We start from the raw sequence: 72089 nt of genomic DNA on the forward strand, positions 1-72089 counted from the left end.
ATATAACTAAGGCAAGTGATATGAAGTCATTAGCCTCTATATACAACTAGCTAACACGTGAATATATTTCAAGCGAAAAACTTTGTTTTGCTTACTTGGGAAAAGGATTAAAATCAAGTTTATAAAATTTCTTGGTATCTTTGTATATGTTAAAGGAATGCGGAGAACCGACCAGGGCTTTTGACCTAATGTCCAATCCTCACCTTTTCGAGGTGCACCCTGTTGGGTATCTACCTGGATACTGAACGAACAAGGATGGGTTCGCAATTTGGAATTTAGCCAACCAAATTGTATTCTTATTGGCTTAAACCACAATGTAAAATGATAGTACAACATGACAGTATAATTTCATGTCGGCTGGGAGATCGCCCGATTGAACAAGGCTCCCTTTATTTTCGTCAGGGAAACAGGGCGAACAGCGAAAAGTCAGCTACTGGAACAAATCCTGGAACACATCCCAACTCAACATCAGCAGAGCTCAAGATCGGTACTATCAACATAAGAACCCTGAATAGCAAAGAAATGGAGCTAGCTGAGGAATTAGATAAGTACAAGATCGACATAATACAGTTGACTGAAACAAAAAAGACAAAAACTGGTGAGATCTTTCTGAGCAATAAATACAAAATGTTATATTCAGGCAATAACAATCAAGGAAAAGAAGGAGTAGCCATAGTATTCAACACAAAATACGAGGCTAATCTTCTTGAATGGCAGGCAGTCTCAAGTAGAGTAATGTGGGCAAATATGAGAATGGGGGAACTGGACAATGAGACTTATTTGTGCCTATGGTCCCACAGAAGGTTCTACTAAGGTAAAAGTGGAGGAATTTTTTCAGGCTTTAGAGAAAGCAGCTGACACAATGAAAAAGGAAAAGTTGGTCCTTGTTGGGGATCTAAATAGCAGAGTAGGAAATGATTGTGAGACATACAAAAATATTTTGGGAAAATTTAGAGAATAGCGCAGAGCTAATAATAATGGCAAATATTTGTTGGATTTCTGCTCAGGACATGGACTGGTTATTACTAACACCATGTTCCAACATAAAAATGTGCACAAATTCAAATGGAGAGAAGATGCAAGAAATAAGCAAAGTCTCATTGATCATGATATAGTTGATGGTGATATTTTCTTCTTGGTGAAGGACACTAGAGTGTACAGAGGATTTGAAATTGGAAGCGATCACTAACTCGTTTTGAGCAGGATAAAATTGAATTTCATATTGAAAAGAATGACATGTAAGAATGTTTTAAAACGAATTGAAATTGAGCAGCTTTCAGAGGTGAACTGTTGACTCAAATGCACAAAACATCATTGAAGAAAAAATGAAAGAGTTTGAAAACAAGAACCAAACTTTAGTTTCAGTAACAAACACTGAAGAAATTATTGATTTATTCAAACAATTCTGCAAGATTCCCTGACTAAACTGAATAACTTTTGTAATAAATTTGGTATGAAAATCGACAATAAAAAGACAAAGACAATGAAAAGAGGAAGAAATATTGAAAATATCAAGAGTATCCTGATGGAACCAATAAAATAAGCAAACCATTTCAGCTATTTATGCACAATATTTAGTAAAGATGGTAAATTAAATATGGAAATGGATAACAGAATTAGTAAAGCTGATATGGTAGGAAGTCAGTTGAATAATTTCATATGGAATAAGAGAGAAATTAGAACGAATAAGAATTAGAATAAGAGAGAAATCGGAACACTAAATTAGCTGTATACAAGACAGTGTTCAAAACAGTTTTAACTTATGGATCTGAGAGCTGGGTCAGGTGTGAGATACTTGACCAAAGACTAGAGACCGTAGATATGAGAGTCTTGAGAAAGATTAGGAGGCATGAACAAATGGCATCGGTGGCAATATCATATTAAAAACGAGGATATTAGGAAATAACTTGACATTGTCAGCATCTCCAGGAATGTGTTAGCAGAGATAATCTCAGGTGGTATGGTCACCTAAACAGAATGGAAGAGGACGAATTAGAAACACAAGTGACCTCTTCCAGGTTCGGCAAGGAAAAGACCCAGAGGAAGACTAAGATATAGGTGGATTGGTACAGTAAGAAGCACCTTAAAAGAAAAAAAAAAGATCTGATAATATTGGAGTACACATAGGTAATAAACTACTTTGGTGGGAAATTATTGATTGGAAAATGGTGTAAACTTTTCATGCAGTGCTATCAAAATTGTCCTGTGCACCTACCTTGAGGGCGCATATCAAGAATTTGATGATGATATATAATTTCCCGCTTTGTAATTCGAATACATTCTTCCGAGGACTCTATAGCATAATCATTGTCCCAACCTTGTAGGAAAATAGTCATATTTTTAACTGAGACTTCTAACGCTGTACCAAATCTAATACCTTTGACCTCGAGTTCCTTCTTTCGCACGCTGTTTGAAAAATTTCTCTCGCAAATATCCCATAAATTCTCCTTGAATCTTTTCGCGAGATTTCTACCAATCAATGTTTGAATAATTTAATTAATCCTTAGTGATTAATTGTTAAGTACCCACTTCACACAAGATAACCTCAAACCCGATGCTACATGCGAAATTATTGCTTGCATGCGTTTCTACACTAAATGGGCTTAAGTCATCTGATATCATTAGTATTATTCCTATTCTATTTCTTCTGTCTTTCTTTAAAATACAGAAAATCTTTCTTTACTCAATGAAGGAAAGATCTCCGCCCCTTTATTCCTGATGGCATTTGTGTATAGACATAAAAATCCCTACTGGGCTTTCTCGTATACTTCGATCAACAGTCTGCGTGAACGACTTTCTCTTTTCCCTCCCCAAAAGGTCCAAACCCAAAGCGCATCTTTCCACTTCTTCGCTGGATGCGTAACCATGCTCAATACCATTCCTATCATTATCACGTTTGCATATCACAGCTGACCTTACGCACCGTCCCACCATTCTTCCCATGATAATCTAGATTACTTGACTCTGCATCCAGGATTCTGATTCCAAGTCCAGTCAAGTGTAAGCCATCCCTTTTACACAAGTTTCCTGGCATCGAACACACACCGAATATTTCGCATCCATTTCATCCACGCAGCCTGCGCAACAAATCATTTGCTATCATTTAACTCTTTAAAGGCATCTGAGTAGCAAATCAACGGTGTTTATTCTCTCACTTTTGTTTATATTTTATGTTGCCAAACGCCCACTGATTTCTTTGTTCTTATAATTATTATACGTTAAGTCCACTGTATGATTCTTTTAATTTTTTAAATATATATTTTTTATTTCGATTATTTTATCTTTATATAATAGCTGTTTTACATATATCTTGAGTACTAAAATATAGTATATTTAATAGCTAACAAATTAAATAATAAAAATAAGAGAAATAAAGGAACCAGTTATGACCTATTGAGAATATCAGTGACGACTTTATATTATGCATTGATTATTGTTTTATGTTTTTCAGATCTGAAGGATGAAAACATCGTTTTTCTACAGCAATGGGCGATGAACATTCTGGAATTCAACTGAACGGCACGTACTGTAGCGAGTTTTGACCGTTAGGATGGGTGGAGGTGCGGAGCATTACGTCCTACAGAATGTACTGTGTAGCTGAAGACTGGTGTGTTTATCAAGAGATCACTCATTCGAAATGGCAAGAGGATAAAACGTAACGGACGGATTTGGTCACTTTGTTCATTTAAAACTGGATTCTGCTTTCGGGACGGAGGCATTGATGTGGCATGTATTTGTCCGTGAGGAGGGGGAGGAAACGGTGCACTATGTGTCCATGTTGGTGTCTTTCCGTATGGGTAGTTCCGTCTGGAGATCCAGTTAACATGTTATTCTGCGGTTATTGTTAAGGTGCAAACAGATGCGGTACCCATCAGTGTTGCCGCTGTCTGCTTAGCTGACCTTGACTTAACCAGGGTAGAACAACCTCTTCCGAAAAGGTCGAGAGACCCAAGAATAGCAGTGAAACATGATAATCATGCTAATCATTATTATCACTAAAACTACCTAACATTAAGTTTTAGTGATAATAATGATTAGCATTATTAGATAATTGATATTCTCTGATATCATCATCATCATCATCATGCATATCAAGGATTTAGGCCTAGCATGGCCTGTTCCGGCCTTAGAAGTCATCGTTGAATCGTTTAAGAGGACGTCCAGGTTTTCTTTTTCTTAATGGCTTGTACTTTAAGGCTTGTTTTGGTAATCTTTCTGTTTTCATTCTTTGAACGTGTTCCATCCATTTATGTTTATATTTTTTAATTTTTTCTATTACTGGTTCTTGTTTTAATTCTTTCATAATATCTTCGTTTCTTTTGTGATCAAATAGGGTATACTTTGCAGTTTTTCTCATAAACTTCATTTCTGCTGTTGTTAATCTTTGTTTGTCTTTTTGTTTTATTGTCCAGATTTCGCTTCCATACATTAAGACTTCTAGGGATAATGTATTGCATACTTTTAGTCTGGTTTGTTTTTGAACTAGGTTTCGTCTAAATATAGAGTTAATTACATCTGTTATTTTGAAATATTTTGCAATTTTTACGTTAATATCTTTTTCATTTTCATATGTGATCGTGCATCCTAGATAGTTAAATGAATTCACCTGTTCTAAGATCTAATCTTGTTATCTATTACTATTTTAGTTCTTGCTGGATCTTGTCCTCTAAAGGCCATAGTTTTTGATTTTTCTGTTGATATTATCATACCATAATCTTTGGCTATCTCATTTAGATCTAAAATAGCTTTCTGTAAGTTATCTTCAGAATTTGAAATTATTATTTGGTCGTCGGCAAAAAGGAGATGTTTAAGTTCACAGTAGGAGAAAGTTCAATACCTCGATGGAAATTTTTATTCCATTTTATTATTATTTCAATTAGGTAAATATTAAAAAGAGTTGCTGAGAGGAGACATCCTCGTCGGACCCCTCGGTATATGATAGCTCGTGATTTAATCTTATTTGTATTTGATTATTTTCATATATACTTGTGATAGCTTTTAAGATATTATTTGGTATTTGTCTTTCTTTTAATATGTTTCTTTTAACTTTGTCAAATGCTTTTTCAAAGTCAATAAATGCAATATGGGTTTCTAAATTGTATTCTCTTCTTTTCTCTATTATTAATTTTAGGCAAACTGCCGGGTCTATACATGATCGTCCTTTTCTAAATCCATTCGGTACTTCTAAAATAATGTTTTCGGAATATTTCATTAGTTTTCTATTTAAAATTCTGCTATATATTTTGTAACAGGAATTTAGTATGCTTATACCTCTATAGTTTTTAGGGTCATCTCTAGTACCTTTTTTAAAGACATGAATCGCAATTGCTTTTTTCCATTCTATTGGGGGGTTACCAATCAAATAAATTATTCTTTGATATTAAATTGAATATTATTATCTGAGACTTCCAAGTAGTCAAGAACTCATCGAGGAAGGTCAAACATAATCCAAATCAGCTGTCACTCTTTCTCACAGTTTATGAGAAAATATGACAGCTCGTTTGGATTATGTATATACTACTCTACACTACACGCAGTCGCCACTTCAACAGGAAACGGTTCTACTCCACTACTATGTGAGAGAAAACTGTAGCTCTTACCAGAGCTAGAGTTTTCTCTCACATAGTTTTAACATCACAGAGTTATGATGTTAAAGATGAAGTGAGCATCTTTAACATCATAACAGCGAACAGACGATATCTTGTAAAACCCATTGAGAAGTCTATACACCTCTATCACAAACCCCTCTTTCACCTGTTAACCAGAGTCTATAGTCCAATTACTCTTAATCTATCCTCAAAATGTTCATTCCATAATCTTGATATAGTGTTTGTTACTTTGAATCCGGGTGTGGCCTTATCAAGGGCTTGTAAAAAGGTTAACGGCTTTTTTATCCATTTGCAATTTTTGACCTTGGAACTTCATATTTCCATCCACCATAATGCCAAGCCTCATAAGTGTCTTGCAAGCCCGCTAATATAATATACCGTTGAAAATCTGATCACGCCAAAGTGCATAACCTTACACTTATTAAGATAGACCATATAGCCACTATCATTTTCCCAAATTTCCAGCCTATTGAAAAATCATTCACTGTAGATGTTATATAGTTATATAACCTTTACATAATGATTTCGCTACATAACTCTTTTCAGTAAACCCATGTTTTTCCTTTGAGAGTATAGCTTCTCTGTCAACCCATTTCTATACGCGAATGTGTACTAACTTCTCTAAACCTCCACCACCATCGCCATTCCAGAAATCCTAATAGATCGGTAGTTAGACACACTAGTTTTTCCGCCCACCTTGACAACGGAACTATCATACATTCTTTCCATTATTATGGGATTTTTCCTAAGCTGAGACGCAAGTTATACAAACATGTCAAAGGCAATTCGACTAAGCATTCCTTTAACGGTGCTGATATTCCATTTGTCCTTGTTGTCAAATTCTAATCCGGATTATGCAAGAGCTGTTCAACCTCATTTTCATGCATCTCTAACTGATCATCCAACGTAGTAGTAGTTATACAGTAGTAGCACTGTTAGCCTCTCATACACTTGGTTGATATATCTTAGCAAAGTGAGTACTCATAAATTGAACAATCTCCGCTTCTGACACTCACTCGAGTACCATCTGCATTCAATAAAGTTATTCTTCTGCGGCATAACGAGAAAATTCTTTTGGATTGCCTTTAGCTTTCATGGCCAATTTCTTTTCATAATCCGATTTAGCTTTCCACACAATACTTTTCTGGCCTGAGTTTTATATATTTCATAACTTCTCTCAATCTTATTCTCACGATATTCTTTCCAAATCAACTTCTTGTGGATTTCTTGCTTAATACGGTTGGGCATTCATTTCACTCCGACCCTATTTTTTTTTTCCAAATTCTAAGAACACTTTTGGAACCTGTCTCATTTAAGCACTTTGTCAAAGATACCTATGTGTTACTGTTTAGTAACTGAGTTACTATTAGTAACATTCAGTTCCTAAACGTTGGTTTAGTTACGTTTAGTAACTGATACCAAATGGGACCAAAGATGCTATTCTCCTAAGATGGGTATAACTTTCATCTTTGTTAGTCACTTATATTTTAATTAAATAACTAAAATGTTAACAATGTAACCAATCCTAATTGGAATATCTGTATAATTACCTACTTCCCGTAATCATATTTCTTAACTTAGAGGCATTCTGATGCTATGATCAAATCTAAAACTCTTTGACTTGTAATTCCTTCCTTCACTTGCCTCTTGAGAAAATTGTCTCGCAACAACTCATTTAATCCTTCTTCCTTCGATGTTATCATGAGATTTCTCTTCTTCCCCATCCCATGCAATGTTTGGATAATTCATCCAGTAATTTGGTGATGCATTTCATCGTCCCCTGAAACTGAATTTCCAGTTACTGCATGGTAAATAGTGATGTAGCAGCACTATACTGCATGGACTCAATTCATCGTAGTTGAGTCGCTCAACTCCTTACTTCCTGATTTTTCAGGAAGGAAGTATAGATCAAAGTATAAGATCTACAATCTGCTTGACCCTGTTGGACTACTTTCTAATTTCCCTCCCCAAATACACTACATTTGATAAACCCAGAGAAGATAGATCATCATTCCTCTCATGATTTCTGCATTGGGTCTCATCCCAACAAGTAATTTTTCCAGGCTCCTGATGTCAAATCCATTGAAGTGTAGAAAAGACTTACACAACCAGAATCTCACATCAATTTCTTCTACACAGCCTGCGCATTGAATCATTTTGCTCTCATAGTCCTCTTTTATAACTGGGCAGAAACCTCTACTCTGTATAATATACTCCATTACTTTTCTTTCTCGCTTCTTCAACAGACCTTTCATATCCTCTATATTTATTTATATTTGTTTCTACTTAAATCATTGAGTTCTCTTTTACTTTTTCCCTATTTTTCTATTACGTTTGTCACTTCTTTAGGAAACTAGAAGTAATGACTCGATTGCAAATTTTATGATTGAATCGCCATACTATATTACTTCTATTTTCTGATATTTTAATTGGCTGATATTATTATTATTCTTACCAAGTAAGTGCATTCCTGCCTCTTCTTGCTCTGATCATTTTTTGTTATGCTCACTACGTTCACTTTTTTTCAATTCTTTGTTCGCTTTTCTATTAATTTCTTTTAGTCGTGATATTTTCAATGTCAGATTATTTTCAATCAGGGCGGCTCGTGCACTGAGGAAGTGCAGCACCCTCAATTTTCTATATATAAATATATTTATTAATTTATTTATATTTGCTTGTAATATTTAATTTTATCATCTCACCAATCAAGTTTTTCTTTGTTCATAGGATATATCGTGTTTACTCCTAAACGCGATAAGCACTACAAACACTCTACTACTGGTGCAAACTGCATATAAACAACAGTGGAACTGCGCGACAGACAGTGCCGCATGACGCTAATAGCTCGCATCTCACTATGACGTGCATTAGGAGGGCGAAGGACGCTAGCAGCACTGTGTTTACCACAGTGTCATATTGCTACGCGCGCAAGCATATGCACGTCAGTAGTATACTGCTGACCAGATCAAGATCAAGATAAGATAAGGAATCGTGACGTGATTGGTTGTTGAGATGATGATGTCATTATGTTTGTGACGTCATGGGTTTGGAATGTTTGGAATTTCCCTGGGGACATATGTGTCAATGGCTTCAGTTCTTGTGTTTTGGTTCGGGTATGGGATTATGGGTGATGGTAGAGACAAGGATTCGTGTCGTGATTGGTGGGACACTTCTGACAAGATCAAGATCAAAATAAGATAAGGAATCGTGACTTGGGTGTGTGTTGTTATGAGATGTAGATAAGTGACGTCATTTGTTAGTTGTAAATAAGTGACCTTATTGTTTTGAATGGAAAAGGACGATATTAATAGTGGATAAGATTCGTGTCGTGATTGGTGGGATACTACGAACAAAATAGGGGTAGGGTGAATGGGGGAAGCGACGTCAGTGTCTTGGATGTGCATTGTTATGAGTTGTAGATAAGTAAATGGTTTGTGTGTGGCATTATGGGTGATGGATAGTGATAAGATGAATTTTTGAATGTTTGGAATTTCGCTGGGGCCCCCTTCTGTCAGGGACATCACGTGGTGTGGTGGGTTCGCATGTAGAATTGTGGGCGATATTTAGAGATAAGAATCGTAAGGTTATGTGTTTGGAAATTTCTGGGGAACATATGTCTCTCTGTGATATCACATGGTGTTTTGGTTTGCCTAATGAATTGTAGGCAATGTTTTTGAGATAAAATATCTTGGAATTTTCCCAGAGTGACACACTTCCGTCATTGTCATCATGTTTTGTCTTCGGTTGTCTATAGATGGCTGTACTAATTTTCCAATACAGTTTGGGGTATTTCTTTCCTGTTAAAGGTGAGAATTCTTAGAGTAGAGTCGTGATGGCGGCAGTGATTAGGCTTTTCTGAATAATTTAATTATATGCTGGTGTCCTTCAAACACACACTTTTTCCCCCATACCTCATACATATTTTATTCTTTATTCATATTCGAATTCATATTTTATTCATAATTCATCCGAATATTTTGATTTGTCTAAATTAAGATCTTAAAGTTCAATAAATAAATAAATTGCGTGTGAATTCACTGTGATTTCAAAGTGATCTTACTTAAATATGCATAACACATCGAAGAAACCGTTTGTTGATTTAAGTTTACACATTTCATTTCACAGATATATTTATAATGTAATATGCAGAAATAGGAATTTACAGATATCACCAATGCATGTGGTGTGTTTCTTGTCGTATCATATCTTTGATGAGACATGTGCTATTGGGTGATTTTGATACTGCTTCCCATATAAGAATAGACAGCTCAAAATACATACGTATAAATAGTACTGCTATCATAACAAACATCTGCAACCTTTGCGATGGTTCTTGATTTTCACCTGCAAAAAAAAAACTTATTGTTAGTGATGGAAAAGTCAGCAGATTACTATAATCCTAATATAGTAGTTAGTTTTGGAAGTATCAAATCTTTATAGAAATATACAAATTTGCCACATGAAACCGTGAAAAGTTGGTTAGCAACACAGCCTACTTATGTGAGACATAAACCCATTAGAAGAAAGCTTAAACGCAATCAAATCAAAGTCCCAACACTTTTACACACTTTTCAATGTGATTTGGCAGATGGGTCATCCCATACAAAAGAGAATGGGGGGTGTGTGTTTCCTTCTTGTGTGCATTGATTGTTTTTCCCAATTTGCGTGGGTTCGAACACTGAAGAAGAAATCAGCAGACGCTGTTGTTAATGCTTTCGAGTCTATTTTTAAAGAAGTGCCATATTACATAAACACTAATCAAGGAAAAGAGTTTTGCAACAAGAAAGTTCGTGCATTATTTAAGAACCATAATATTCATTTCTACATGACCAGGAGCGAAATGAAAGCACCCATTGCAGAAAGATTTATCAGAACATTGAAAATAAAGATCTACAAATGGATGACGTATATACTAAAAGTAAAAGTTGTACGAAAGTTTTGCCGACCCTTGTACATACTTATAACCTCACACCACACAGCACTATCGGTATGGCTCCTTCGGAAGTTAACCTTCACAACGAGGATCGTGTTTGGAAATATTTGTACGGAACCCAAGAGGAGACTACCGAACCAAAATTTCAAGTAGGTGATAGTGTGGTTTGAGTAATGATACCCACAAATTTAGAAAACGGTATTGGGATAACTGGACACGAGAATTGTTCACTATTGCTCAGGTTATTAATATAAACCCTGTAGTATATGGAGTTCGCAGTCGGGACGGAGAAATAGTGGAAGGAACCTTCTATGAACCTCAACTGCAAAAGGCTGATATACCTAATGAACTTCCGGAAGACGTGTATCTAATCGAACAAGTATTTAAACACCGCAAACAGAAAGGAAAACTTCAGTATTTTGTTAAGTGGCTCAGTTATCCCTCATCGTATAATTCTTGGGTTCGTAGAGAAGATGTTTTACTTAACCCGTCCCAGTAACGCCAGTATGAAAATGTTTCCTACTAACACGCAAACGAAATGTCAAGTGGAATTACCACATGAGATCAGACTTAAAGGTAAATGGGAAGTTGCTCTTGCCGAAATTCATCTTCTGGGAGAATTTAATAACATTGATTCTGTCAAATTCCGGTAACTTCAAACCATTCACGAATTCTATGTTGGTAATTTTTTTTAAATTTATTCTGATTTTCACTGTAACAGTAAACGATTTGCTCTGGTGGTGGTTTAATTAATTGATTACAACGTTCTATGAGAGACAACACGAATGTTGTTTTTCTTGACTGCGTAGCTCCAGAAATAATGCATGTAAATGGATGTATGAACATAGCGAAAATAACATAATTAGACTGTGATTATTTTTATATCACATAGGTCATGTAAAAACAGATAGATACTTGTTTTTTGATATCAAAAAATATCCCCATCAAGATTTTTTTTATCACAGTCATCATGTAATCATACCAAGACGATTTTTTTTTCTTTTTTAAGGCTCAGTGCCTTCAACAATAGGAGAGTAGGCAGCCATCATCTGCTCTTCTGAAACTAACCTGGCATCTTGGTCACAATCTTACCCCCCCCCCCCCCGCGTTCTGTAGGAAGAAGATTTGGGGCCTAACAAACTGAACTATAAAGTCACCGTCGAGTTCGTCGCCTAGCTCTCCAAGGTAGTGGACGGTGAGTATTCTCCCGGTTTTTCACTGCAAATGACAGAATCGGTATCCGTGTATAAAAGCCGTCTTTGCAAAGGTTCCATGATCTCATATAACTTTATCCTACCGTAGGCAGCTACAAATGAGGAGATGACAACATTCCCTTTCCTATTTTCAGGCTCAGTGACTTCAATAGGAGAGTGGGCAACCATCATCTGCTCTTCTGAAACTAACCTGGCATCTTGGATAACTTTACTGTTATCTAAAAAAAGTTCTATGAGGTCTTCATAAGAGGAAATCATCTGGATCTGAGTTCTTAACATTCTCATACCAAGCTTTCCCCATAGGGAATTCAAACAAAGCTTAGCAAGTGAACGTTTACCAGGATTTTTACTAATGTGTTCACTAATTAACATAACACCTTCCCTTAGCAAAAACTCATCCAGATAAGACTGTCGGTTTTGACCTTCAGGCCATCCAGATGCTTCCTGTTTCAGCTTCAGAAAGGTATCAATGTAGTGAGCAAAGAAGTTTTCTTCACCTTCAGATTTTTGAGAAAAATGCCACAACTCGTAAAAATTCTATACCTTTATGACCACGAGCACATGCTAAATCTAATTCTGGAGTGCACCAAAAACCTGTAAAAGATCGGTCCATATGAGAGCATAATGGAGCCATTTCGGAAGCACACTTTCCACACAGGGGAAAGATTAATTTTTCGTTCACTGTGATGGGCAAAACCGGTAAAAAGAGATTGGTAGGTGCTTCCACTTTTGCATGGCAAATACCAAAGTATACCCCAGGAGAATAGTCGAAATTATCGAAAATAACTTCGGAATGTCCCATAGGAAATACCTGGTATTTCATTAGCCATGGATAAAGCTATTGAAGTCCAAATAGCGAATAACATTCCCTTCTGATTGAATTTTGTGATACATTTTGTAGCAGTCGGTTCTGCCACCATGCAGAGCACTACGAGGTAAAATGGGATCTGGAATATTAAGAGCATCAATAAAGTTTTTCAAGGCTGTTTTTCAGAAATTTCTGCATTAAATTGGCATTCCCAAATTGAGATCACATCGAATCCTTTGCTACAAAAATAGTTTTCGCTATCCTTTGTTTGCTGAAAAGGGTGATCATGTTTGTATTGCTATATAGTTGGTAAGTATTTGCCCTACAGCATTCCTGACATCGATGGTAGAAGAAACCGTAGTATTCATATAAAATGCTTTCACATTTCCCATCGACAAAATAAGGTCCAATGCGGACTCCCCTCCCCACAGAACGTACATGTTGTATGGTGATGTTGTTCTGTTGTTCTTGCCATTTGAGCCAAGCCAAAGCTTTTTGACCTTGTACATTTTCCCTCCTGTAATCCCGAGCAGGATGTGTGGCCAAACTGTTAGGTTTTACAAAGTTCTGGAGAAATATTCTCAAACATACTCCTGCAATTGTAATGTCATGGAGAAAGGGATCGATCTGGGTGAGCTGTATGAAGAAAAGTGTTGCAGCTGTCACGCAAAACATGCACGTCATCTTTCGTATAAGCCAAAAGTTCTGTTTTCAGACAGTATTCAGTCTCTAGCCGATTTTCGTACCAAGTCTCGAACTCTGTACAAGTTTCTTTGTTCATAAATTCCGGCCGGAAGTATGATTTTTCGGAATTGACTCCACGATAATCCAGAGAATCGGATGTGTGAAACTTATGAGGAAAGAAACCCTTACGAACTTATGGGAGATCGAACATGGCTGGTAGTTTTCTTAGAGGGACACTAATGTAGGAAAAACTGTCAAGAAATATGATGTTTAAAGGGTCATAATAGATAGCAAGTATCTTCGATCCATCAAACACTACACCTGGTTGGAAATTTTTTGAAAAAAAGATATTCCAAAATAAAATACCCATCAAAACCATGAAAATTGTGTGCAATCACACGAATATTTTCGTATTTTGGTTTGACAGTCCAAAGGATCCAACCATCTCGATCCCTTTCCATGATATTCTTGACAGAAAACAATTCGTCTAGTAACTCACCCCCACACAGTTTTCACCCCAGAATCGCGTTCGTGACTACCAGAATCAGCTATACATAATATTGGAACATGACGATGATTTTTAGCTATAGTTTCTGTGTCAAAATAAATCACAGTAACATGCTTATTTGAGACCTCTGATTTTTGCACAAAACACATTTATTTTGGGTGCTGCAGTTGGGGCAGTAATTTTCAGGTGGACAGACTTCGCTTTTATCTGTAGGGAAAGTAGCCAAACATTGCCCGCAACGATGGATTTTTGGACAAATATTATTTTGTATGTGCAAATTCAGACATTCATTTCTGTAGAAAAATATATTGCATGACTCACACAAAAGAAGGTTCTGCACACCATGGTTGGCGTTTGTGCAGCAGCAGATGCATACATTTTTACATCTATGCATTTGCAGTTCAACTGGTTTTTTGAATGTTTTTATGCAAGTGGGGCAATAATAGCTATTCCCAAACAGAGCTAGCACACTATGCACAAAATCATAATGAGACGTAGTATAAAAGACAGATCTGTTTACTTGCATTTGGTCCCCGAAACACCACAGAAAAATCAGCATCTGCGGAAAAAACTACGATTTAGTATTCTGGAGCCAAATGCTTTTGAAAGAGAGCTGCTTCTGGAATACCGCAAGAAATGAGCGGAACCCCTGCAATTTTGTGGAGAGTTAAAGCCCTCTTTGTTTGTATCTGCTTACGATCTAAACGCATTTGTCTCTATGTTTGGGCATCATCAGTGTGTGCAGAAACACCCAGAACAAGTGCTCGGGCCATGCAAATATTGTCTTTGTTGGTAATTTCCACAGTAGCTTTTTTATTTTCACAAATTCATCCAGGCTAAGCAGCGTTCTTCTTTTAACATTGGTTCTGCCACCACCATTATTACTTACATTGATAAGTAAGACATCTATAGAAAGATCATTTGCCAAAAGGAACTCACATTTCGATTGGGCGACAGCATAAAATGCATCAACTCGTTTCAATTAATCAATTGAATACAGAAAGCAACATTAATGGTAAGTTAATATTACTTTCTAAACTGGATACACTAACGCCCAACCGAACGTGAGAAAAAGTTCCTGAACTCGATAAACGCTGAATGATCTCATTAAGCATATCTCGAAACATTCCAAAAAACACCCTGGTGAAAAGAGTTCAAGATCACGAAATCGAATTTGATACTCCAATTGACGAGTTTGATATTTGATAGAATTACATGATCACCGAAACAGTATAAAAATCCCTGTAGAGTGAGGGGTCACTAGTGGTAGAAGAGCTTTTAGTTTCATATTCAGAATGTAGTAATTGGGGGGGGGGGGGGTCACGGCTGCTTCCAGCCACACCAGCAAGAGAAACACATGGATTAACACCATGACTTGTGTGTTGTTGTTGTTCATTTTCACTTACATATGAATCTCTTAAGTCAACTTCGACAATAACTGGTGCATGATTAAGCACAATGCCACTACTAACAAACCGAATGACTTATGGTCGCTATAAAAAATTAAAAAAAATTATTACTTTCTAGATTCAGAAATCTCTTTCATAAATAAATGTTAGTCATCATAAAGTGATTTTGCAGTTGTGACACTACGTGACACTACTTTCACTAACACAATTTTACTAAATAACCACCCTCAATATCTTTTTCCAATCAATAAAAACAAAACAAAACAAAATATATATATTATATATATATATATATATTATATATATATATATATTTTTTTTTTATATATTATAATATATATATATATATATATATATATATATATATATTTTATATATTATAATATATATATATATATATATATATATATATATATACATATACAGTCATACCCCGACTTATGCTATCCGGACTTCTGTGAATCCAGAGTTATGCAGTTTCTTATATGTACATATTCCCATCCCGTTGTCATGCCTCGCCACTAGCCGTATCATTCAGGTGCTGGCCGCATTCGCCAGTGTCGCACATGCTGCGAACAAGCACCAACATGTTTCGCGCAGTCTCCATTCATACATGATTTTTATAGTCTACAAACCTTGTGAGTGTTTAATGTTATGTTCTTGATAAAAATTTTATCACATAAAAAATGTCATCCAAAAGAAGCAAGTCCGATTCTTCTACAGCTAGCAAGAAAAGAAAAACATGGACTTTGGAAACAAAACTCAACATCATTAAGGATTTTGAAGGTGGAATGAAAATTTGTGAGCTAGCAAAGAAGTTCGATCTAGAGGAATCTACAGTAAGAACAATCATAAAAGAAAGGTTTACAGATTTTGGAGGACATGGATTCTAATGGGGAACGAATTGTAGCCACAAGGCAAGGAATAAAAAAAAATCATTAGCTTGCTATGAAGAAATTTTGCATGACAAGTAAAAGACATTATGCCGTCAGACAAATCTATTAGATTTTATGAAACCATTGACATCGAAATAACTTCTTTTTTTTTATGTATGAAAAACTACAATTATGATTATACTTCTTAAAAAATATAGGTGTTTTTGTAAACCTTTGGTCCCAATTGTATATTTGCATATATAAATTACATGCAAAATTATACCCCGAATTTGGCTTATGCGCTTTATATTGGACCCACCTACTGCGTAACTTTGGGGTTTTACTGTATATATATATATATATATATATATATATATATATATATATATATATATATATATATATATATATATATATATATATATATATATATATATATATAATGACTTATGGGATTTCACTTAACACAAAACAGATTGAAAATCATGAACATGATTTTAAATTTTCCATTGCAAAAACCACCTTAGAACATTATAGACAAAATTCGCTAATGTAGTCACAAAAAAAAAATTCAACTAATGTTAATATTTTCTAATGACATTGCCATAAAAAGTACATAAAATTAACTTACCTTTTCTCCAGAAAAACTCATTTTGGAACTAGGAACTTCTGAATGCATACAGATATTCCAAATACTAGAAAGACTAAGAGAAGCAATTGACAATTGACAATTGACATTTATGTCTTTAGGGGTGAAGCAAGATGCTTTTCATATTTCCCGCTATCTGTCGTGGTTACAGTGAGGGTAAAATTTACGAGCAGTTTTCCCGCCCTGAATGGGCATGGAGATTATGTATCGCTATAGGAGGCTAATATAGTTTTTGGTCTTCTATATTTAAATATGTCCGTTGGCTCGTATGCTGCAGCTTGTTGAACCAAATCTTTGGGATGTGTGGACGTCTTTAGAAAAAATTTGGAAGCTAAGAATTGTAGATAAGAGAGAATATAGGGAATATTTGTGTCTCTGTGGAGTTGGCTGTTTCTAACATACCACGGGGCGTTCAAAATCATTCTCAGGCACTTGTTCTGCACTCGCTGTATCTTAATAATGTTAGTATTAGAGGTGTGGCTCCAGGCTGGAGAGGCATAGGTGATTATAGGACGAATCGACATCTGGTATAGCTGCAATTTGATTCTGTTGCTGAGTTTGCTATTTCTATTAATTAGCGGGTAGATCTGAGCTATTGCTTTAGATGCTTTTGCACATGCAGACTTGATATGTTGGTTGAAAGATAGCTTTTTGTCGAGAATCACACCCAGGTAATTTGTTTCTTTCTGCCAGGGAATTTTAGTATTGAATAGTAACACATCTCCAGCAGGAGACATTGGCCTTTTTGAGAAGAGAATCGCTGAGCTTTTCAGGGGATTGACTTCCAATCTCCACTTGGAGAACCAACCCTCCAGCTTTAGAAGATTTTCTTGAAGCTTTCTAGTAACGAAGTGGGGTCTGAGAGATCTGGTTAGTATTGCCGTATCGTCTGCATACAGTGCTAAAATGGAAGTCATCGGATTGTGTGGGATGTCTGACATGTATACAGAAAACAGCAATGGAGCTAGTAGAGATCCCTGCGGCACTCCAGCAAAGATATGGCGCTGGGACGTTGTAGAACCGTTAATTTTAACTTGCATTGATCTATTCTGAAGATATGAACGGATTAGATGAACCATTTTTAGTGAGATACCGGCTGAGATAAGTTTGTGCAGGAGTCCAAAATGCCAGATTTTGTCAAATGCTTTAGATACGTCTAGGAATACCGCACCTGTGCACTGGCGCCAGTTGTAGCTGGTGGTGATATATTCCACAATTCTGTGGATTTGCTGGGTAGTACTATGGTGTCGTCGAAATCCAAACTGTTCTTTAGGGAGGATGTCTAGGTCATTTACTGAGGTTTGGAGTCGTGAGAGGATGACCTTCTCTGCGACCTTACCCAGATTGGAGATGAGACTGATTGGACGATAATTCTGCGGTAAGTGTGGGTCTTTGCCTGGCTTATGTATAGGAATCACATCAGCCATTTTCCAGGTGGAAGGAAAATAGTGAAGTCTTAAGATTGCATTTATTATATTGGTCAGATGAACTATAGCTTTTCGAGGCAGCAGCTTGATCACCCTGTTTGAGATGCTGTCTGGTCCAGGAGCTTTATTGTTCTTAAGTTTTTTAATAATATCATATAATTCAACAGGTGATGCGGGTGCAATATGATCGGCACTGGTGTCCGGGAGGTTTAGTGCATGCCTAACCTGTCTGTGGATTTTGTATAGATGATTGAAATCAATGTTGTTATAAGAAGGTTTGCACTGATCCTCAAGATTTTTAAGTATGGCTTCTGCCTTATCTGCATCTGTGTGGACTAGGCCCTGGTTTGAGATTATAGGGGGGAGGGATCTGGTTTTATTTTTGATATTTCTCAGTAGGCCCCAGATAGAGTGATCAATAGGTGAGATAGAGGCTAACTTTTTTTCCCAGACTTCGTTTCTATGTGTTTTAAGTGCATCTCTTACTGCTCCATTCAATCTGTTAAGCACTGTCTTATCCTGAGGTGCGCGAGTGTTATGAAATCTCTTCCTAGCTCTGCTCTTCTCTCTGATCAGGTCCATAATGTCCTCAGGCAAACGATCAGGCTTGGAAACAGGTTTCTGGTAGGATGCAACCATTATAGCGGACTTAATCTGTTGGGTGAAGCTAGTCACTGCAGATTCCACATCTTCTGGTGTGCATATGGGAGGGACGGGTCCTATTTGATCCCGAAGTGCTTTAGACAATCTCTCCCACGATATGCCTGAATGAGAAGGAGGAGACAGGCATTCTTGCTCACCCAATTGCAGTAGAATTGGGTTGTGATCCGACGACAGCTCGTTTAGTGATGTAAGGCTGTACTGTAGTTTAAATGTCTTGCAGGATGGCTATATCCAGGATATCAGCAGTGCCAGATGTACTGAGATGAGTTGGTTCGGTAGGTCCAGCCACAACAGCATGGTTTAATCCTGTGTAGCTAGAGAGGATGCGACCATTTTTGTTGGTAGATTTACTGTTCCAAGCAGGATGCTTTGCATTGAGGTCTCCAGCAATGATGACCGGTCCTTTTACTCCAAGGATGGCATCCAGATCTGAGGTCAATAATGTCTTTAATGGAGGGTTGTATGCAGAAAAAATTTTGAGGTTTCCAATTGAGTTTGTGAGAACATTGATTCCTGTGATTTCGAGGTTGGTGGTAGTAGGGTTGGTTATTGAGTGATGATTGATATAGTTTTTGATAAGGGTGGCTGTTCCTCCACCTCTATACCCAAGCCTGTCGTTTCTGTAAATCTGATACCCTCTGATTTTCAGGGTGTCAGCAGGCCTCAGGTGAGTTTCATTAATTAGCAGTATATCTGGATTGTATCTATTATTAAATTCCTGGATTTCTAACAGTTTGTTTTTTATACCGTTGGCATTCCAACCGATAATCCTAAGAGAATTTGGGACGATTTTTTTCCTATGCATCAGAGAGTGCAGATAATATGGATTGGATTTGCTGTAGGAATCTTTTTGTGACACTTAAGGATGGATTTGAGTTGCTGAAATCCTGCAGCATGTTTGCAAGAGAAGAGGTGATAACAGCTGATAGATTTGAGTGTGGATTATTCCGGTTCTGGGTTTGTACTATCTGATTGGAGCGGGCCACATCAGCATATGTTCTTACTTGATGTTAAAGATTCGTTTTCTTAAGGGGCTCAGTTAATGATGGGCGAGCACCTGTTGGCATGTATTCACTCTTGGAGAACTGAGTAGCCTGAGCTTCAGGAACTCTCGCACTAGATGACGAGGCAGATTGATGACTTGTATCATTCCATCTGTTTTTGGGGTGATGTATACACCCTCTATAATTAGCAGGGTGAGGACCCCCACAATTAGCGCACTTAGCCGGGGTGGATTTTGGCTTGGTGCAGGTGTTTGTGGGGTGATTCTCGCCACATTTTAGGCATTTGAACTGAGCTTTGCATAGCTTCTGGGCATGGCCAAATTTTTGGCATCGGTGGCACTGCCCAGAAGATGATTTCTTTCTCAATGGTTCTGGGGTGATTTTGAGTCCACAAATTGATTTTAAATTATAAATATCTTTGTAAATGTTATGAATTTCTACTAAAACTAAAGGCATAGGTGTCTTATTAAGACTACTTTCAGATTTTTTTCGGAGGCAAGTGAAAATGTGTGATATTGGGTTCCTCTAGTGTCCAGTTCCTTTGTAAGATTTCTATAGTCAGCCACCGTGGTGGGCTGGATACGTATTCCCTCGTCTGAATTTTTAGCAGACGTGTAACGAATCTGTGAATTAGCCATGATGGTTCTGAGTGATGACCATCTCTGCTTTTCCATTAGGATAATCGGTGGCACCTTTTCATTGGGGGAAGCAGAGGGATCTGAAATGGGAACATCCTCGTCCATACCAACAACATTTGTTGACTCAGCAGCAAGAATTTTTCTCTTCTTACGTGCGTGAGTTTCTTCTTGACCAGTAGGATTAGAGGTAGAGACAACTAGATTGAGTTTTTCCTCCATTTGAGGGGAGTCTTCATTTTCCTCAGCATCGACTTCAGGTGAGGAATACAAATTTAAGTAGCCGGGCCAATCCCGTTCAAACTTTTTGAGGAGCTTTTTAATAAAACTGAGTGCTAGCTTTTTATCGAGTGACTCGATAATAGTGTCGGGGTCAATCATACTAGTGGGCCATGTCAGCTTGAACTTCTTTTGGAGTTTATCAATGAGTTCAAGAGCTGGCTCTTTATCGAGCAAGTCAGTGAATACGTCTAGGTCAGGTACGCTCATATCGATTTAACTTCGTATGTGCGTTAATAAAATATCCTGCAGGTCTGAAGACCTGCCAGCAGAAATTTTTGTAAAATATCCCGCAACCGCAAAGGACTGCCTGCAATATCAAGCATAGGCGTGTCAACCAGCAATAAGATGTTAAAGTACAACAACAATGGAGATACGAATGGTAGTAGGCCTAGCGTATCGCCTTTGTGAAGTCAGTTGACTTACCTGTACCTGGATAAACCAGTATGGGAAATAAAATACCTGTTTATGGCAGCAGCAAATAATTGATATTACTAAAGAATAAACATAATCTCTAAAAACTTATCAGTCAAATTCACAATTCACCATCAAAAATACACGACACGAAACACTAACACGCCACTAAGAGAAGCACTGAGCCCATTAGTCTATTTATAAAAAATCAGAACCAATGGAAAACCAATAAGGAAAACATGTGACATCGAATAACTTAGTTCTCATCGATGACACGAGGTCAAATTGCAAACCTTTGCTACCCAAATAGTAGTGTAAACATCTAGTCACATCAGAAATCATGAGTAATGCACAACCCTGGGAACATTTTATCTTTGAAGAAACCACGATAAGTCTATGAAAGGAAGTGATTATTTATTACAAATGTCTAACTAATGTTCCCAAGCTCTGAACGAGATCTGACTGGATATAAGTCACTCAGTTATCTACAAACAAGTCTAATAAAAATTAGCAGTGTGGGAAAATAATTCACACACAGTTTATTTATTTATTTTATTCAGTTATTCTGGTTGTAATATGTAGTTAACTGAATTTTAAAAGTAAAATAGAAAATAATCTATTTGAAAAAAAAAGAACCATATCAAAAACAAAAAAAAATCCGCATTGAGAGATTGGAAATTACCGATCGCTGGCGGATATATTAGTCAGGAAAAGACAGTTTGAGGTTACACTCACCACCTTGGGAATAAAAGCATAGTATGACCCAATGCTAAGGAATTAATGGTGTATATCAAACGGACAGAAAATCTAAGGAACAAAAGTCAAATAGCTTTTCAGTTTACTACAGAAATTTCGTTCTTTCAAGATTGTGTTTTTGTGTGTTGTGGTGGGAATAAAAATTCAGCTATTTTGGAATATCTATTTGCATTAAGAAGAATCATTCTGGAAAGACTGTAAGTAAATTTAAATTATCATTAGAATTTCTAGACTAAATACAAAAAAGTTATTGTAAGCTTTTAAATTATTTTCTTTTCATAACGCTGCCACCATACATAAAAATTCTAAGAACTCTACTCTAAGAATTCCAATAGTCTTTAGAATATGAATATAGAATAAAATATGTATGAGCTATGGGGAAAAAAGTGTGTGTGTTTGAGGGATACCAGCATATAATTAAATTATTCAGAAAAGCCTAATCACTGCCATCATCACAACTCTACTCTAAGAATTAACAGGAAAGAAATACCCCAAAATGTATTGGAAAATTAGTTTCTGACGATTAGTTTCCACTGATTCCTTATCTTATCTTGATCTTGATCTGGTTAAAAGTGTCCCACCAATCACGACACGATTCCATATCCACTAATATATGTTCCTTTCCATTAAAAACAATAACATCACTTATTTACAACTAACAAATTACGTTACTTATCTACATCTGAAAACAGCACCCCCATGACACGATTCCTTATCTTATCTTGATCTTGACCTGGTCAGAAGTGCCCCACCAGTCAGAACACGAATCCTTATCTCTACAGTCACTTATTGACAACAACAAATGACGTCACTTATCTACATCTGAAAACAACACACATCCACGACACGATATCTTATCTTGATCTTGATCTGGTCAGAAGTGTCCCACCAATCACGACACGAATCCTTATCTCTAACATCACCCATAATCCCATACGCGAACCAAAAGACAACTATTAGTATAATGCGGCACTGTCCGTCGCGCAGTTCCACTGTTGTTATTACTCGATACTACTCGATATCTGTAATATCGAATAAACACGATATTACGGATATATCGTGTTTACGTAAAACGAATATATCGTGTTCAATATACATCCGTTTTACGGAGTAAAACACATATCCGAAGTAAAACACATCGTGTTTACTCCGTAAACATATATCCGTGTTTACGGAGTAAACACGATATATCCGTAAACACCCTATATCGTGTTTACGATATCCATATATATATCCGTAAACACGATATATCCCGTGATCAACAAAGAATTGTTGTAAATTAATTGACGTGGTAAAAACTTAGATTGTGTTCTTAGTGAAATTAATTGATAAAAATTCTCTTAGCAATTCCTATGAGTGCATCAGAGCCTGAACGCTGTATTTTAACATTAAAGAGAATAAAAACATTTCTGAGGAGCACTATGAATCAGGATAGGTTAAATGCGCTTGCGATGATTTCAACGGAGAAAAAAATTCTTCAACAGTCACACAAACGTTTATCAAGGAAAAATTTATTGACCTTTTCCCTCGAAACAAAACCAGAAGAATGGATTTTATTTTTAAGTAATTTTGAATTATGCTAAACTGTATAATTTTATCGATAATAAACAATATTTTTTCATGTTTATTTTTTTTTAAATTTTTACCATAATTTTGATATTTTATCCAAACACGTATACACTGTACTTACAGTATTTATGTATATTTCGAAAGATGCGGCACCCCCCACGATTTCAAGCCACGAGCCGCCAATATTCTCGATTATATTATCAACAACACTGCTGTAGCATTTTGCTGCAGTAGGAAACGGAAAGTACATTAACTTGAGCTTTAGACACTGCCTTCTTTTGATTTTAAGACTTTGAAACCTAACAGTATTTCTACAATTACGTTATTAAATACACGAATACAATAAAACCACTGAACAACATAGCAGTTAATTTTAAGAAAACACTCAATAAATCTTCTAAGAGCTTGGTAATAGTTTAGAATAAATACGATTACCATTCATTGTTAATAATAAGATGATGATATTTTACCAGCTTATTACTAAATCGCTTGTGCCTTCTTGACGACTATTGAATGTTAACTTTAGTGTATAATTCTTTTATTTATTTTTTTAATATTTTCATTTTTGCTTAAATCTTGAGTAGTAAAATATAGTATTCTAATAACTAAGAAATAATACATAAAAATAATTCAGAAGATTAAAACAATATACCATGATTTAACAACCTCATCCGAAAAGGTCGAGGGACCCAAGAATAGCAGTGAAAAACGATAATAATGCTAATTATTATTATCACTAAAACTATTTAATGTTAATCATAGCTATATAATTAATATTAAATGAAATATATTATACACATTTTGAAATTTCAAAAGAATAGGCATAATAAGAATAAATATAATTAATGTTAATTACTAACACCAATGTCATCAAAAAAGTACAATACTATAATAAGAATGCAACCCGTTTTGTACGATGTTTTATCTTTAGAAGTAGCATAAGTTCAGGAAGAAAATTTGATGAATGGTCTTTTCCAAAAAAAGATCATTCATCAAACGAATATTCTTTCCCTGTTTCTATAGCAACATCTGTAGTATTTCTATAAGCTTTGCCTCTATAGCATTCCTAAGGTTGCTGGTGGTACCTTAGGAAGCACAGTTTAAAAGAAAAGGTTGAGGAAGAACTTTATCAACTGAGGTATTCTTTCTAGGAAATTTGAATAAACTGCGTGGGCTAAAGTTCACCTTCTTCCTCCATTTCCCATAATCTACAAGCCTACTTTTATATTACTGTTTGGGATATGTGAGGCTCCTGCTGCGAATGTGATATTTTTCCTGTTGGAAGATCCGTGAATTTCGCCGTGTTTTCCTGTATACACAGCATGAAACTTTTAGATGAGGTTGCTTATTTCTCAACCGAGAATTCTAAGATTACGGGTAATATGAAAACATCGTTATGATAAGTATTGTTTTCCAAAATTCACAAAAAAATTTTCCAAAACGAATGAGTTTTGCATTCTCTCTTAAAGTGAAAAATAGCGATGTAAAATCTATTGGTATTTGGCATTCATATATCTCTTTGCCAACAAATGTTCTTAGAAAATTATTAACTTTACCAAATTAATTATTAATTTTAAATTTATTTATAATATATACATAAGAAACTAAGTATTTATAACTTATGGTTTTATTTCAATTTATATAATGATTCTTTCTTTTTAGAAAATAATAATGTATTAATTTTTATTAATACACCATTCTTTTTATTTCTTAAAATGCTTACAAATAAGCAATAAATAGAAAATATGTTATTTGCTCTTATTCACTAGCTTTATCAAAGCAAATTTAATAAAAGTATATATAATATATATATATATATAGATAGATAGATAAATATATAGATATAATATATATAATATATATATATATATAGATATAGATATAGATATAATAAAAAATTAAGAAAACATAATAAATCTTAAAATATATAAAATTTAATTAAGAAAACATGTAATAAATCTTAAAACATAAAATATAATTTAAAAAAACATATAATAAATCTTAAAACATATAAACAATATATTCCAGTGGTTACAATTAAATAATTTAAATCTTTTGATAAAATAATTAGTAAATGTTTCATAATTCTAGCGTACCTAACCATATAATCTGATTTTGGATAACTGAAGATTATCCATTCTTTTATTTGACTATTGGTTTGTTGAGCATCTCTTGTATACAAACCAATACCTCCAGACAAGGGCTAACGTAAAGATGTAATGAAGCTTTAACCACAGGAAAACGAAAGATCTGTGCATGAGAAAGTACTGCTTATTTTACTTTTCAAAAGTAAAACGGAATGAGAAACGATGCATTAGAAAACCATGTAAATATATTAAAAATTATCAGCTAATATTCCTGTAGAACCAACAGAATGGGCAAATAAATAGTTAACGAATCGGGCAATCTCGCTTTCTTAAAAAGTCGTGTTTAGGTAACAGTATGCTAAAAGTATTCAACGCATGTTTTGCAATCTCGAGTGGCAGAAATTTTATACGATTGCAAGAGTTTTATCGAGATATAAAACGAATGTGAGAATATAAGGAAGAGTAAGAAAGGATAATTCATTCACGCTGTCCCTCATCCCTAAGACAAGAGGAAGGAACTGACATGCAGGAGACATCTTTATATATTCGAGGAAATGGTGATTCAAATGAAAAAAGAAAAATAGGGGGAAAGGGCACCTGAATTTTCAAACGTAATACTTCATTTCTAGTATCAGGAAATTGAGGAGGTGTTTCTTGCAGTGGGGAAGCAAATTGTAAATAAAAGTAGTTGATTGATGTGTCAGAGAGGCAGAGAAAATAAACTTCATCCCAGAGTAGGAAGTGAGAAAGAATGGCTTGACTAGTTTCAACTACGTAGCAAACATTTCAATATTCATTACGATCACAACTTGTCTTGTGCTGAACAAGTGAGAATTTACAACTGCAAAGCGTGTCAGAATTAGCAGAATCATAATGTAAATACTGCTGTAAAGCAGACATGCTATCGGCACATAGAGCAAAACTTGGGAAGTGCTTCATTATGGATAACTCACTACTTCACCGCCTCTTATAAAAGTGGAGAACTAGTTTGTGAATATTATGAAAAATATTTAAATACATATAAATTAGACTGTTGGGATTTTCTATACATTTGAACAGTGAGAATTCACATGGAGAATTGGATGATTTCTTCCCCCCAGAGCCTTCATGGGGGGAAGAAATCCATGCCTCCACTGGAATTCTGTCTGGGCCCACCGATTTTCCATTCTTCATCCTCTTCATGGCCTCCTTCACTCCCCTGATGTTCTGCACCATCCCCTCAGAAGGCTGCCCATCTTCTCTGTGAGTGCTCGCATTTTCCTCATTCAAAAGTATCTCAAAGTATATTCTCCATCTGTTTCTTATGTCCACATCCCTCTATAATATTCTTCCTTCAATGTCTTCGATCTGCCTCTCATGTACGATGTCCTGTGAAGCTTTATTTCTACATTTTGCCAATCGATAAATCTTTCTCTGTCCTTCTTTTGTTTCTAATTTCTAATTGATCATGGGGGTTTTGATATGTCATGGCCTTCGCCTGAGCAACAACTCTCTTGGCTTCTCGTTTTTTCTCTCTGTCCTCTTCCACTCTTGACTCGTCCCACTTCTGCTTTGCCTTCCTCTTAGTCTTCACTGCTTCTTGTACATTATTATTCCACCACCAACCCTCCTTTTGCTCTGTAATCTCTCAGGATGTTTCCCCAAGCACCTCAATTGCACAGCTTAGAATTACTTTTGAATTATGTCTCCACCAGTCTTGTACTAATCCATCTTTCTAATCCTTATAAATTCCTCTCTAACACCTTTTCCCTAAAACGGTTCCTCACACTCTTCTTTTAAGCGAAATCACTTAATTTTCTTCCTCCCATGGCTTCTAAAGGATCTTATCTTCGACTTTATTTTAAAGTCTGCGTACAGCAGCCGGTGTTGCTGCGTCACTTGATCTGTTGGGATTACTTTACAAGGTGTTACTGCCATAAGATGTTTTCTTCTAGTCAAAATGTAGTCAATCTGTGAACTATTGTTGCCACTTCTGAATGTTATCAAATGCTCTTCCCTCTTGTAGAAAAACGAGTTCACAATTGCCAGATCAAACGCTACTACAAAGTCCAAAATCCTCTCTCCTTCCTGGTTCATCATTTCCACTACATGGCCAGCATGCACCCTTTCACAGTCCTTATTCTGTCTCCCTATGTGTCCCTTCAAGTCTCCTCCGACAATCACCATCTAGCGCTCTTCCAGATCCCTCATTTCTTCATCTAACACGTTCCAGAATTCATCTTTCTCTTCTGCTGTACAGCCAACTTGTGGGGCGTATACACATAAGACGACCAGTTGCTCTTCTCCAAGACCCAGTTTCTTTCGCATGATCCTGTCGTTCCTCCTACCCACTTCCAGTACTTCGCCCTTCATTCTGCCACACACCACAATTCCGACACCATTTTCTTCCCTCTTTATTCGCTCCAGAGTAGAACAATTTATACCCGTCTCCTAGTTCCTTCGCCTTTTCATGCTTCCACCTTGTCACCTGCACGCATAAAATGTCCGACTTTCTCTTCCTCATCATGTCTGCCACCTCTCTTCCCCTTCCAATCATGCTTCCAACATTCAACGTTCCCGCGCGCAACATTCTCTCCACTTGCTGGGCTCGCTTCTTTAACCGCAATCGCCCTTGATGCGGTAGCCCTCGTCACTTCTCGCAGCTGTAGGGCAATGTGGCTGCTCGTCGCTTAAGGGATACGCCCTAGCTCTTGTATCCCTTTTCTTTTCGACTCATTTAATCATATCTACAGCTGGCAGTGACGTTTTATGACCGGATGCCCTTCCTGACGTCAACCCTCGCCATTTATCCAGACTTGGGACAGCTGCCTATTGGGGCTACTTTACCCACTTCGGCGGCTGAAATAGGAGAAATGACATAACAAGATAGGAAAGATTCACCGCTAGCCCTCGAATAGTATTTGGGGTAAGGAACAAGAAGAGAAAAAAGAAAGAAAGAAGGGTAGAGGTCCAGTCTACAGATAATATAACAGATGTATATTTCATGAAGTAAGGCATGGTCCAGCATCAGGTACCTCGGGTTTGCCATGCCCGTACTCACTAAAGTGGGCACATGAGGTTAATCATTGTAACATGCTATTTAGTCTGTAAACATCCTTTTATTTCGTTCGTATAAAAAATAAAATGGTATATTATCATACTTTTAACGAAATCTTCCCTAAAAGAATTAATACAACTAAACCGAACCTTTGTTAATTGTGTACGACAGAAACCTGTTGGAAGGGTTAAATGCCTCTACTACGTTCGGTAATATCAATTAATTCTCACAGGGAAGATTTTCGTAAAAACGAAATTGTGAAAACAAAATTGTTTTAATTTTGTGAGTTGTAATGAATAATGAATTTCAAATTTTCTGATAGTTTGTTGATGGTAGAGATTAATGGACACTGCTCGTTCATTTAAATTACATAATGCAGTTAATCGATGAAGATTTATCTATATCATTTATTATATCACGTGATATTACATTCATTGTAGTTTGACGCTTGGCGAATTAATTGCTTCGGGTGAAAGTTGGCATTTGCAAATTCTTCGGCAGTGATATTTATATATCCTAGGACTTATTTAGCTAACTTTTACTCTAAATCTGCAGCTAGTGAGATACGATTTCATGAGAAGAATTAAAGCGGGAGGGGTTTTGATTTTGAAAAGTTCGTAGAGTAGGCCGTAGTGTATGTTTCTAATTGGCGATATCCAGGAAGATTGCACTGGAGTGTTGCTGTCAATTAGTATATTCAATTCAATGATTCTGCGTATTTGTTGTGCCTTAGAGTGACCTGCGCAGAATCAAAATTGTTCAAGGAATCTCTATTTTCTGTAGCTTGCACATATATTTTATTTTTGCTGAGAAAGCAGTAACATGATACCAATATCACGTTTATCACGTTGTTGCAATAAAATTACTTATATCTCATAGATAAAAATAAATTACTTATGTATAAGAGAATAAGTTAATATTTAAGGAAATAAAAAAATATTTGATTTATTAATTAAATTAATATTTTTAATTATTGAGTATAATATATAATATTTTAATATATTATATATAAATATAATGCAATTCTAATTATAATATCTGAATATAATATACGTAATAAGACCTACAGCAGTAATTTTCAACCTATGACTTTGCAACCCAATGTTGATCTATTTCTGCGAATATTAACATAACGAGCTATTTTTGTTAACTATATCTAAAATGTTAAATAACTAAAACGCAAAAAAAATAAAATAAAATAAATAAATACAAATTAATGAATACCATCACGTTGTAAAATTTAATTTTTATTAAATATAAATTTAATTTTATTATAAACAGAATTTCGATTCAATCAAATAAACTTGATATATATATATATATATATATATATATATATATATATATATATATATATATATATATATACAATACACATAGTTTCTGAGATATTAAACTTAATAAATTTTTCAACCGCAGCTAGAAATGTGTAGCAGTTTGTCTTTGACGAGTGATGAACTAATACGAGCCACTGAATTAACAAAGGAAGAGTCCATTTTACAGATGGGTATTTCCGGAAGTACAGAAGGATAAGCTATGCTTTCCACTTACCCTATCCTTTTCATCCGCTTAATTTCTCGAAATAGCATCGGTTGATGACGAACTCTAGTTCAATTATGGCCAGCAAGTGAAGTTTAACCTTTGAAAGAAACTTGTATAATTAAGTTAACTGCGAAGACTACAAAAGAAAAATCAAGTGGTTTCTATAGCAACCAATTCAACACGCAGATCACGTACGATCACTAGTCTCATCATAACGACGAATCCCAAGAGAGATTCGAGTTTGTTTTTTTTTAATGCACCCTTCTAATAATAAATGGATGCATGTCGTTAAGAATTTCAACGAACTCATCAACTAATTGTGCTAACGAGAGACATAAAACATTCATGAATACGCCAACAGAACCTCTTGCTAGTGACTTCAACAACAACAAAACTACGTTGAAGCTTCCTCAAAAAAAAAAAAAAAATCTAATCTCTAGAAGGTGCACGAGGAAGTAACAACCATCAACCCCCACTTCACAACCACCTTTGCTTCTTAACGTCAGTAGCAACGGCCTGTACGCGGAGGAGGGAACAGAAAGAAAAAGATCTCAACGATTTGTCACACTCTCTGTTTGTGCATGACAGTTACGAAATGGGAAATCCAGCGTTGGCAGTGCGAACAATGGGTCATGAGTGTTAATAAATGGATGGCCACGTCTCACTGAAGTGGGCCATACGCGTCGAAATCGAGGCAATCTCCTTGCTTAAGATTAGCGCAGGTTGCGGTACTTCCCTGCCTGTTTGTTCAAGGTTTCTATTCTTCTTCGGAGAAGAATGATTTTTCATCGCATTCGTTATTGACATGCTCCTCATGGTAACTTCTTACCTATCTACCCCATCTTCGTTCCCTGCTTTCCTACCCCCTCTCTAGTTCCGTAAAAAGGCAGTTCCATATGCTCTTTCTCGAAGGTATTTCATGGATGAATTCAGTTAAATAATTTTATTTATTTTTCAACCTTTGCTATGTTTGATTAAACTTCGTTACGATGTTGATCTTGATGGACATCCCGTCCAGCTCTTTCAAACGTACTCTGACGTTGATATAACACTTTGAACGCCACTAATTATTCATAGGTAGCCAACTTTTTCCAATCAAAGCCAACTTGACAATTTGCCAACTTCTTTTTTTTTTATTCATCCTCTCTTTCCCCAAATTACACGCCTTTCGTAAGGTTCTCCGAACTCTGATGCCATCTATTCTGTTAAACATGATTACCATCGCTTTCCACACACACCCAATGGATTATTCATGACGGTGAAGGCATTCGCCGGAGAAAACGTAATTAAAATCTGCGTCGCACCACTGTAGCGACCGGAGCACACGTGGAAAAGGTGAGGTGCGCATGCTCTGTCTGACTTCTAAGCTTTTCTCTCTTTCTCTGTCTCGCTCACGGGTTTTCGTTTGAACATTATTCATAACTGGCAACAAATTGACGGAGTGTGGAGACAGGAAACTGATTTCTGCTTTCATTTCCTTGCCGAAGGGAGAAGGGTCGATCGAGCTACGGAAATGGTTTCGGAGAGAGCGAAGAACCGAGGAATTGAAGAGGATCAAGGGAAGGGAGGGGGGAAGAGAGGATAAGAACGCCTTCTATGGAAGATATTACCTTTGGCTTTTCTTGCTTTTTTTTTTTACCTTCGTGATAGCCAGAAGTCATGGCCGATGTATGTTCCGTCCATTACGAGTCTAATCAGAGAACAGTGAGAGAAAGATGGATTGGAAGAGAAGACGTAAAGGTGCCTGTGGCAGGAAGCAACCTCAATAACAAAAGAAGCAGTAATCCCGTGTGATTACTTATCTAAAAGATTGATTCTTCCAGCATAGTCGACTCATATGAAATATATATATATATATATGAGTTGATTGGAAACATTTCAATGACTTACAAAGTGAAGTACAAATAATTTTACTAACTTAAAAAATTTTCCTATTTCTTATTATCATGCTTATTTTATTTACTATATATACAACTATATACAATATAAAAATTACATACAAACTATATATAAATTATGTCAAGCAGTACGAAAATCAACTTATTTCATTTTAATTTAGTTAAATGAAAATATAAATATATTTACTTCAAATTCATTTAGATAAATAAATGAAAAAATAAATAATAAATATTTATTTTTATTTATATGCATATAAACAAATGCATTTATTTATTTTAAATTAATTTACTTAAATTATTTAGAAGTCAACATTACAATAAATAGAATTAAATGATTTTTTTTTTTTTTTGGCTAGATGGACGAATAAAGTTATCTGTAAAGAAAATGTATGGATAGTGTAATATAGTACTATAAGCTCTGATCATGGCAAGAGGGTAACAGCAATAGCCGAACCTCAGTTAAAACTTCATTCGCTACAGCATTGCTATCCATTACCCTCCCCGGGTATCTATATTAGTCGCCTCGTACGACAAGAATGGGCTACAGTGGAGCTATTCTTAACCCAGTCACCACACGGGGTTAAGAATTAAATGCTAACTTATAATTCTGTACATTTATTTAAGAATCGATATCTAAATATTCTTAACCCGGCCACTACACGGGGTTAAGAATTAAATGATAGTCCTTATAAGGACTGGCTTAAAGGAGCGAAGCAAGAATGCTTTTCATCTTCCCCGTTATCTGTAGAGGATAACGGGGAAGATGAAAATATATTATTCACTGTAGGGTAAGCATATATTATTTATTATTCACTGTAGGGATAAGGTGATATTGAGCTATTAAAGTTCTGATCATGGCAGAAGGGTAACAGCAATAGCCGAGCCTCAGTTAGAACTTCATTGGCTACAGCATTGCCATCCATTACCCTACCACCTAAAAGTCATGTCACCTGATTGAGCTATTAAATTATTAAAGCTCTTATCATGGCAGGAGGGTAACAGCAATAACCGAGCCTCGGTTAGAACTTCATTGGCTACGGCATTGCCATCCATTACTCTCCAAGGGTATTAATCCAATTGGTATGAACCTAACCTTCCATGTCACCAGATTAGCTCTTAAAAGAACTGGGCGGTGGACTGAGTCCTTGACTCTTTATCCCGTCATCTGAATGAGGAAAATCTGTGTGGATGGAGTGTTGTTGAGCTAAAAAGCTCGAGTCATAGTTGGCTACAGCATTGCCATTTATTACCCTGGAAGTCCGGATTAGTAAGTAAAGGGTAAAATCTCAAAAAATCGGACGATCTCTAGGCCACTCCATAGTGGGCGAAAGACCGTCCATGTCTCAGCGTTGGTTCCACTCATTGACGGCCGCCTCGTCCAAGCACCCCGACGGGCTCCCCGTTTAAGCAGAACCGCTCAGCGTTGGTTCCACTCAGTGTCGGCCGCCCCATCCTAGCACCCCGATGGGCTCCCCGACTCCTGAGCAGAACCGCTCAAATTCCGAGGAAAATAATTTAATTCACCGACAAGAACCCCTCAGCGGGCCCTGCCGGAGAACACCTTCCCCGGAGACTCAAGGTGCTCCCTTAAGGCAAAAACCCTAAGGGAGCGAACTCAAAAACTCACACCCAGGATAACAGCAACAGCCGAACCTCAGTTTACTTCCTCGGTTCAGCATTGCTAATTGTTACCCTGATTAGTAAGTAAAGGGTAAAATCTCAAAAAATCGGACGATCTCTAGGCCACTCCATAGTGGGCGAAAGACCGTCCATGTCTCAGCGTTGGTTCCACTCATTGACGGCCGCCCCGTCCAAGCACCCCGACGGGCTCCCCGTTTAGGCAGAACCGCTCAGCGTTGGTTCCACTCAGTGTCGGCCGCCCCATCCTAGCACCCCGACTCCTGAGCAGAACCGCTCAAATTCCGAGGAAAATAATTCACCGACAAGAACCCCTCAGCGGGCCCTGCCGGAGAACACCTTCCCCGGAGACTCAAGGTGCTCCCTTAAGGCAAAAACCCCAAGGGAGCGAACTCAAAAACTCACACCCAGGATAACAGCAACAGCCGAACCTCAGTTTACTTCCTCGGTTCAGCATTGCTATTTGTTACCCTGGAAGTCCTAAAAAGGACTTTTGGTCTGTCTAACCCTAACAATGTCACCAGATAACTAATAATACGTTTATTTAAGAATCGACATCTAAATAAAAACATGGTGTTAGAAGGAAATAATTCGTTTTTGCTAAAATATCTCGAAAATAAAGGATTATTTAAAATTTTCGGTATTACCAAAAAGTTACGTGCTTATTATTCTTATAATAAATAGAAGAGTTGGTCAGTTGAATGTAAATATGTTGTTCTTCTGACATCTTTCGACCAGCACTTGAAACAGTCCTCTTTTAATTAGATAGGTATGTGTTAATAACTATAGAGACAAATGAATGAATTTTCCCAAAGACCATTTCTTTAAAATAAAAAAAATAAAAATAAAAAATAAAAAAATCAACACACTGTGAAATTAAGAAGCATGAAATAATAAATTTAAAAGTTAAAACAAAAGTTGGAGATCAAGTACGTACAGTAATGTAAGAGGTTTTATAAGGTAAAACATTTGCTCTTGAGTTCAATTTAGATGAAGTTGTTCAACTTATTTGGTCCCAAATTTGAAGATGAAGACACGTTAACTCAGACATGTTGTCTCAGACGTGAAATACTCAGAGCTTGTTGTCACTGAGATTTTTTCTCACACAAAAACGTATTGCATATATTATTCGATTCTGGATTCGATTCTGGATGACCACTTTAGAATCGAATCCAGTGAGATTCGAAAAGAGAGAGAGAGGTTAAGAGGTGTTCGAAGTTTCTCTAAATCCGGAGTAATTTAATAATAAGGTGAAGACACCTTTTAACAACTCGTATAGGTAAATATGACTTCTTAATTGCTTCCTCAGTATCAACACTTTATCTTCTGGGCAGTGCCACAGATGCCAAAAAATTGGCCATACCCAGAAGTTGTGCAAAGCCCAGTGCAGATGCTTAAAATGTGGCGAGAATCACCCCACAAACAATTGCACCAAGCCAAAATCCACCCCGGCTAAGTGCACCAATTGCAGCGGTCCTCACCCCGCTAATTATAGAGGGCGTATTCATCACCCCAAAAACAGATGGAACGACCCAAATAGTCAACCTACCTCGTCATCTAGTGCGGGAGCTCCTGACTTTCTAGCCCCTCAATCCTCTAAGAGTGAGAACATGGCAACAGTTGCTCGCCCCCATTAACTGAGCCCCTTAAGAAAAAAAAAAATATTCAACAGCAAACGAGAACATATGCCGATGTAACCCGCTCCAAGCAGATAGCTCAAAACCAGAACCTGACTAACCCACATTGAAATCTATCAGCTATTATCGCCTCTTCTCTTGCAAATGTGCCGCAGGATTTCAGCAGCTCAAATCCATCATTAAGTATTACAAAAAGATTTTTACAGCAAACCCAATCCATATTATCTGCAGTCTCCGATGCATAGGAAAAAAATTCACTCCAAATTCACTTATTATCGCTTTGAACGCCAACAGTCTCCAAAACAAAGTGTTGGAAATTCAGAAATTCAATAATAGATATAACCCAGATATATTGCTAATCAATGAAACTCACCTTAGGCTTGATGACAACCTCAAATTTAGAGGGTATCAGTTTTACAGAAATGACAGAGTTGGGTATAGAGGTGGAGGTACAGTACCATCCTTATCAAAAACTACATCAACCATCATTCAGTAGCCAACCCTGCAACCACCAACCTCGAAATCACAGACATTAATGTCGTCACAAACTCAGTTGGAAACCTAAAAATGTTTGCTTCTTACAACTCTCCATCAAAAACATTGTTGACTCAGATCTGGACACCATCCTAGGAGTAAAAGGACCGGTCATCATTGCCGGAGACTTCAATGCAAAACATCCTGCCTGGAGTAGTAAATCTACCAACAAAAATGGCTGCATACTGTTTAACTACTCAAGTCTGAATGGTATAGCTGTGGCTGGTCCATCAGTACCATCTCACTTCAGTCCAATTGGCTTCTCTGACGTCCTAGATATAGTTGTCCTCCAAAATGTCAAATTGTAGTACAACCTGGAATTACTGAACGAATTATCTTCAGACCATAACCTTATCCTGCTCCAACTGGGTTAGCAGAAGAAACGACCCCCCCCCCTCGACTCACACTTTCATCCCTTGGTAAAAATTATCAAAAACGCTTCCAAACTACATTGATCCCGTTCCTCATATTAACTCCAAGGAAGAAATTGAATCTGCAGTCAATAAACTTACTTATCAAATCAACGCAGCCTTACCATCTGTCACCTCAAATTCTACTGCCTCTAAGCCAAAACGACTACCAGATGAGATAGTGAACTTAATCAGGGGAAACAAATAAAGCAAGAAAAAGATATCATAACACCAGGGCACTCCAAGACAAAAAATATCTCAACAAAATGAACAGTGCAGTGAGAGATGCACTTAAAACCTACAGAAACAAACTATGGGAAGATAAATTAGCCTCCATATCACCGGTGATCAAACCGTCTGGAAGCTGCTGAGAAACATTAAAAGCAAAAACAAATCTCTCCCCCCCCCACTCAAATCTGATCTGAAGATTGTTTACACAGATGCAGAAAAAGCCGAAACTATAGCTAAAAATTTTTAAAAGAACAGTGTAGTCCCTCATACGATAATCTAAATTTCAATCATATTTACAAAGTCCACCGTCATGTCAGATACATATTAAAACGGCCTGATACCTGTACCAGCCAACTCACACCTACTTCTCCAGCTGAAATTTGTGACATTATAAAGAATTTAAAGAATAAAAAAGCTCCTGGGCCTGACTGCATATGCAACAAAGTTATCAAACTGCTACCTTAAAGGCTATCATATATCTTACAACAATAATAAATGCTATGTTCAGGTTCGAGTACTTCCCCTCTGCATGGAAGTTGGCAGACGTGGTTCCTATTTATAAGCCTGGCAAGGATCCTCAGCAGCCTCAAAGCTATCGTTCCATAAGTCTGCTTTCTAATTTGAGCAAAAATAGCAGAAAAAGCTATCCTTTCCAGAATTCAACTTTCAGTAAAAAAAAGTAAACATTCTTCCTACTGAACAGTTTGGTTTTCGCCAGTTTCACAGCACCACTCAACAAATTCACAAACTAATGGAGTTCATTACCACAAGTTATAATTGGCACCATACACAGGAGCAGTTTTTCTCGACCTAGAAAAGACTTTTGATAAGCTATGGCACTTCGGACTACTATACAAGTTGATTATAACCGGCATTCCATTGGATCTAGTCGACCTCACAAAGTCATTTCTAAGTGGCAAATGAATGCAAGTTAAACTAAATGATGTATTATCTACCCAACGACGAATCTTGGCAGGAGTGCCTCAGGGGTTCCTTCTTGCACCGATACTTTTCTCGATTTATATGGCTGACATACCGCACAATCCAATGTCATTTATCATCGCCCTCTACGCTGATGACACAGCTGTACTAGCTAGATCTATTTAACCGCATCTTGTTACCAAGAAACTGCAAGAAAACCTTCTGAAACTAGAGCACTGGTTCTCGAATTGGAGATTGCAAGTAATCCCTCAGAAGATTGATTGTCGCCATGCATTTCACTAAAAATTCAATATCTCCCACAGATGATATCCTCCTATTTAATACCAAGATTCCCTGGAAACCAGAATCTAAATATCTGGGTGTACTGCTGGACAGAAAACTAACTTTCAGTTCACATATAAAAGCCTCATGTTCGAAAGCATCAAGAGTCATTGCACAGCTTTACCCTCTTATCAATAGGAATAGTAAGCTGGATACCAAAATCAAACTACTCGTTTATCAGTTGATTATTCGACCCATTATTACTTATGCGTCCCCAGCCTGGAGCCACACCTCAAGCACAAACATCCTTAAACCGCAGAGAGTCCAAAACAAATGCCTACGCATGATCTTAAATGCACCATAGTATATCAGAAATGTCCAACTTCACCGGGATACAAATATCCCCTACATCTACTCTTTCCTGCAGTCTTCAGCAATAAGTTCTTCTCGGCATCGTCTTCACATCCAAATGAACTAGTACAACAAGCAGCAAATTATGATGAATCAGATTTCTCCAAATATAGGAGACCTAAGGCCATCCTAATTCCTAATGGCGATCTTTAACTCGCACCCACCCAGGCAGAGCACTAAGCTCATAAATTTTTCCCTACACAGTAACCTCATCAGATAGCAGGATTATGAAAGCATTTTGCTTCACCCTTATAGGCAGTAACGTCTTGCGAGTATCAACACTTCTGGGTCTGGATCCCACTGGCGAGACCTCAATAAAGGTCGAAACCGGTCTGGGTAGTGGCCCTTCCCTTAATGCATGGCATTATACATGTCCGCAAGGAGATGTGCTTTGCATTATGGGAGATACTAAGACAAGGAGTGATGAGAGCTTGATCCACCTTTACCACGAATTGTCTCAGTAATGTCGCCGCATCGGGTTCTTTTTCTCTCTCTTTATGACTTTCACACACTAAACGTTATAAATCTATAATACATTAAGCCACTCGGCCAGCCAGCCTGGTTGGCCGAGTGGTTAGCGTATCTACCCTCCAGCCAAAAGGCTGCGGGTTGGAATCTCGCCGTGGGCATGGATGTTTGTGATTGTCTGTGAAAATACTAGTGGTGGCCGGCGGTAGATGGCATTGGTGTGGATGATGAAGGTAGTTGTGGTTGTTGCAGAGTGCAGACGAAGAGCTGTAGAGCAGTGCCCTCCCTCGATGAGCCTTTGGACTCCCTGGAGGTGTTACGCAATAATAATAATAATAATTAGTACCATAGGAAGGCTAAGGTTTTCGTTCATTGTTTATTACTTTCATATTTATTTTTACGTAATACACAAACCCCTTACTTTACAGACAAATCGTGAAAAATTTTAATCCCCCACCTAAAAACATTCTCGGACATCCGTGCTCATTGGGATTAGAAACCACCTATTGGTTAAAGATTGGAGATACGGTCCACTCGGTCGTCCAGGTCGGCAACTAACTTACTAACAGTCTGCCGGTAAATCTGCAATAAAGTTTGAAACAAAAATTAGAAACATTAACGTAAATCGTATATTCATCCTTGAGACGTTTTTTTCACCGATATGCTTTTTTTTTATTGTTACACATACATGTTTATAATGGTAGTCCCATTCACGAGAGGTTGTTCAACCTATAATACATTTCAATTAGGTCCTTAGACTAGCAGAAAGAAAAGAAGAAGCTTGTTAGCATTAGGATTGAAGACTTCTAGAGTTTACTTTTTTTAGTAAGTACGTGAAAAGGAAGGTTGGTCCGAACGACACCAGCAGAATGAATAAGAGAACAACTGGTTCTGTGATCATATAGTTGAACTGGAAAGAACTGTTGTATAACTGAGGAATGTGTTTTAACCAATTTAAGAAAACGAGGCGTGTCTTTTCAATGCCAATGAACAGAATCCTTGAAAATATTTGGAGAAAATGTTAACAGCAGAAACTGAAAGTCTGTTTTAAAAAATAGAGTGAATTGGTGAGCGATAGGTCAATCAATTAATTAATTTAATTGCTTTCTTCTGTACTGAGTCAAGCATTTCAGGGAGCTCTTAGGTACGCCGCTGCTAATACCATAAAAGTACTCGATGATTGCATCGGCTTCATGACTTGTACAGAGCTAACAACTGTTCAGAGACAAAATAACCTCCGAGCAATAGAATTCCCCCCCCCCTTACAATGCCGAAGATAATGTTTGTAATATGTCTATGCTAACAGTGAGATTTGAAGGTAGAGTAATTCCCCCCCCAAAAAAAAGAAAAAAAAGTCAATTTGTCTAAAGATTTGGTATTGTCAGAAGTAAGACTTGAAGAAAAAGGTTATTTTTTTCCAGAAATAAGGCAGTATTTTTGATTTATATACAGGGTGGTTCAAAATTCCACGCACAAACTTTGAGGGGAGGTAGAGAACATCAAAATCAACCCTATTCACATAGGAAAGCATGACCGGAAACGCCACCCAGAAAGTGATAGGTGGCGCTGTTCGCCAGCGCTCCGGGTGAGCAATTGGGGCTTCCTCATCCAAGCTTTCGACGTCGTACGAAGAACATGCGTCCTTTTACGAACGCTGAGATGGCAGACATGCACCTCGTTTACCATATTATGTATCCAACTACTATTGAACTGTTCAGTTACGCCTAATAAAGTATTTTACCCTACTTACTGCCTTGTGTTATTTCTGTATCTTTGTGTCCCTGTTAGTACCTTCCGGTGGCGTTTCCGGTCATGCTTTCCTACGTGAATAGGGTTGATTTTGATGTTCTGTACCTTCCCTCAAAGTTTGTACGTGGAATTTTGAACCACCCTGTAGACTTCAGAGAGTAGAATAATTATACTTTTCCTTTCACTGTTTTAAGAGTTACAACTCATACCATCTTTGCATTATTCAATTCTTCATTTCCTTTTCGCATGACCATTATCTTCTAAGTCTTTAATGACAACAAAACTTAACTTAAAGTCATTAAGTTTTGTTGTTGTTTCTCCTCTATCTTTTGTTCGTCTAACTTACAATAAATAACATTAATTCTTAATGTTATTTTTTATAAATTACTTTTTTAGAGTTATTCTTATCTTGATTTTTTCTTTGTTATTTCCTCCTCCTTTCCATATTTTTCGATTCAATGTTTAATTTTTGGATGTATCGTTTCTTCGTCTCACTTTTCACCACCAAAATTCCGATTTGTATTATTTTTCACCAATAAATCATTGAATTATCAACTTTCCATCCAATAGTGAGTCATCTACATTTTCTATGACGTAGGTGAGTCATTTACGTGTCATCTACATTTTCTAGCGAGTGCTAGAAAGTTATCAGTTATTTTTGATTGGACTAAACTACTGCAGGTAGATAAGCCAGCACCTTCAGTACTTGGGAGATTACTCTCCATTCATCAAGTGCACTGTTCTTGAAATAGTTCATTTTTTTTTCTATAGCAATGCTCTTAACTTCGGCTATATGTGTCGTAAATCATCATAGCATAACTAAACCTTACCTGACCTGACTTTTCAGCAAAGGATAATTAGGTATTTATTGTCCTGGGTTAAGTATAATTATATTTTCAGCAGAACATTGAGCACTAAAGATAAATCGTGAGTCATGATCGATCTACTCACAATTACTCCAAAACAAAACGCTTAGAATAGACGTGTGTGAGGTATTCCAAATTTCAGCACCTCAGACATATTTTCGGAACTTCAGGAACATCATGCAGTCCCAACTTGAGTATTCGTAGTAATTCTCCAAATATTGTTTCATGTTTGGAATTACTCCAATTTCTCATACAGTTGAACCACTACCTTCTCCTTATTGTAATTTAATCTTTCTGGCTTATTAGCAGCAGTGAATGTACCATGATGTTGTTCAGACGTATTTTGTACCTCGAACAATTAAACGTTCCTAGGTAGTATTTTGACGATTTCTATCTCCAAACCAGTTTTATTAGAGTTTCAAGTAAATCGCTCTGAGAAGTCTTAATTCAGTCAGTATTGTAATATGTAAACCGTGGATACACTTAAGATATTCTGGGCAGCATCAGATATTCCATAGTCGAGTATCCTCGTGCTGTTTTTATTCTTCAGAAGAAAAAAAAAAAAAACAGCATCTCGTTACACACCACGTTCTAACTGTGAATAGTGGAGAGCATATATGGACAATTAAAACCAAGACGAAGCGTAGCAGAAATTAGGGGTTCGCGGTTCCACTGAAACTGATAGTAGGAGAGAGAAAATGAAGAGTGGAGAATCATACAACCGGAAAGTAACTGATGTCTGACTCACATGAATGCGTTTCAGTTTTATCCTGAAACGAAGCTGCACAGGAGACGATCCTGTACAAATCATCGTGTATTGAAAAATTGGAACAGATATCAAACAAAATAATACCTTATATTCAAATATCAACCAGCTAATAAGTCCGCTCCGAGTTCTTGGATAAATTACAAATTTAAACATTAAGAAATAACTGCATGTCCAGTACTTATTATTTTAAGAGTAATAAAATGTTAAAAATCTGATTTCTTGTTTTGAATGATGCAGTTTTACACTTTCTGTAACTCTTCTGTAAGTGGCAGTAAAATTTACAGAGGTTACACATCTCAATCAATTAAACAGCTGGAACTGCCATGGATAGTCGAACATGAATCCAATGCGCACCAGAGAAGATCGCGACTAATTTAATTGTTTCATGAAGTTCTTTGAAGATTGGCTCTATTTGAAAAACCGGTCGCTATGTGTTAAATATCACCGCTACTGATGTCTGATTAATGAAAGTAGCCTTGAATTTCGTAACCATAATTGCAAGATAATATGATTAGCTATATGCATATAAGTATATACATTGTATGTATATTGCGTATGTTCTCCTGGACTTGTTTGCAGGAAAAAATCCCGAATTTCCTGGAGAAAGAAATATTTTATATTTTATCACATATATAGTTCTTAAAGTTCTTAAAAGAACTGGGCGATGGACTGAGTCCTTGACTCTTTATCCCGTCATCTGAATGAAGAAAATCTGTGTGGATGGAGTGTTATTGCGCTAAAAAGCTCTAGTCATGGCTGGGTAACGGCAATAGCCGAGCCTCAGTTAAAACTTCATTGGCTACAGCATTGCCATTTGTTACCCTGGAAGTCCTAAAAAGGACTATAAAGAACTTTTTTTTTATCACATATATATATAGTCCTTATAAGGACTGGCTTAAAGGGGCGAAGCAAGAATGCTTTTCATCTTCCCCGTTATCTGTAGAGGACAGTGTAGGGATAAGGTGTTATTGAGCTATTAAAGCTGTAATCATCATGGCAGGAGAGTAAAAGCAATAGCCGAGCCTCAGTTAGAACTTCATTGGCTACAGCATTGCCATTCATTACCCTCCAAGGGTATTGGATTGAATGAATCAATCACCGCATCTCACGGTCGATTGATTCCCCTATCCACATATATAGTCCTTATAAGGACTGGCTTAAAGGGGTGAAGCAAGAATGCTTTTTATCTTCCCCGTTATCTGTAGAGGACAGTGTAGGGATAAGGTGTTATTGAGCTATTAAAGCTCTGATCATGGCAGGAGGGTAACAGCAATAGCCGAGCCTCAGTTAGAACTTCATTGGCTACAGCATTGCCATTCATTACCCTCCAAGGGTATTGGATTGAATGAATCAATCACCGCATCTCACGGTCCTCCACATATATAGTCCTTATAGTCCTTATAAGGACTGGCTTAAAGGGGCGAAGCAAGAATGCTTTTCATCTTCCCCGTTATCTGTAGAGGACAGTGTAGGGATAAGGTGTTATTGAGCTATTAAAGCTCTGATCATGGCAGGAGGGTAACGGCAATAGCCGAGCCTCAGTTAAAACTTCATTGGCTGCAGCATTGCCATTTGTTACCCTGGGAGTCCTAAAAAGGACTTGGTTTCTTCTCCTCAACAATTCGTTTTCGCAAATTAACTAGTCCTTATAAGGACTGGCTTAAAGGGGCGAAGCAAGAATGCTTTTCATATTCCCCGTTATCTGTAAAGGACAGTGTAGGGAGAAGGTGTTATTGAGCTATTAAAGCTCTGATCATGGCAGGAGGGTAACAGCAATAGCCGAGCCTCAGTTAGAACTTCGTTGGTTACAGCATTGCGATCCATTACCCTCCAAGGGTAATGGATTGAATGAATTAATCACCGCATCTCACGGTCGATTGATTCAATTCAACAATCGCAAATTAACTAGTTCTAATAAGAACTGGGCGATGGACTGAGTCCTTGACTCTTTATCCCGTCATCTGAATGAAGACAATCTGTGTGGATGGGGTGGTATTGAGCTAAAAGCTCTAGTCATGGCTGGGTAACGGCAATAGCCGAGCCTCAGTTAAAGCTTCATTGGCTATAGTATTGCCATTTGTTTCCCTGGAAGTCCTAAAAAGGACTAATTTAAATTTTCGCAAATTAACTAGTCCTTATCCTTATAAGGACTGGCTTAAAGGGGCGAAGCAAGAATGCTTTTCATCTTCCCCGTTATCTGTAGAGGACAGTGTATGGATAAGTTGTTATTGAGCAATTAAAGCTCTGATCATGGCAATAGGGTAACAGCAATAGCTGAGCCTCATTTAAAACTTCATTGGTTACAGCATTGCCATCCATTACCCTCCAAGGATATTGGATTGAATAAATCAATCACCGACTATGTAAGTAAAGGTGAAATCTCAAAAATACGGACGATCTCTAGGCCACTCCATAGTGGGCGAAAGACCGTCCTAATCTCAGCGTTGGTTCCACTCAGTGACGGGCTCCCCGACCACTGAGCAGAACCGCTCATATTCCGAGGAAAATAATTCACCGGCAAGTACCCCTCAGCGGGCCGTGCCGGAGAACACTTTCCCCGGAGACTCAAAGTGCTCCCTTAGGGCAAAACCTAAGAGAGCGAACTCATTTACCCAGGATAACAGCAACAGCCGAACCTCAGTTAAACTTCATTGGTTCAGCATTGCCATCCGTTACCCTATATGTATGGGCATTTCATAAAATCAATCACCGCATCTCACGGTCGATTGATTCCTAAATCTCGCAAATTAACTAGCTTTGAGTTTAAACTTTCTTATATATTATACGTTTAATTCCTTATAAGGTGTAACAATGAAAACACCAAATTAACTGACTAAAAGTCAAATATTTCAAGATATAAATAGATTTTGATTTTGTTTAATTAATCAATATAGTTTATATAGATTACTCAGTTGATTATGCTCAGCAAAGACTATTGGTGCTGATATACTAATCATTGAAATACTATGGAAATGTTTGCATGTTGTTTGGCGTTTCATCTTGTTCTACACAAGATGAAAGCTTTTTGCTGTTGGTAAATAAAACGTTCTGTCTTGCTTGACTTTCTCTTTCGCTTGAGATCAACGTTACACTTTAAAGATCGTAACGTGAAAATCGATTAATTCCAAAACATTTACTTGTGATGTGTAAAACGTTTTTCATTCTTTGGCTTGTAGAAGGTGAACTGATCAAGTCAAGCTAATCGCTATATTCAAATGTATTATGGTAATGGTCAATATAACATTATGGAATAATATAACGAATTAATACAGTAACCAATTATAACTAAGTAAACTAAGCAACTATGCATGATTACCGAGCATCGTGCCCGTTCTAAACAACGAGCTGCGCGTTCGAATCCAGGCAAGGATAGTTTGCTAATTTTTAAGATAGGAGAGGAATTTCATTGACTGGTGAGAGTACCGTCGCACTTATTGGAGGCCAGAAGTGGCTTCTGGACTTTTTTGGACTATTACATAGTCCAGAAAACAAAATCCATGGTACTGACGTACAATAGGTTTAGAACATTTAAAAAGGTGTAAAAAACAAAACAAAATGCGCAGATGCGGTTATGATGTAGTTCGAAATGCAAGCAATGATCACCGGAGATCTTAGGAGTTAAGAAAGTTGTTGATGAGAAACTGGCGATGAATCTTTAACTGTGTTGGACTATCATACATCATTTGAAGATTTCTAATAAGAAACGATGAAGACGCTGTTAAATATTAATTCCAATTATTTGACAATTTTCTTGTCTAAAACAGTCTTTTAAATAAAACTAATTAGACTTGCCAAGTCACTGAGAGAATAACAGGTCACGAGTTTCTTTATAAGCATGGCAAGAAATTTATGGATGACTGGGTTTTGAATTTCTATTCTCTAATAGAAATTGAGAACTGATTGTGAACACCTCGGCAGATAGAAAAAAAGTCATCGTTGAAAAGATACAAATGTCTGTGTTGAAAACTTGAGGTTTAAATTGACAATATCTGAACAGTAATATAAAGAGATTAAAAAAATTATTTTCCACTTGGTTAGACTATAATAAATTTAGTTTAATCCTTTACCCAGGTGCAGGCAAACAAAGTTTGCGTCTGAAGTAGTTCAGGACTGAGGTAACTCTTAGCAAAGGTGGCCCAAGCTCTCACTCCGTGTCTCAGTATCTCCCATAATGCAAAGCACATCTCCTTGCGGACATGTGCTTTGCTTAAGGGCAAGTGCTTAAGGGAAGACCACTTCTGGGTCTGGCTCCCACTGACGAGACCTCAATAAAGGTCGAAACCGGTCTGTGTGGTAGCCCTTCCCTTAATGCATAGCATTATACATGTCCGCAAGGAGATGTGCTTTGCATTAGGGGAGATACTGAGACAAGGAATGATGAGAGCTTGGGCCACCTTTGCTACGAGTTGCCTAAGTCCTGAACTACTTCAGGCGCAAACTTTGTTTGCCTACACTTGGGTAAAGGATTAAACTAAATTTATTATAGGGGAAAAACATCTTGCACTAGGGAACTATAGAGACAAGAAAGATATCTTACAGAAATGGCTGATCACTTATTAATAAAACAAGAACTGAAAGGACTGAGGGCAGATGCAGTCTAATAGATGATAATGGAACCTCTGTTCCTCCATTAAACTTGATACACTGTTGCATAACGCTGGTCCATTACCCAGCCACCACATTGCTTCGTCTTCGCGGTAATTTATCCGCCCTGCTGGTATCTGCAAACTCTCCGCGCAGTTTCAAATAATCATTGTTGGCAATCACGTGGGCCAAGACAATGTTTAGCTCATCAATAGCTCTTCGGATGATACCCGAGATGTCACCAGACATCTTCATAATAGACGCAGTCTATTACTTTCTGTTGTTCGCCATCTCTCTACGCTTTTCGTTTCATTCGCCGAGAACGAGCCTTTCGCTAATGCATCCAGAAACAAAAGCCGCAGTCTATTTCGCGTAACAAGCGGATATAACACCACAAATGGCGATTCCACACGAAAAGAATCCCCCCCCCCCTCGTCATACTGCGTCCCCTCTCCCTCGTTCATTCTCTCATCTGTACTACTCGATTATCTTGTACATCCTGCACTTTCGGAGTCTTAATTAGTCTTTCAAAGCGTACCTAATACCGGACAATCCCTAGCGGATTTTACTTCCGTTGCCTGTGAATAGAGCGGTTCATTCTTGATTTCAAAGCTGCTCCGGTTGCTATGGTTACAAAGCCGGTTCCCTTAGCGAACAGCGTGCGGAGAGGAGAAAATGCAGGACGAACTTAGATTACTGATTGCGACTTCGTATTAAGAATTAGTGTTTTTTTATTATTATTTTTCTCATAAGTTCCGACCATTTAACACACCGAAATGACGTGTTAAAAAGCCTCGATGGGATAAAAATAAGGTCATCCTCATTGGAAGAGCGTGTGGGCATTCCAACTAACAGTTGTGCTAGGGATGATTTTGAATGTCTTTGCCGATGCGAGATCACCATCCCACTTACTAGAGACTTGAAATGGATTCAAAAGTAACATGTTTGGTATCTAGAGCATAATTTCTCGATTATTTAATTTTAATTTAATTTAATTTATTATTAAATTTGCCAACTGATTTATTTTGTTTGTACAGTTTTTAAAATATGTGCTTAACTCTCCCTAGCAGCATAGCCAGACGAAATTACGTGCTGATTGCAGTTCCAGTTTAGTTAAAATGGACTGATACGCTATTTTGTTTTCATATGCAGTTTTCGTTAACATGGAAAAAAGACAATCATTATATTCCAATCGATGCAAACAATATATATATATATATATATATATATATATATATATATATATATATATATATATATATATATATATATATATATATATATATATATATATATATATAATAAACTAAAATCTTCTCTTTTTATAATTAGAAATTCTTGTCCACTAAGCCAACTTGAAGAAGATTTTAGTTTACAACTGAATAACAAAATACTTACAAGAGCGGGTTTTGTTAACTTATAATGTTTTAAAATAGGCTATTTTGAATTAATTTGGGTATAATCAAAGTAATCTGGAAATTATACTAATATTACATGAGTGAAGAAGGACGGCGATGATAGCAAATGATTTCACGCGCAGGCTATGTAAAAGATATGGATGGGAGTTTTTAGATGTGTGGGGTGTGTTTAGTGGCAGAAAAGATTTGTATAAGAATGATGGCCTGCGCTTGAATTCATTTCGCATCAGAAACCTGAAGAAATTACTTCTTGGTATGAGACCCAATGCAGAGAGTCAGGGAAAGTAGATCATCAACGGAAGAATGGGGAAAATGTGTGTGAAAGTTCAGCTGTGGTATACAAGCGTGATAAAGATATGAATGCCTTTGAACATGGCTATGTATGTGGCGTAGGAGTGGAAAAATATGCTTTGCTTTCGGACCTTTTAAGTATGTCTGGGGAGGGAAAAGAGAAAATTCTACAACAAGACCAAATAGATTGCATATCTAATTATAAAAATAGGCTACGTCGTAATTTGTTATGTCTACACACAAATGCCAGGAGCATTAAAAACAAAGGGATTGATTTTGTTGCTTTACTGAATGCGATGTGGCCTAAGATTGTTTGCATTGGTGAAACTTGACTATCAGAATCAGATATGGTAAGTGAGATTGTAACGGATATAGTATTTTTAGGAATGACAGAAGAGATAGGATAGGAGGAGGAATGCTACTAATGATATCAGATGACGTAAGTCCAGTTAGGGTATTTCTACCCTAACTGTAGTGATGAGTTTGGGTCTATCTGGTGTGAAGTGGAGGTTAGCAGAATGAAAAATATGGTGGGCTGTTGCTGCAGACCTGGCGGCTCAGTTGTAGGGCAAGAAGAAATGCATCGCCAATTTAGCGTTATGGGTACCAAGCGAAGGATCAATATGGGTGACTTTAATTTTCCAAACATTGATTGGGTAGAAGAGAAATCTCATGATAAGAAAGAACAGGAATTTATTGAATTGTTGCGAGACAACTTTCTCAAGCAGCATGTGAAAGATGGAACTCGAGGTCAAAGAGTGTTGGATTTACTCATAGCGTCAGAAGGGGTCTCTGTCAAGAATATGGCTATTTTACCATCAATTGGTGACAGTGATCATGCTGGTCTTTCTTGGGAAGTATCTACTTATATTGAAGCTCCGATTACAACAGGCTACATGCTGAACTACAAAGCTGAAATTGTGATCACCTTAGAAGAATACTATCTTTGGTCCCATGGTATTAGTAACTGAACGGAAAAAATGTCAGCAATGCATGGGAATCTTTGAAAAAGTGCTTGAATGAGGGGGTATCTGAATGTATCCCTAGTGTTCGAAGAATAAATAGGTTGCGAGTGAAATAGATGTGCAGCTTTATTAAGCTAGAGATGCACAAGAAGAAGATGATGTGGAAAGAATATCGTGAGAATAAGAGTGAGAGGAGTTATGAAATATATAAATCTCAGGCCAGAAAAGCAACGAGTATTATGAGGAAAGCTAAAACGGAGTATGAAAAGAAATTGGCCATGCAAGCTAAACGCAATCCAAAAGAACTTTATCGTTATGTCGCAAGCAAAAGAAAGAATAAATTTATTGAATGCAGATGGTACTCGAATGTCTGAAGCTAAGGAGATTGTTCAGTTAATGAGTGATAACTTTGCTAAGAAATATCAACCAGGTGTATGTAGCATGGTGCACAGTGCTACTGCTATTGGAGGAAGATTAGGTTGAAGAGCTCTTGCATAACCTGGATAAGAATTTGTCTATAGAGACAGATGGAATATCAGCGCGTTTGCTAAAAGAATGTTCATCCGAATTGCCTACGCCTTTCACATGTTTGTATAACTTCAGTCTCAGCTCAGTAATGATACCACAGGAATGGAAGGATTGTATGATAGTTCCATTGCACATGCAAAAACTGATGTGTCTAACTACCGACCTATTAGTATTTCTGGTGTAGTAGTGAAGATTTTTATAGAAGTTAGTAAGAACTCGCATACAGAAATGGGTAGACAAGCATTCTATACTATGCAGGGAACAGCATGGGTTTACTAAACGAAGGTCATGTTTTAGCAATTTGCTCATATTTTATAACAATGTTACGGCCGAGTTGGATAAAGGAAATGGATACACGTTGATAATGTTGGATTTTTCTAAGGCATTTCATAGGATACACGATAAGCACTACGAACACTCCTACTGGCGCAAACTGCATGTAAACAACAGTGGAACTGCGCGACGGACAGTGCCGCATTACGCTAATAGCTCGCATCTCACTATCACGTGCATATGCTTGCGCGCGTAGCAATATGGCACTGTGGTAAACACAGTGCTGCTAGCGCCCTCCTAAGTGCTACAAGATGGATTTTTATTATTTTTTATACAAAATAAGAGAATTGTATAAGATTATTGACGATAAAATTAAATATACCAACCAAATATAAATAAATTAATAAATATATTTATGTATCGAGAAAAATTGGGGGTACTGCAGTTCTGCAGTGCCTATGCACGAGCCGTCCCTGATTATCTCACCAAAGCAAAGAAAGCGTCAGTCTTCTACAATTTTGCTTCCTCTTTCTTAAAACATACTCCGAACCAGTGGCGCACTCAGGATTTAATCTTGGAGGGGGCCTGAGCACTCAAGATTTAATCTTGGGGGGGGGGGGGGAGTTGAGTAGACGATTTACGAATACACACTACGCATTGCATATGACCTATGACTCGCATCTGCAGTGATCGCCAAGACATGACAAATAGTATAGAAATAGAAGATACAACATAAATTAAAAAAAATAAATTTTAATTAGGAAAAGATTTTTGGAAAATTTTCTAGTGTTTATTTACTTTTTCTTTTTTGGGGGGAGGGCCCCTTGGTCCCCTCCCTGGGTGCGCCACTGCTCCGAACAACACACAAAGTCCATCAAAAAAGCCCCTTTCTGAAGAGCTTAAATATACAATTAGTGTCCGGTTCAATATTATAAAAATGAAAGCTTCTCAAAGGACAACGGGGGGGGGCGGGGTTTAACTTTCTTATTTGTAGTTATTTTCATTTAAAATGAAACAGCCAAGAAATAGTGAAACTTTTCTTTCTCATGTAAAGAAATGTTTTTTTTTTTTTCTCGCTTTAAACAACATTTCAGAAATTAATAACTATGCAAAAATAAAAATAAAAAATTGAAAGAGAAAGAAAAAAAGAAGCATCTACGTTTATATAACGCAAATTCAAAATTATTGAGAACGTCCAAGAACCTCGTAATTTTTCAGAGGATGTGACGAGATAAGATAATGGCGCCATCTTTTGGCATTTCTGCTTAATGTTTATTACAAAATTCGAATTAAGGGGTGATTCCTTAGTTTGGCGAAAATGATAATATAAGATAAAATATAAAATAAATAAATAAGAATTTTAAATGTATAAATATTAAAGTTACGCAAAATCATAATTTTATAATGTGAAATCTTAGGAGAAATAATAAACTATAAAATATAACTTGCAAGCGGTATATAAACACCATTTCTAGTTAAACTAGTAGTTTTTATACACATACATTATATGTAATATAATTATAATATATAGTTAGATATTAATATGACCAAAAAAAGAACTTTTCTGATCCTCGAAAAATATAGAAAATTGTTTAACGTTAAAGAATATAAGAAGTACTATGTTTTTTTTTTGTTTTTTTTTTTTTTTGTAGCTAGATGGGTGAAGTAAGAATGCTTTTCATATTCCCCGTTATCTGTAGAAGAAAATGTATGGATGGAATAATATCGGCTATTGCTGTTACCTTCCTGCCATGATCAGAGCTTTAATAGCTCAATAACACCTTATCCCTACACTGTCCTCTACAGATAACGGGGAAGATGAAAAGCATTCTTGCTTCGCCCCTTTAAGCCAGTCCTTATAAGGACTTATATGTTATTTGCAACTGTTTTCAGAAGCGAGTGCACAAATGCGGTGCCAGCTATGAGAGAAACATTTATCACCTGTATAAATAGTATATTTTTATTAAATAACATTAATGGGCATTAATTAATGCGATGCACCAAAGGCAATATTAATTATTGCCTAACTCACGATCATCATTAAAATATTTTATAAAGTTCCTTCTTTCCAGAATAAGAATAAACAAAACGTGTCATAAAATTAGTTATGGGTATTTAAATCTAATATATATAATTTGTATTGCTAGAAAGAATTGGCTTCTCGAATGTTATCCGAAGTTAATTTAAATTTTAAAAATATATTTAAAGTGTTCATACATTTTCTTTTACTTTCTAAAACTCCTGAAGATCCGCTGCATCTCATTGTTCTCAAAACATAGTCAGCATTTTAAGAAACGGTAAATATAAGAACACTTTAAACAAACTAAATTCCTAAATTTTAATTCAGAATTGTGCAGTAATAAATATGATCAAAGAAACATCTAGTAAAAGGATAGTGGAAAAGGATAATGGGGGGGGGGGGAAATAAGGAAATCACCAATGAAAATAATTTAAAGTTTATTAAAAAAAAGTCAAAAATATAAATTTGCAAAATTAATATTTACAGGAATATTGTTATCATTTTTGAATAAATATATTCAAAACCTACCAAAGGGGAAAAAAAAAACAATGATGAAAAAAAAGATTATACAGACAAGTATTTTAAATTCCGGTAATAAAATATAGTAGAATATTAAGAAAAGGACAATAAATAAAAATTATGTGTTTCATATTTATTGTCTTTTTATATTAATATATTTCGTATTAATTACAACAATAACAACAGTAATAACTTTTGGGCTTAAAACCTAGCACCCAATTTAGTACTCCGAAAAGAAAAGTTATTCCAAATTAAAATTTTACAATGCTTTAGTTATACCAGCATTGCATGTTGAAGTGAAATCTGTAACTTAAAAATTAATAGCGAAAGAAATTTATTACTTTATAAAAGATGTACTTTAATTGATCATTAAAGAATATTCATCATGTGAATCCCACCTGAGAAAGTTTGTACCCAGAATGCATTTTAATACTGTAAAGGGTTACACAATTTGGTTGCCTATTCTGGAGACCAAACAGAATACTTTTCAAGATGCCTCTGGTAAGAAGAACCGAAATTATAGATAACTAACTCGACTTTGAGAGCGATGTAAGAATTTTTAATGCACATCTTAAAACGTGTACGATGTCTAGAAATATCCGAGAGAGAGTGGAGACTGCAGAAACCTCTTAAAGAAATCTGTGATAGTCCTTCTAGCAAAGAGAATGCCCATTATGGGTTGTAAATTTTAATAAGAGTCACAATTTCGCTTTAAAGAAGTTCCTGCCACGTGACAGAATTAATTCCAAATGCTTTCTGCAAACTTCCCCCCTTTAAAATGAACATTGCTGGTAATTAAGCAGATAGTCTTTCGTTTTAAGAGTCTTAGAGAGTAATAAATCCGCTGTATTTTTTGTCCTTAATGGTACCAAGTCATGCTCAGACTTCGATTAAAACCCCGTGGTGCTGATATTAAGATCGGTTTCCCCCAAACTAAAATCAGATTTAGAAAATGGATGACGTCCACAAATGCAGACACCGCATGTATCTCCATTAACAACGGAAATGTTCGTCTCGGTGAATAGTGTTGAAGTATTAAGCCGCATACTTGGTAAGTGAGCGTATAAATGAAGGGATTTACGCGAATTCCTACAAATATTTAAAAACCTGTCATCGTATACCAAACACAGACATTAAGTTGCGTTATTCTTCATGCCACAACACTCCTTTCCACGTAAGCCAATTTCATAACGCCGTAATAAGTTATACGACTTAATTACCTAAATTCTTTAAATAGTCTGCTAGTGCATTTACCAACATTAACTGTACTCCAATGAATGTTGGTTAGTACTACAATTCATTCCTTTTATAGTTCTCGCTTTTAGCGTAAGATGGCAGCACAAACATATTGTATCCATATAACCACTTAGAACGAAGATTATTATTATTATTATTATTATTATTCCTGATACCTCCAAGGAGTCCGAAGACTCATCGTGGGAGGACATCTACAATTCTCTCTACACCTAACCTCTAAGATGTTCTGAAGCGCATGGATACAAAATATGTGCTGTAGGCATAAAAATACAATAGCCTTTAATTAATAAAGGCTACAAGGTCCTGCAGACTCGCGTGATTGCATTTAGCGTTGAGTGGCGTTTTCAATTAAAACAACGGCTTGTCAAGTAATGCATCTTGAAAGTTTCAACAACTTCCTTGCGTAAACATCTTCGAACACGCTAATCCAATAACTGCTGGCATTATTGGAAAAATATTTTAATTGATGTTGCTAAAAGATTCACACTGAAACGAAGGATCCTTAATTTAATATTTCATGTTTCAGTGAAACGATATTTAATTTTTAAAAATCTGATGTTTAATAAAATTTTATATTATATTATTTAAATATTAATACAGAATTAAATAACTAACTAAATAAAGTTAAATAATTTATAAAGTGCGTTTAAAAATTATTGCAAAATAAATAATTCGAAATAAAGTTAACTTAAATGAAATTATAAAAATATATATTAAATTAATTTTTTAACAATCGTAGGTTATTAAAAAGAAAATTAATAAAATTATGAAGAATAATAAATAAATTAATCAAGCAATAGGAAAATCGTAAAACATATCTAGCTACCTAAAATATTTATATATAATATATATATATATATATTATATTTCTAGATATATACTACATGGGTGGGGCTTTTTGAAGGTAGAGAGTAATCAATCGACCGTGAGATGCGGTGATTGATTCATTCAATCCAATACCCTTGTACCCTTGGAGGGTAATGGATGGCAATGCTGTAGCTAATGAAGCTCTAACTGAGGCTCGGCTATTGCTGTTACCCTCCTGCCATGATCAGAGCTTTAATAACAGCTCAATAACCTTATCCCTACACTGTCCGCTACAGATAACGGGGAATATGAAAAGCATTCTTGCTTCGCCCCTTTAAGCCAGTCCTTATAAGGAACTACTACATGTTTGGATTGATTCATTCAATCCAATACCCATGGAGGGTAATGGATGGCAATGCTGTAGCCAGTGAAGTTCTAACTGAGGCTTGGCTATTGCTGTTACCCTCCTGCCATGATCGGAGCTTTAATAGCTCAATAACACCTTATCCTCTGTACACTGTCCTCTACAGATAACGGGGAAGATGAAAAGCATTCTTGCTTCGCCCCTTTAAGCCAGTCCTTATATAAGGACTATACTACATGTTAGTATTATTAGGGTGGAAGAGAATCGACCGTGATATGCGGTGATTAATACCCTTGGAGGGTAATGGATGGCAATGCTGTAGCCAATGAAGTTCTAACTGAGGCTCGGCTATTGCTGTTACCCTCTTGCCATGATCAGAGCTTTAATAGCTCAATAACACCTAATCCCTACACTGTCCTCTAACAGATAATGGGGAAGATGAAAAGCATTCTTGCTTCGCCCCTTTAAGCCAGTCCTTATAAGGACTATAAGGATACTACATGTTTGGACTCAGATCCCAAAGTCCTTTTTAGGACTTCCAGGGTAACAAATGGCAATGCTGTAGCCAATGAAGTTATAGCTGAGGCTCGGCTATTGCCATTACACAGCCATGACTACAGCTTTTTAGCTCAATAACACTCCATCCACACAGATTTTCTTCATTCAGATGACGGGATAAAGAGTCAAGGACTCAGTCCATCGCTCAGTTCTTTTAAGAACTTTAAGAATACTACATGTTTGGATTGATTCATTCAATCCAATACCCTTGGAGGGTAATGGATGGCAATGCTGTAGCCAGTGAAGTTCTAACTGAGGTTTGGCTATTGCTGTTACCTTCCTGCCATGATCAGAGCTTTAATAGCTCAATAACACCTTATCCCTACACTGTCCTCTACAGATAACGGGGAAGATGAAAAGCATTCTTGCTTCGCCCCTTTAAGCCAGTCCTTATATAAGGACTATACTACATGTTAGTATTATTAGGGTGGAAGAGAATCGACCGTGAGATGCGGTGATTAATACCCTTGGAGGGTAATGGATGGCAATGCTATAGCCAATGAAGTTCTAACTGAGGCTCCGCTATTGCTGTTACCCTCTTGCCATGATTAGAGCTTTAATAGCTCAATAACACCTTATCCCTACACTGTTCTCTAACAGATAATGGGGAAGATGAAAAGCATTCTTGCTTCTCCCCTTTAAGCCAGTCCTTATAAGGACAAGTTGGTATTAACTAATGCGATTTAACATAGTATTAATTGCCTTTTCTTATCAATAAAAAGAAAGAAAAGCAGTTCCATGAAAATTCAACTAAATATCAATGAAAACAGTTTTGTTTTAATTTATAGTAATCGCAGTTAATGAGTTAGTTGGAACCTTAACTGTAACCCAGACAATAAAAAAATAAATTAAAAAAATTAAAGGGACACTTGTAGCATTTTCAGGAATGCGTTCCAAGAACTGCCTATTATTAAGTACGCTCCAGTCAAAAGCAGGTCTGATAACTGATTATTTCAATCACCAGTGCCCCACATTTAGTTTTTATTTTTAAGAAACAGGTGGAAAGTTAGTGCGGTTTTTTTTTTTTTTCTTTGCAATTATAGCGTAACATAAACAGCAATTATAAATCGTTCGAAAAAGAATGTGTCTGTATAACAACTGATTTCTTGGAATAGTTATTTCTTTCTCGACACATTATAAAGAGTTGACAATGGCGGAATAAGGAAGGACGCCTATAAATCCCTGCATATCCATAGTTTAAGTAGAAAATTACGTACAATTATGTAGAAGTAAGTACAATTGGTAGGAAATTATGTAAACAATTAAGAAAACAAAATAAATATTTATTTAAATATAATGATTAATAATACATTATTGATGAGCAGGATAAAATTGAATTTGATATTGAAAAGAATAACATGTAAGAAAGTTTTAAAGCGAATAAAAGTTGAGCAGCTCTCAGGTGTGAACTGTAGACTAAGATACAGAAAGATTATTGAAAAAAAAATTAAAGCGTTTGAGAACAGGAATCAAACCTTGGAGATTCAGCGGCAAACTCTGAAGAAAACATTGATTGATTCTGCCAGAGAGGCATGTGGTGAGGTTGTGTGCAAGGATAAAAAAATCAGAACTCCCTGGTGGACACAGGAAGTTAAAGAGGCAGTGAAGGAAAAGAAGGAAGCATATCAAAAGTTCCTGGCAAATAAGTCAGCTTTTACTCTTACAGAATACAGAGACAAATGTAAGAAAGCTAAACAGTGTGTAAAACTAACTAAACAAAAGTCATGGGAGGACTTTGGCAAGAATATAGAAAATAAATATCAAGAAGGTGGCAAAATATTCTGGAGGTTGTTGAAGAAGCTTAGGAATGGAGGAAAGAGTGCTGTAAAAGGAATTAGAGATGATAAAGATGAAATGAAAACAGGAGAAAAAGATATCCTTGAAGTATGGAGTAATTACTTTGAAAAACTGCTAAATGAAACAAGCAGTGATGACAGCACAGTGATAAAAAACACTGACCAGGCATGCAGTCAGGAATACATATCCATAACTGAAGTAGAAAAAGCCATCAAAGGCTTGAAATGTGGAAAAGGCAGCAGGAGTAGATGATATTCGACCAGAAATGCTGAAGTATGGTGGTATAAAAGTCTTACAGTGGCTGCACTGCACAGTTCAGAAAGCCTGGACAGAGGGACGAATTCCCGATGATTGGAGTAGAACTCTCATAGTACCCATATATAAAAATGGAAATAAAACTGCATGTGAGAATTACAGAGGTATTTCCCTTCTGAGTGTTCCAGGCAAGATCTATGCAAGTATACTTGAGAAACGGTTGAGAAGAATTGTGGAAGAAAAGCTTGGTGAAGAACAAGCTGGATTCAGGCCAAATAGAGGCTGTCAGGATCAGATCTTCACTTTACGACAAATAGTCGAGAAAGCATGGGAATATAACAAAGATCTGTATTTAAGTTGTGTCGGTTTGGAAAAGGCATATGACAAGGTGCCAAGAGAGAAGCTATTCAATACGCTGCAGTTATATGGTGTCAATGGGACATTATAGCAAGCAATACTTAGTCTTTATTTGAGTTGTAAGTCAGCAGTTAGAATTGAAGGAAGTACAGGAAGATGGTTTAATGTTAAATCTTGTGTGAGACAAGGATGTACATTATCCCCTCTGTTATTCATTATCTATATGGATCACAATTATGAAGGAAAGTGGTATTAAACCTGATATTATCAAAATTGGAGATGTTAATGTCAGCTCTTTGCTTTATGCGGATGATGTTATACTTCTAAATAAATCCGCTACAAGTCTGCAAGATTCTCTGACTAAATTGAGTAGCTGTTGTAATAGATATGGTATGAAGGTCAGCAATAAAAAGACAAAGACAATGAAAATAGGCAGAATCATTGAAAATGTCAACTGTGTTGTGAATGGAGAACCTGTGGAACAAGTAAAACATTTCAGCTATTTAGGCACAATTTTTACTGAAGATGGTAAATTAAATATAGAAATAGACAGCAGAATCAGCAAAGCTGGTATGGTGGGAAGTCAATTGAATAAATTCATATGGAATAAGAGAGAAATTAGTCGGAACACTAAATTAGCTGTATACAAGACTGTGTTCAAACCAGTTTTAACTTATGGATCTGAGAGCTGGGTTAGAAGTAAAACACTTGACCAAAGACTAGAGACTGCAGATGTGAGAGTCCTGAGAAAGATTAGAGGCGTGAACAGATGGCATCAACGGCAATATCATATTAAAAACGAGGATATTAGGAAAGAACTTGACATTGTCAGCATCCAGGAATGCGTTAGCACAGCTAATCTCAGATGGTATGGTCACTTAAATAGAATGGGAGAGGAAAGATTAGCAAAACAAGTGTTCTCTGCCAGGTTGGCAGGAAAACGACCTAGAGGAAGACCAAGATATAGGTGGATTGATACGGTACAAAGTGCTTTAGATGATAGAAATATAAGATCTGATAATGTTGGAGTGTTGACAAGTAACAGACTGATTTGGAGGAAAATTGTAGATAGGAAATTAATAATGATGTAATTTTTTTCTGCTATGCACCCCTTGAGGGTACATAGCAGGAATTTGATGATGATAATACATTATTGCTATTAAAGATGAAATATGTTATTATTATTATTATTATTATTATTATTATTATTATTATTATTATTATTATTATTCCAAAAAATTAACTGTTATTAAATTTGTTGAAATTGCCTTTCTGCTACTCATTGATAGATATATAACGTATCACATGATAGATAATATAGCATTCTTTTTTAAAACATTATAAATACTGCTGGTGTAGAGAAAACAATTTAAAGTGTTTTGTTGGAGAATTTATTTTTATTTGTTTTATTTATTTTTTAGTTTAGTTTTTTTTATTTGATTTAGTTTTACGCCGCAACACCTAAAAGTATCTTTGATAACACTTTAGAAATCGATGGTTGGTGTTATCATATCCTTCCTTTATAAAAGGGGGAAAATCATTGCTTTATAATACCAAATAATTCATCTAAGAACTATAACTGTAGCGCGAGTGTATATACAATTAGGAGTTTAAGGGAGAAAATCAAGAAATGCTCACTGACTCTGCATAATAGCGAGACCGAACTAAGTGTTAAATTAATTTTCTTCTTACTCGGTTATCCAGTGAAGCGGAAAATTGAAACAAACCGGGAGAACCCAAGATAATTCCTTATGTATTTCTGCAGCGTGCTTTTTTTTTTTCTATAGACAGAAGAAAGATTGCAAAAAATTGATTGTCTTTCATTATCTAGCAACATCCGATTAAAGGCACCGAACAATCATCGATGAGTAAAGTTCCAACACAGAAAAACGATGCCGAGAAAGAGAAAGAACAAAAAAAAAAGGGGGAAAAAAAAGCTTTGCCTTCATTGGTTTTGATGGTGATTTTCCAGCTGGATAAATCGATCGATTGGACAGGGGACAAAGACAAGGCAGAGTGTCGCATTGCTACCGACAAGGAGTTCACTGACCGAAATCGAAAATGCATGATGCGAAGAAATGCCATCTTTATGTGTCATCATCGTTGTTTTTCGGATCTTATAAAAAAAAAGGGGGGGGAGGCGAAGATTGATTTTTGCTAGAGATATTGAAAATTTCGTTGAGTATATGCTACTATGTGAGAAAATATTTTATAATAATAAAATTCTTATGCACCATTTCTTAAAGAGAGAGAGAGAGAGAGAAAAGAAAGAAGGAAGCATTTTAAAAGTTTATTTTGCTGGAGAGCTTGTAAACAAACACCAAAGTATTAATCCCAAAAATCAAGTGTTTACCATCGTGATGTCCGTAAAAGACAATTGTTATACTTATACGAGACATGTGAAGAAAGAAAATTAATAATTATCACCTAAAAATATAATATTTATTTAAATAATGCATAAAATACAATTTTATGTAAACTGGAATATATTATTAAATTAAAAAGTATTTTCTTATTATGCATCATAATTAGAATAACTTGAAACACCATTTAACTTTTTATATGAAAAATTTTAAATAATAATTAAATGAAACAAATTGTTTTCTTTTTTTTTTCAACGGAGGGAAAAGATCGACCGTGAGATGCAGTGATTAATACTCTTGGAGGGTAATGGATGGCAATGCTGTAGCCAATGAAGTTCTAACTGAGGCTCGACTATTGCTGTTACCCTCTTGCCATGATCAGAGCTTTAATAGCTCAATAACACCTTATCCCTACACTGTCCTCTACAGATGACGGGGAAGATGAAAAGCATTCTTACTTTGCCCCTTTAAGCCAGTCTTTATAAGGACTAGCTTTTGTTTATCAGTTTTCTTACAATAAATTCATTGAATTTTCTCTTTTAAAGGCCAGAAACACCAAAAATAATTAATAATATTCGTTTATGAAATATAATCCACCACGTTTAAATTTTCATTTATCCTTATAGTCCTTATAAGGACTGGCTTAAAGGGGCGAAGCAAGAATGCTTTTCATCTTCCCCGTTATCTGTAGAGGACAGTGTAGGGATAAGGTGTTATTCAGCAATTAAAGCTCTGATCATGGCAGGAGGGTAACAGCAATAGCCGAGCCTCAGTTAGAACTTCATTGGCTACAGCATTGCCATCCATTACCCTCCAAGGGTTCATTTCACTGCTGGCAGCTAAATTGTACTAATCCTATCATCAATTAGATGAGGTGTAGCTGTACAGCAATAATGTTTTAAGAAGAGTGATCGTAATTAAACTAAAAGCCATGAAGTCATCGACAAAGACAGTGGAGGATATTTACTGAACTTATAAATTAATTAATTCGCCAACAGCCTGCCACCAGTACGTTATTAGTTCAAATATAAATAAACGGCATTTGTGAGATGCTCAAAAGGGAAATAAAATTGGTCTATAGATGGCGCCACTATATCGTTCCTTTAAACAATGCTGAACAAAGGAACGATGTATATGTAATTGAGCGTGATTCTTGGTAATGTTTCCTTTTTATTATTATTATTAAATATGAGATTAAATATGCGTGGGGTAGAAATAAAACTTCAGTGCAATGCCTTCAGGATTTCATAAATTCTCAGAAGTCTGCTATCGAAAGCACGTAGATAAGAAAGACGTGAACAACATGCCTACGGACATCCCCATAAAAGGACTTTAGGAGGGTCTGTCTAAACCAGCAGACGTATACGCGCGCACACACGAGTAAGGTGTGAAGAAAAGCAAACATTCGCCTAGAAGCTCCAACCGACATTGGCACTGCAGACAAAGTCAATGAACTCGAGTGGGATTTCGGCCTTGGTGAGGCTACCAAGGTCATTAATATCTAGTGACGGACGTCTTCGAAGACACGTGTGGCTATCTTTTACATCAGACTTTTTTTTTTTAATCCAAGTGTGCTTAACATCACTAATAGGTGACAGTTTTGTGGATTCTTGCGAGCTTAATACCCGATTGGCTTACCTTATCGTTTTCAAGTAAACAGTCTCCGCGATACTTAAAAAAAAAAAAGGAAAAAAAAAGTTATTTGAGTTAATTAGATGTTCAGTACATTCGGAGGATCCCAATGAATTCAGAAATGTTCTCCGGGATAAACAAAAACAGAACTTTTTTTTTTTTTAAGTATGCACTTTTGTTTTTAAATTTATATTTTCATTATTACTGCGTTTGCTGTACGAGTGTGTCCATCCATCTATTATCCTCTGTGGATTTACAGTAAGACCATGAATATTGTTACCGCTAATGTTTATAATTCGCTGCCTCCGACTACGACCGTAATTTTTCTTGATATATTACAATAGAACAGCAATGAGTGCAGTTTTCAGTGGCATTCTGATTTCTGCTGTTAATGAGAGAAATGTTCAGCTTTTTTTTATGTTCGTGGAGTTAAATGAAAGCCTCCGTAGATCAGTCGGTATAGACGAGGCCCTTTGGTCGGAAAGACCTGGGTTCGATTCCCGTCAGTGACGTGAGGAACTTTTATCTGGTCTCTTTCGACGAAAGGTGAGTTAGCCGGTCTTGTAGGGAGTTTTTTTGTCCGAAAACTCGGGTTTTTCGTCTCCCAGACGAAAAACCCGAGACGAACAAGCAAATCGGCCCTGTGAACGCACACGGATTACAGTCATGAATACGTTCCGGGTATATGCCGGTCCTAATCGCTGAAAAAATTGGGGGGTTGGGGAAAGCAATGATGAACGACCCTGTAAAATATCTCACCAGGAATACTTTGTGGACAATGTCCACAGAGTCACTTACGGTCAGAAACGACTGAAAGGGAAAATCAGAGGGATCAGAATTAATTTGAATAAATCTGGATTAAAAAAATACATTTGTTTAATCCAGAAAATTTTTCCACAAGTAAGTAAGAAATATTCTACCTGCAGAACAGTGATTCTGAATATCTGCATGGTACTGTGAGTTTGATTTCAATAACGTGAAAGTACACCAGGCTAAGAAGCGATTATATTTATGCCGATCAAATATGTGCGTTCCCTTGCTAGTTTGTTCCCTTTTTGGGGGAAAGTAAAGGTCTTGTGGTTCCGGAAGAAGGATTTTAATTATGTGTTCTGTTCAATGGAAGGCTGCCTCAAGGAACAAAAGTGGAATTCCTTGGGATTGCCTTTGGACGCCCGCTGATTAATAGTCCAAAGTTTTAACTCAATTACTGCAGGTGCTTATTATGCAAACAATCCTAAATATTGAAAATACATACACAGAAACTGAATATATACACCATGCTGAAAGAATTATTGGATACCCTCGGCTATTTTATAAGGAAATTCCTTATGTGTAGACTCCCTACTTGTCTATATTGCTAAATAAGGCAAACAGGCGTCCCTTAAAGTGGATTCTTGATTTGCATATCGTCAACGATATAATCATAGAATGCAATACCAATGGGCTATCTGTTCGTGACATTAGTGAAAGACTGCATCACCCAAAATCAACGGCGGGCAAGATCATGATGGAAATGTTAGGGTGGCACATCAGCTAAGAAACGCAAAAGAAGATCCAGAAAAACAAGGAAACAAGAAGGATCGGGTGGTACTGGACTTTCAACAGTTCAGTGTGGAAATGATCAACCAGAAATTCGAAGGTTCGTGGTAGGACACCTCGTGGGTTACAGGCATTCACTGCAACCAGTATGCCCCGCAAAAAATTGCCCTCACAAAACAATTTAAAAAAATTGCACACATATCTTCACCCCACATGCCTTATAATTCGTTTTTCGGTGAACTGTATTTTCGATGAATTGTGATTTTTCGATGAATTGTGTTTTCGATTAACTGCTGATCGGTGAATTGCTTTTTCTGGGAATTGCCTTTCGAGGAATTGCTTTTTCGATTAATTTTTGTTCGATGACCGAATAATCAATTCATCGAAATAATTTTCGATGAATTGATTATACGGTGAATTGCTTTTTCGATAAACTGTCGTTCGATGAATTGTCTTTCGGTTAACTGTTTTTCGATGAACTCTCCGGATACCCACTTCGTGAAGGATTAAACATTCTCAATTTCGCATCATTCCAACTGTGGATGATTAGTGGAAGCAGTGTTATAGTCCGGAACTGCTTTTCTTCTGATATTGATTCGGATTGCCACGAAGATTAGCGTCCACAAATATGCAATACTTCTGGAGTCCAGTCAATTTCATTACTTTTTGACGAGGAACCAGCAGCAAAATTCTGCTACTCCGTAATAATTTAAAAACTGCGTTTAGATCTGGTCCTCATAAGAGAACGGCCAGGGTTTTTATCCCAGTTTTAAGAAGTGTTTTGCCTGCCTTATTGGCCGAGTGGTTAGAGTATCCACTCTAAAACCAACAGGCTGCGGGTTCGAATCCCGTAAATGGGCATGGATGTTTAATAGCCTGGTGTGTGAGACCACTGTCCCGCTTACTGGAAGCCAGAAGTGGCTTGAAAAAGTTCATGTTTGGTGCCTAAATTATATATAATTAATAAAACAAAAAATCCTTAGCCCACTTGAAGTACAAATGTGCTGTATAGGTTTGCAAAAAATCTTCCGTGAATAGAAGCCTCAGAGTCACGATATATATATTAAAAAGATATTAATTGACACTAAAATGGATGCGACTACCAAATATGTTGACCAATAATAAAAGACATTTTGATATTGTAAGCGGACACACGGGAACTGCGTTTCAGAGAGAAATAATAGTCGGAGGTCATTTAAGAAAAATGTTTCGACCTGTTATTAAGTACATAAGCATTAACTGACTGATGGGGGTCGTCATTCCTTCGGAAGAATTAGTTACTTAATATCATCGTCATATTCGCCAGAAAATCCATGTCTGAAGAAATGAGTAGCCACAAACCATCCTGTAACTGTCTTACGACATGTAGAGAAAATTCGTGTCATGAATTTTCCGAGTAAAGTTATATATACACACACACACACACACGTACTTTTCAGTATGCTCTTTGAGTTCACTATTTGCGGATATCTTTTAACGTGCAATTTCGAGCAGTGAACTTTCAAAACACACAGGGTTTCACAATCTCTCATTCCACCTCTCCTCCCTCCCTCCCTCCCTCCCTCCCTCCTCTCTTCCGAACGAAAGCAAAAGTGTGGGTTGAAAAGTGCGATGATCTTGGAGTCATTTCACATTAACAAACGATGAGGTCACTCTGGGAAAAAAAATTACTTCCGAAGTAAACTGACGGATAAGGTGTGTGTGGCTCACACATAAGTAGGGAAAACACGTCTGAAATGATGACATTAACATTCTTTAGGTGAAGAAATATGGCGACGTTCTTAGATAATGGGCAGTCAATGACACAGGAGATCTCCGTCTCTTCGGTAAAACAGAGATAAATAAATAAATAGAATGGCTGCAAATGAATAAATCTGAAATGGGAACGTCCTAATAAGTGAACTAAATTCCAGGACACTTGCAAAACGAAGTTGTGCGTGCGGTGATGCACTGCACCATGTGGTTGATCAGAATCATCATCCCAAAGATCTAATTGCTAATTTTATAGGAGAAAAGTAAGTTGGAAATCATGGATATGAGAAAATGCTTCTCAATATACTCGAGTGGGGAAAAAATAAATATAAAAAATAATGAAAACGAGGGCACGTTTATGGTAAACAAAATTTTTCCCCCAAATATTTGTTCTCTTTCAAAGAAATTACATGTACTCAAAAGTAGTTAAACAGAGACTAAATAATAATAATAATAATAGCATAAGAAGTATTAAACTGCTTTCGAAGTTTCCGCTGAATCCAGAATTTTCATCGCACAAGACAAACCAATCGGCCAAAAAATACACGCAGTTAGCAAGCATTATTGACTGACCTCACAACCTTAGCTGCTTTGACTAAACCAGGGTTTCCCAAATTGGGTTCAGTGATTTCGAATAAGTGTTTCGTGATGTCAGTGACCAAGCCGTGTATTTTTAAACATGGAAGTAATTCGGGAAAGGGATCACCGCTGTTTATGACCGATCATAAAAATTGCCTGCAAGCCGATTACAACAATGGGCGGCGTATCCTCTGTTCTCAAAACTGAACGAAATAACATCTGTGTTGCAAATGTCAATGACCAATCATCAAGGAAGTATAAAGAAAATTTTTCCACTGAAATTGAAGATCAAGGTGATTTGTATCCGGTTCTCAAATCTAGTGGTACTGAATACTTTCTTCACAAGTTCGTATTGTAGGGTGAAAGTTTCGAAACCGTAGTGCCGTGATTTTTTTAAAAGTAATAGGCCTGCAGATTTAAATTTTAATATGAATAAGAGACAAGGCACTTTGTTTAATTTTGGTGTTAAGAAATCTCTTATTGAAGGTGTTTGTGACGCCACAGATAGTGATTCATCCACCTCCAGCCTACAAAGCGATCTCCAGGATGTACAAAAGGAGGGGAAAACTACCAGCACACAGGAGAAAAAGTCTGCATTCACTCGTAAGTACTTCTAATAATATTATAAATTTTTGGTGATCAGAATGGGATATGGCAACGAAAATCAGCACAAATTAATTAATTTGTGCTGATAATTTTATATTTGTCAACATATCACAACATACGTATACATAAGTGTACTAATACTCTTTATGATTATGCCATAATTAATTATTAACACATTATAAAATAACAACAAGATGTTCCTTGAAAATTTCAGGATTTGTGAAGTGTTCCGTCTTAAGAAAAATCTGGGCAACGCTGGACTAAACGAAACCAAACCGACCTTCCAATTTTTGGCAATGGGACCAAAAGTGACCCCTTGTCACTCAAAAGTTGAAAAATATGCACGAAATAGTTACAGTTTACAGGATAATTTGAAAATCATGCTGGGGCTTTAATTTCATGTCTCTGCACGAATTTTCTGTGAACAAATGATGAGGCGAAAGAATTGAAACGTGAGATAATCAGATGGATTCAACTTACACAATGTGGACCAGTTTCTAAAAATCTAATTTTGCTGCACTGGCCAGATTACTGGGAAGAAATGTCCTCGTCTAACCTTGTCAACAATTTCTTGAAAAACCAACGCATACTTAATTCCACGAGTCTTTGTCTTTCAATATAGCTGCCTGTGTGGATGATATTTACTGTGTTGGGACTCAAAAGCTTTCCGAAATAAGTTTGATACAATAAATAGATCTGTTGACCTTAGAAGTTTAATATAACAATTATCCCTTTTCTAAGGCAATCGGATCATTGCCTTGATTCCTCTCTCTCTCTCTCTCTCTCTCTCTCTATCTATCTATCTATCTCTTTATCTATCTCTCTCTCTCACGTCAGAGTTTTTACAAGTCTTCTGGAATCAACTCGGACCACTTCTCCTCGAAACACTGCAAGAAGCCTACATCAATGGCCTCCCACAATCCGTCACGACCTCAGTAGCACGATTGATACCAAAGAAGGGAGACCACACGGATATCCGAAACTGGCGTCCAATCTCCCTAATTAATACCGATTGCAAAATCATTTCCAAAGTTATAGCAAACCGAATAAAGCCAACACTGCCTGAAGTTATTGGCCAACATCAAACGTACTCTGTCCCAGGAAGATCAATACTTGATAACCTCCATTTATTAAGAGATCTCATCCACATCGCAAACAGCCAACATGAAAACCTATCACTCGTCTATCAGGAGAAGGCTTTCGACAGGGTAGAGCACAACTACCCTTATGAAGTTCTAAAGGCATTTGGCTATGGTCCTCTCATCATTGAAACAGTGCAATTGCTTTACAGAGATGCACACTTCTGTTTAAAAATCAACAACAGGCTCACTCGCACTTTGTCATACTCTCGAGGGATCAAGCAAGGATGTCCCCTCTCTGGTCAATTATACACACTGGCCATAGAACCCTTCTTAAAAAGAATACACGACACCATCATCTCCAAACGAACCAGAATAATAGAACCACATCAAAAAATTACCTTATCAGCATATGCCGATGAGGTCACTGTAATAGTACGAAATGAAGAAGAAATGACAGTAACCGAGGAAGCACACAGACTATATGCACAAGCCTCAGGGGTCAAATTAAATTCTGCCAAAACCACGGGCTTGTGGTCAGGCAGATGGAAGTCTAGAAATGATTCTCCGATCGAATGTACCCTGGTCAAGCGAAGGACAAATATACTTAGGTGTGCACCTTGGCAACACCAAAATATATAACACACTAACTGGACACAGCTGCACAATCGTTTTAAACAGGTGCTAGGTAAATGGAACAGCGTTCGTTCCATGTCTTCACTTAGAGGAAGAGTACTAATAGTTAACCAGATGGCTGCGAGTGTCTTATGACATACCCTCAAAGTACTCACACCTCCTGAAGAATTTCTCTACCACATTCAAAAGGAAATCAAACGTTTCCTCTGGAACAAAACTCACTGGACAACATACCCTCAACTCTGCAAGCCACTCAGCAAGGGAGGTCAAGGCCTGATTTCCCTTGAAAACAAGATTCGATCCTTCAGGATAATCCTCCTCCTAAAGACACTTCAATGCAATCACACTTATGTAACCACCTTCGATTACATCACGAAAGCATCCACCAGAGGACTTACACTTTCCACAATCCTCCGAATGGCCAGTCCTGCACCATCTCCTCCTAAACTACCTCCTTTTTACAAAGATGCTCTACAGCGATGGAAAAACACAGGACTCCATCACACACTCACAGGATCAACAGAGTCAGCTGTACTTATAGAACCACTATTTTCAAACAAAAACATCACAAGTCTCACAACTGGCCAGCCTTTTCTTTTCCCTACATGGAACTGGGCAGGAATAAGAGTCATAGGAGACCTCCTAACCCACACCCTAAAGTGGAAAGCATTCACAAGCCTACCAATGAATAACCCAAAAACTGAAAAGCAATATCATTAGTTGCAAGCCTCCATTATAAAAGCCTATCCAGATATCGCTACACCTCAGGAAATCCGTATTCCTTCTAGAAACTGCTCGAGGCCAATATTTCATTTTGTACAATCTGAAGCCTCACTTCCAATTCATCCCTCCAACTACAAGAAAATATACCACTTCCTCATGTCAGTGTCCCCATCCTCACCATTCTTATATTCATCCTTAACCTTCTGATCTACAAGGCTGCATATGCCAGTCAGTTTTCAGTGGGATCTGCCATATAAATCAAAATGTGCCAAACCAGATTCCGAAATACAGTGGAGACTATGGCATAACATCTTGCCAACTCCTTCAAAGCTCTACAAATTTAAGCTAAGAGAAACGGATCTGTGTCCATTCTGTGACGTTTCAGGCACCTTGGAACACACATATCTGACCTGCCCTGCACACAAAGTGATAATCACCTATGCCCTGAATACCGCCTCTAGCACCTGTAACTACGCACACAGCCAAGAAGACTACTGGAATTTAGCCCACACAGAAGAAAACAGACACAGAACATGCAATTTCATCTTCATCTGCGCTAAGGCCGTCACCTACAGCTTCTACCTAAAACAGACAAGAAATAACCAGCATCCATCCATCACTGAAACTGCACAAACCCTCCTGCACATCCTCCGTCGGAAACTAAAAAGCAGGCTTCTATTGGAACTTGAGCACTTCAAAGAAACAAGAACTGTCGCGAAATTCCTAGAGGAGTGGAATCCAACTGGTACCCTCTTCTGGATTGACCACGACAATGTGCTTCATCTGAATGATAACTCAGACTGAAACTGAACTGTTAATTTTGAATTTTCATTTATTGCATTCTCTATTGTACACCCGAAAGGAAAATGTTTTCTTTCTCTGTAAATATATACTTATAATATGTAAATAGTCATTGTTGCCTATCGTGTAATGTTTATTTTAACAAGTTAAATAAAAAAAAAATCTATCTATCTATCTAAAATGTAATTAGCCTTATAAGTGACTTCGATGTAACATACCTCAACAAGAGTATGAGCATGCAACCTCTCTGTCTGACTGCAGAGAACCAAAAACCGGTTAATCCTGTATATAAGATTGTTATGTTCACAATAAAAAAATATATATATATCTCTCTTTATACAAAAAGAAAACCAAATCAAAGAAAGAACTTGGATTCCAATTCTAAGATTCATCCGAGTCCAAAAAGAAGTCGATACTATTAAAACTTGATCGACTGAGCCCACGAGTTCTGTTCAACATATCTTGTTGCAGATGGCATTTATAGTTAAGTTCTTTCTTTCGGGTATCTTTGGGATGTCGTGTTTCCCTGTGTAGGGTAGGTTACAGGTGAAACGGATCAGGTATACATCAGAGAGAGCCAGAGAAGGAAGGAAATCTTTAGAAGAGGTGAATATGCTTTTTTTATTTTTTATTAATGATTTGAAAGTGGTCTTAATGTTATATTTTTGCAGTGCATTGTCTATTCTTTCAGATAGAAGGGATGGCTATGACTTCATTATAATATTTTTCATTGTTTGGTTGTATTTTGGTGGATTCTGTGAATTGTTTTCTTCTTCTTGTAGCCATTTTTTTTACAAACCTTATGTTTATTATTTCCAATTCATTTTTCGAATCCTGCTCCTCAGAGCAAAAAATGTTAGAACTCTGTTTCTTTGAGGTGCTAATTATCCCTAGTTTACGGTAAAACCGTGAAGGATAGACAGCCTGAGGGAAGATGTGTAACAAGTGAATCCAAAAAAGGAAAATATGTTATTCTTTTCGATTTTAATGGTGAATCGAATGCGTCTGTGTTGCTGGTTTAGGTGGCTGAAGAAATACGTTGTCACCGTATCTTAGTCAAACTTTGAGTTTTAAGGTCGCTCCATCTAGAGCTCGCTGTTAAAAATTCCATATAAAAGTTAAGTATGGGGAAAGGAGGAGTGGTAAACCTATCACCATGCTTTCTTCCTAGAAGCTGTTTTGTCGCACGAAATAACCGGATCGACGTAACTGGGCAAAGAAGACCATGATGGTAGGAAGAAATTTGTCTTGTAAGAGAACTGTGTCGGTGATTGGGGTATTCGTGAACCGGGAAGTTTCGTCAAACTGACTAATAAATTTTCATTATTAATTATGACTTCCTTAATTTTATTTAAGAAGTGTGTGCGTTTTATGTTTGTGGAGGGGAATGATCTGTCAACTCCTTGAGTGCCGTCGTTAGTTTCTTGGCTAAATGACAAACGAAAGAACTCCATGAAAGCTTTTCTTACTGTGAACACTTCTCCCTTCTTTAGCTTGCTGAACCTCTACAGTTCTTTGCTGCATGTACCGACTTCTTCCATTCCTTTCTGTCTTGAGCTCTTTGATTTCAGTTTATGATTCCCATCTCAGCTAAGTATTTTTAGAGTTAGACTTTTCTGATGATTTCATTTTGCATCTTGGCCTGTTATGCTCCAGGTTTCCGCTCCAAATAAAACGATAGGAGCCTTGTCTATTTCGTTTCGTTGTGACTCGCTTGATAGAATTTTGTCGGCCCGATTGGCTAGCGTATCCACTCTCCAGCCAAGAGGCTGCGGGTTCGAATCCTAACAGGGATACCGATGCTTGTAATTGTCCTACTAACTCCTTTTAGAAAGGGAATCTGCGACCCTACCAGCAGAACTTCTCCCAGCAGAAGGCTTCACTTCCAAAACCCAACGAGGTACGCGAATGACCATACAGCGTCAAAATGTAATCACATATGAATAACTAACTGATAGAAATTTGTTAGATAGTAAATTCTTATTGTATCTTAGTTGATTTACGTATACTGAAAAATACGTACTGTTTATTTGAACCTTAAGAATAGCACCAATTAGAAAATGGTCACATCACACTCAGCTCCTCTAAAACTCCCAATGCTGCTAGCACTACACAAATAAAACTATGAAGCTCTTTCAGAGATAGAATTTGAAACAGACCCATCAAATAATTAGTTCTCACTAATATAGATTCTGCCATTCTGGTTCTAAAAACAAACAAATATTTTCGTTTTCCAAACAGTTTAGAAATCCCTAAGATCTCCTTGCAAACCTCACTCACTCTTGCATACAAGTCATGGCAAGATTTGAAAAAACTCATGACGTTACTCTTGCTATATCCAAGTCACCTGAATCAGTCTAGCATCGCGACCTTTTTTACGAAGCAGCTATCATACACTTCCTTCTTACCCTTTGTGAGTGGATTCCAGTTTTTGGTTGTTAATTATGTTTCATAGTGGATGGTTCTTTAT

The sequence above is a fragment of the Typopeltis vanoorti genome, chromosome 17, assembly GCF_054136105.1.
Source record: "Typopeltis vanoorti isolate ZY-2024b chromosome 17, IOZ_Tvanoo_1.0, whole genome shotgun sequence".
NCBI lineage: Eukaryota > Metazoa > Arthropoda > Arachnida > Uropygi > Thelyphonidae > Typopeltis > Typopeltis vanoorti.